The sequence below is a fragment of the Cenococcum geophilum genome (genome assembly GCF_001692895.1).
Source record: "Cenococcum geophilum 1.58 unplaced genomic scaffold K441scaffold_48, whole genome shotgun sequence".
Lineage (NCBI taxonomy): Eukaryota > Fungi > Ascomycota > Dothideomycetes > Gloniales > Gloniaceae > Cenococcum > Cenococcum geophilum.
Window position 1 is genome coordinate 598,842 of NW_027137606.1, and position 70,079 is coordinate 668,920.

Consider the following 70,079-nt stretch of genomic DNA (forward strand, 5'->3'; position numbering starts at 1 on the left):
AGAGTATTACTTAGAGCTATTTAACTAAGTTAGAGTTACGTTAACTACACTATTATTTTAGCCACCTATCCATTTACTAATTACTTAGGGTTCTTTAGTAGGCAGGCTATAAAGTTAAGGTTAAGGCAATTAAGCATCTTATAAAGTACTACTATTAATACTAAATAAACCAAAAGTCCCCTAGCCGATTTAAGTTTACCCTTAAAAATAACTATAACTTTAACTTCTATATTATTGTTAATGTTATATATCTTAGCGGTAAGCTAGTACTCTAAGTTATTAACTTCTTAACCTCCTTTTAAGCCGCATAATTCTTAAAGGATATATTAGCTAGGAACGTATAGGATACCCTTTAATTATACTAGATCGATGTCTACCTAGAACCCCCTAATTAAATTATCTATAATATAAAAAAGAACTTCTTATCCGTAGAGTTTTAATAATAGATAAAGGCAATGGCAATTAAGGTTAAGGAAGTCCCTATTAAGGCATATAATAGTATTAAAAAAGTAGAATAATATTATACGCCATTACGCCGCGTATATAAGATTATCTCTTTAGAACTAGAGAATACTAGCGAAGAACTTACCTTATAAATAGCTATTAAAGCTATTAATAATTCCGCTAGCCCGGATGGACTCATACCTATATTATTAGTCTTTAGCGCCTACCCTTAAATAACTAACAATTCTTTACTATCTCCCTCTATTATATAATAAGCTAAGGCTATTTATAAGGTAACAAAGGAGGTATAACATCTCTACGCTATATACTAGGTTAATAACGCACTAGGAATAAGAAATGGCCTAAACACCTTAACTATACTTAATCTGCCACTTTAGTCTAAGGTACGCGTATAGTGTAAAAAGGGAGGATAGTTAGGCCTACATTAACTTATTATAATTAATAGTTAAACTTATACTATTTAAATACCTTACAGACCCACTTAATTCCGTTTAACTATTATTAAGCCTTATTATAAAAATAATAGTTCTAAGCCTTTATAGAATACTATAGAAAATACCCTAGAGAAAAGCTATAATTAACATGCTCTAAAAGGCGACCACAATCCTAATATAATTGTAGTAGATACGCCGTAACTATAACGCGGTAAAGGTCGCCTAAAGGGATTACAAAATTACTAACATCTTATTAATTTTAAAGAGTAATTTATTGCCGCCATTAAGAATAAAGTTAAGCTATTAATGGCCTTTATAACAGCTAAGGAGAAGGCTAACTTTAAACTTGCAAAATAGCTCTAAAAGGAAGGTCGTATTATAACTCTAGAAGCTCCTTTCTAAGCATCTAATAAGCAGGAGATCAATAGTCTTATTATAAGAGGGGTCTTTAAATTTAAGAAGTATAACCCTACTAAGTTTAATAAAGTTCGCATCTTTAAGTTAAGAATAGTTAATAAGATTAAAGGCAAAGCTACTAACGCCCTATTTAAGAAATTAAGGCTTATTATCTAAGGCTATAACGACGATAGTAAGGAGGTAATTCTTATATAATCTCCTATAATTTAACGAGCTAGTTAGCAAGTTATTATTATACTAGCTCCCTCCCTAATAAAGAATAGAATAGCAGTCTATCTGCGAGATATTACTTAGGCCTACACCTAATTAGAGACGCACCTTTAGCGCTTAATATTAGTATACCTTCTAGAGTAAATTCGCCACTAATACTCCGAAGATATAATTATGGTTATGCTTAAGCTATTATATAGAATTATAGAGGCAGGAACTCACTAGTAGGCTACTTATAGTAAGCACCATAAAGAGAAGCTTTTAATAACTACTTCTATATTTAATCTATACTTCCTTATTATAACTACGGGAACTCTATTTAGAATTATCAGCATATAAACCAACAATATAATTATCTTAGGAGATAACTAATTCTTAGCTCTTAAAGAAAACAAGCTAGTAAAGGTAAATCTTATAGCAAAGCTAAAGGAAAAGCTTAATTTAATAACACTATTACTCTTTAATAAATGTGTCCTCTCCCTAAACAAGGATTCCATTACTTTATACTAGAAGAGTTAAGGTAAGAAGATTAACGTTATTAACGTTAATTCTCTAAAATAAAGATATGTAGAGTAACGCGCTTATAAAGCTTATATCGCTTCTATCTATTAACCTAAGGCTTTATTTAATCTCTTTATTGCCGCTTAATACTAGAAACTAACTAAGGATAACGTCCTTACCCTAAATAAGCGTCTTTCCTAGTAAATAAACCATCTCGACTAAGGACTACTCTATATGCCTATTAATCTTCCCACCGCTAAGCTCTTTATATTTGTTAATAGATTATTTATAAATAATAAAGATTTTAGCTCCTAGCTAGGATATAAGATTATTATTACAAATAAATCTACTAAAGAGAATAACTTTATAATCTACGGCAATCTTATCTATTAAAGCTTAACTAAAAGTAAACGCGTTACTTAAAGCGTTCTAGCGTTAGAGATATATAGAATAGTTAGCGGAGTTAATATAGCAATTACAATTAGAACTACCCTAAAGATAATTACAGATTAACTTAAACTTCCTATTATCTTTATAATCGTATGTACTAACTTATACTCCCTTTATAAGTGCTTAGTTAAGCTTAGTACTATAAAGGAAAAGCGCCTTATAATTAATATTATGGCACTTTATTAATCCTATAAATAGTGAGAACTCTTTAAGATTTAATAGATTAATAGTTAAAATAACCTAGCAGATGTAATAATAAAGGTAAACCTAAATAAGGCTTTAGAAATGTTTATTAATATAAATACTTTACGCATATAAGTTAAAGGTTAGGTTAAAAGGGAGTAAAAGTATAATACTCTACAGACCCTAATTTTAACTAGCTAATTAGGATTTTCCATACCCAGTATAGAAAATCGCTATTAGCTTACTTATAGCTAGCGCCTTAGCAGCCCTAACAGCCCTAACATAATATCTACCTATAACTCCTTAGCAAGAAAGCACCACGTATTAAAAGGCAAATTTTAAAACAGTAAGACTTATATTATAATAGCAATAGTAAGTAAGGAGGATCTATATTTATTATAATAGTTAAGCAGTATTTATATATAGAGGGTAACCATAAAAGAAGAGTTGCCAGTGTCGGGAATAAGGCAATTTACCGTTACATACGGCAAACTGCCGTCACGTAATGGCAAGTTGCCATCACGTGTCGCCGCGGCACTAGCGTAGCAAGGAGCCTTAAGCTCCTCGCCCTTCCTTATTCCAATTAAAAAGCTTTATCAACCAATATCACTATAACCCTACTCAAGTAGTCATTATTGGTAAGTCACCCTATATAACCAATAACTATAGACGCCTAAATAAGATTATAATTAAAAATTAATACCCCCTACTACTAGTCGGCGAACTCTTTAATAGGCTTAGCTATATAAAGATATTTATAAAGCTAGATCTTTATAATACGTACCATAAAATTTATATTAAAAAGGGAGATAAATAAAAGACCATATTTAAAATACGCTATAGTTACTTTAAGTACCTAGTAATGCCCTTTAGTCTTATTAACGCCCCTATAACTTTTTAGAGCTATATTTATAAAGCTCTAGAAACCCTAGTAGATACTATTTATATAGTAGTAGTAGTTCTTTAATTAACGTTTAATATGGATCCTATCTTGGCCCACACAGACTACTCCGTTACAGGGGGGAAAACTTGTAATTTATATAAAGAAAACCCTGCAGTTAGGGGAGGAAAAACCCTATAAGCAGCCTCAGTAGGATAAAAAACCCCGATTTGCTATATTTATATATAGCAGCGGCCCTACGGGCCTACTGCATGTCCTCCTCCTTAGATATTTTGAACTCCTTAGGAACCACTACTTCCTTCTCTAGCTTATTAAAGCTAGGGTTCACTACGTCCTAGCTAGGCCTTGCTAATCAATTACTATGTCTTATTATCTCTTTATATCCTATATCTTGCCTATCCCCTATACACTATCTCTTATATAAACCACTGCTATATACGCCTTACCTCCCCCCCCCTAAAGCCATTAAAGGCGTAAGGGGGATTTATCCGTTCTAACTACCGTAATACTAATAAGCAAGCGGGATATTGTGTTATTTGGGTATCTTTTATGCCTAGGCCCTAGCTAGGCCCTCTCTAAGGGTCACTACTCCGTTAAAAGGAGATAGGGAAAACCGTAGGTCGTAATCCAAGCTGCTAGGTAATATTTAGTAGTTAAAAACGGCAAGTGACCGCATACTCCGCGGGCGACTGCCCTAGGGGTTAAAAGGGGCCGTATATTTGCTTATTTGTTCGTTTGCTTATACGCTTATTCGTCCGTCGATATAAGGTTATTAATGCTTTCCATTAGGGGCTAGGGGATGCTTTTAAAAGCTGTTTATCCATGTTGGATTACATAGGTGCTTAGTAGGAGAACTAGTGGCTGTATTATAAAGGGGTACCGTTAGTAGTGGTTTTCGAGATCTCACCATCCCATATAAAAACTTTTCACTACGCCTTACGACGCACACAACTACTAGGTCCTACTTGCACGCGCTATATAACGTCTCTGCGTTGGCTCTGGGTCTAAACTTCGAAGACCTAAGTTCGTAGCCGTCACCACGTATAGGTGCAGAATCCGTTTTCGACGGCCGATACTATTTATATAGTTTACCTAGATAATATTCTTATTTACTTAAATAATAAGGATAAGCACGTTAAGTATATTAAGTAAGTACTGCGACAGCTCTGCGCTTAGAGCCTATATACTAAACTGTTAAAATATATCTTTTATATTAAGAACGTTAAGTTCCTAGGCTTTATTATTACCCCTAGTGGTATTATAATAGACCCTAACCGCGTAAAAGCTATTAAGGAATAGCCTAAGCCTAAGTTCTATAGGGACATCTAGGTTTTCCTTAGCTTTACTAACTTTTATAGGCGATTTATCTAGAACTACTTAGATACTATATACCCCCTATATATATAGCTTATATAGGTATATTACAACCTAACGTTAAATAGGAAAAAGAAGAAGAAGTATAAGTTAAAAGGGCCTATTAAATGGTATTAACCTTAGTCCTAGCCTAATAACGCATAGTAGGCGTTTTATAAGCTACGCGCTATATTTATATAGGCTCCTCTACTTTACTACTTTAACTCTAATTTACCCCTAATAGTAATTACTAACGCTTCTGACTATACCTATAATAGTATACTTCTATAGCTTTTAGGGTAGGGAGATTAACTTTACTAGTACCTAATCGCTTATTATAGTTAGAAGCTTACTAGCCTAAAAGTATAGTATAATATATATAACAAAGAACCACTCGCTATAGTATAATACTTTAAGACGTGGCGCTATTACCTTAAATACGCCGCGTATGTAATGCGCGTGCTCTGCGATTATAATAATCTTAGGTACTTTATAATTACTAAGAGCTTATCTACTCGCTAGGCCTAGTACGGTAAAAAAAACTAGCTAAGTTTAATTTTAAGATTAAATATAAGCTAGGTAAAGTAAATCCCGCTAATATACTATTCTGGCGCCTGGATTATACTAAAGGCTTTAAAGATAGTAGTAAGAGGATACTCCTTAATACTATACTATCTATATTATAGCAAAAGTTGTGGGTTATAGGCCTTATGGGCGGCCCTAGTACTATTATACTACACTAGTGAGTAGTATGTATGTAGTATATAAGTAACCCTTATAAACTTAGCGCCGGCGGATTAGAGTATCCTACTATTCTTTTTAAAAACTACTTTAATTAACCTAATAGTGCTTAACCCTAGGAAAGACCCCTTAGCCTAGGCTATGGTTTCCTATAATAACCTAGTGAGTTACCTATATATTATATATTATTTTGCTAGTACTAACTTTACGTAGAGTATCGTGCTATAGTAAGAGGTAGTAGTAGCTACTTTAGCTGAAACAGCGTTTATAGAACACCCCCCTAAGTTATTAGTTAATTTTATTTATAGAGTATAAAAAAGGGACGCCTTTATACGCTTTATATGCGATTAGTTAATCTAGGAACGAGTTCCTACCAGTAATAAGGATTATACCCTTAATAATTAAGGACTCCTAAGGTAAAACAATAAGGTCTAGGTGCTAAATTATATACTATTATAATAGGAGATCCTTAAGCGGAATTATAATAATTCTATCATGATAGGCGGCTACTATGGTTTTAACTATACTTTTAAGGTAATTATATAGAAGTATATTTAAAACGGCCTTACCTAGGACCTCCGCAAATACCTAGATAATTATAATACCTACTAACGCTTTAAATCGCGTTACTATAAACCCTATAGTAAGCTGCAGCCTCTCTAGGTCCCTATTTAAGCCTAGCGGCATTATTTACTTAACTTTATTATGGATTTCCTAGAGTTTAAAACTCCTAATAGCGTAGAGTATAACTTTGTCCTTATCCTTATAGACTATTTTATAAAGCTAGTGCGCTACTATCTAGTATATAAGATAATTAATGCTACGTAACTCGTAGAACTCTTATTTAGAGTTTTTACGTAAATAGGGCCTCTAGATAATATTATTTTTAATAGGGGTAGTATATTTATAAGTAAGTATTAGAGTATTATATGCTACCATCTCCGCGTTTAATATAAACTTAGCACTATATTCTACCCGTAGATAGATAGTTAGATAAAGTATTAGAACTAGGAGCTTAAGGTATACCTATATATATTTACAAACTAGGAATAGTCTAATTAGGCCTCCCTACTTAAAGAAGTAGCTTTTACCTATAACTCTAAGGTCTATATTATAATAAAGTGTTCCCCTATTAAGCTTACCTATAGCTAGCTACTAAACGTCCTAAATAGAGTTTTGGATAGCGTCTAAGACGCCTAATAAGGTAGGGAGGGGTCTAAGTTAATAAATATCTAACTTATAAAGACGTATTTATAATATAACGGAACCTTATAGCAGGTACTACAATGGGCTTATTATTAGGCTAGGTGTATAGGTAATGTAAGATAAAGTTAACAACGTAATAATAACTAGTGGAGTGGTTGCTTAATAGATTAACTTTAATTATATTCTAAGAATTACTATAAGGAAGGAACTATCTAGGTAGGGACTGTGGTCCTTTAAATATACGACCGTACTCCTATAAAATCCTTCTTATACATAATATACGTGTGCTCTATTTACTCTATTATAGATTACGTTATATAACCTTAGTTACTATTCCTTATTATATAGCTCTATTAGCTCTATTCTAGACCATACCTAAATTAACTAACTAGCTTCTTCTAACTCTTCTCTAAGTAGTCGTAATATTATACTTAAAGCGTCCATAACACTATCTCCCTCCTCTTTATTTTCGTCCTTAAAGATTCTAAATATCTCTAAGTTGTTTACTAGAGGTATAATATCTATCTAATTAATTTGGTTAATATTATTGCTTATTATACCTAAAGTAATTTCTTTATCTTCGACTGTCTGGCGTACTCACACTATTACTATAATACTATCTCTTAGTGAGATTATACCGTCTCCATATTCTCATTATTTAAAAGAGGGGTTAGTTTATATTACGTTAGCGAACCCATCTTTATAATAACTGTCCTCTTATTCTAAGTATACTAAAGTAAATATTTGTTCGTCCTACGACGTTTGCTTTATTTCTAATGCTAAATATATATAACCTATTACTTTAAATAGTCGTCTGGTTCCCTAATTAATTTATTTTAGGGTTTTATATTTAATCTACTATTATATAGCTGGATAATAAACTGTCTATTACTTTGGTGGAGTTATATTATTCTTATAACGCGGAATGGGAGGCTGCTAATACTTAGCAACAAGCCCTTAAGTCTTATCTTGCGGCGTCCGCTTAGTTAATCTGTCTTAAGAAGGTTTATAAAAAGGTTCGTTTTAAGGAGTAGAAATTTATAGAATAGGGTCTATAGGAACTTGGTAATAAAAGAACGGATTCTCTTTTAGTTAAAAAGGAAACAGATCTAAATAACTTAGTAGCTGCTTCTCTTGGGTCCCCCTTAGGTAACTTATTTTTTAGCGATTTTTTATTATTAATGTTACCTAACCTAATCTCTTCTAATACTCCTATACCTTTCCTATAGCGTTCTTTAGATTTTCTAGTAGTTTTTAGGTAGTCTTGTTATAGCCTATTTACTTAACCTTATACTATATTTTATCGTTAATATTCTTATAACTAACGATCTTTAAAACTTACTATTTGTCTTCTTTTTATCCTCTATATATGTCTACTTCGTAAACTAGTAGCTTCATATTCCCGTATACTGGCTCTAGCATTACGATATACTATATAGGGTAGATCTTTATTTTAGCTAGTAGATTTAACTTAAATATAACCGGTAAAATTCTTTATATAATTTTAAAAGGTCCTAGTCTAACGTAGTCTAACTTCTTGCTTAGTTAACTCTTAAAAATTTTATATAGTAGCTATACTTTATCTCCCTCCTTAAGATCTGGTCCCTTAGATCTCTTAGCATTATAGTACTTTTTTATTCTCTCTTATACCTTTTTTACTAATTCTATAAGGTCTATATAAAGATTTATTAATATCTTTATCCTTTCTTTAGCTATACTACTTGTCTTCTTTACTTATTATAGTAATAACAATATTCTTAGCTTATATCTATAATTTGCCTTAAATAGTAATATGCCTATTCCTTCTTAAGGTGTTATATTATATATAAACTATATAACTAGTAATAGTAATACCTAATTATTCTGTGTATAATTAATATAATTGTTTGTATCACTCTACATGATATAAAGCGTCTCCCGGGTAGTGAGTCTTCCACAGGGCACGTAGCACTATAGACGTATAGTACTAGTATGCTCTGTGTGGATGTGACTGACTTGTATTAAGTAGGCCACGTAGGCCTCTATATACTCTATAGAAAGTGGGTCCAAGCGACGGAAGCGAAGCAGGTCACATGACTATGTCATGTAACCTATTTACATTCAAACAATAATGTTTTAGATACTGCTCTAGTATTTAATTTAATCTTTCCGTTTAACTATCTGTCTGTAAATAATATATAGTAGAAGTTACTGCTTAAACTCCTTACTCTGCTAAGAATACCTCCTAAAATACTACTACGAATCTTAGATCTCTGTTAGATATAATTTTACTTAGTACTCTATATCTTATAAACACTTCCTTAATATAAATTCTAGCGATATCTTCTGCTAATATTTCTTCTGTGTATGCTATAAAGTATCCCCACTTTATAAGCTTGTCTACTATTACTAAGATCGCGTTATAATCTTATCCGGTAATAGGGTCTTTTAACCTTAGTAACTTAATAATAAAGTCCTATAATATGACTTCCTATAATCTTTTTAGTATTTTAATAGGTTGTAGCCCTCTATATAGCTTATGCCTCGTTAGTTTATTTCTTTAGTAATCTAGACATTCTCTTATAACTTTTTATACTAAGCCCTAGATTCCGTTAATAATATACTCCTCTTAAAGTCTTAATACTAAGCCCGTGGCTCTATTGTATCCTTAAGTTATTCCCTTATAGAAATCTTCTATAAAGTGTTCTGCTATGCTTCTTAAAATATACCTTACCTCTCTATATTTATACAGTGTTTTTTTTCTCTAGATACTTTAACTATTCTTCTAGCTGTGCTTTAAAGATCTTTTGCGCCTAAAAGCTCTTTGGTAACTTGTAAACTCTATCTAGTTTCTCTTAAGTTGCTATAATTTTTAAATAATTGTACTTAATTAGTCTATTTATATCTTTTCGTAGTAAAGCCCCTAATGGCTTTTTATCGCTTTATAGTTTAGCTTTTTAACTTAGAGCGTCTGCTTGTGTGTTGTTTATTCCTTTAGTATACTAAATCTTAAAATAGTATTCTGTAAGCATCTCTGCCTATTTAACCTATCTTTAGTTAAGTTCCTTCGTTGTTAGGAATCCTATTAGGTTTTTATAATCTATCTTAACTATAAATAGTTTTTCTATGCCTTATAAGAATGCTCTTTATTTCTTTAGTGCTGTAACTATACCTAACAACTCCTTATTATAAATGTTATAGTTTAATTCTAGTGGTGTTATCTTCTAACTATAGTATACCACTAGGTGCTATCTATTTTAATGTTTTTATATAAAGTATACCCCTAGTATATAGTTTAATATATCCATTTCTATAACCGTCTCTAGACCTAGTTAATAGATTTTAAGAACTAGCTCCTGGGTGAATAACTCCTTAACTTTCTTAAATAGCTTTTACTATTTCTTTCCCTATACCTATAGTTCTTCTTTCTTTGTTAACCGCGTAAATGGTTTAATATCTTTTAACTACTACGCTATAAACCTTCTATAGTAATTATAAAACCCTAGAAATAATCTTAACTGCGTAACGTTCTCTAGTTCTTGCTAATTTACTATAGCCTTAATCTTCTTTAGATTTATATTAAGTTAGCCTAGTTTAATAATAAATTTAATAAAATCGGTTTTTCTGGTAAAGAACTCGTATTTTTTAATTGCTACTAGTATCTATTCCTTTTATAGTCTCTTTAATACCTATTTAATGTATTCCTCGTATTCTTCCTTAGTTATTAAGTAGATAATAATATCGTTAAGGTATACTATAATAAACTTATCTAAGTATTCTCCTAATATATTATTAATACACTTCTAAAACGTTGCTAGTGCGTTTATAAGCCTGAATTATATAACTAATAGCTTATATAGTCCTTTTTTTAACCTAAAGGCTACCTTTTATTTATTGCCTTCCTTAATCCTAATCTAGTAGTACGCCTATCTTAGATCTATCTTTGTAAAGATTTGCGCGTTGCCTATCCTATCTTAGATTTTGCTAATTAAAGGTAAAGGATACCTATCCTTTCTAGTAATGCTGTTTAACTGTTTATAGTTAATATATAGTCTTAGTTTGCTATTCTTTTTTAGTATAAATAGTACTAGATAACTTGCTAATGACTGCGATAGTTTAATATATCCCTTTTATAGATTTTCCTAGATAAACTCCTTTAGCGCTCTACCTTCTTCTTTAGTAAGCTTATAGATTAAAAAGAATTTTAGACTTATTTCTAGTTCTAATTCTATTTTATAGTCCTATACTATATACTCTAACAGCTTTTTACTTTCTGGTGACTATAGTTTCTTACCATACTTATAGTATCTCTTTAGTATATAACTTAGTCCTTTTTCCGTTTCTTTATAGGTTGCTCCTACTTAGTATTATACTAACTTAGCTTATTATCGCATCTTGTGGCTTTAAGTATCTTTAATATTGACTTAACCTATAACCTAATTAATCTTTAGATTATATTTCTGTAACTAAAGTATTCCTAATACTGCCTTATTATTCCCTAATAGTAATATATTAAAAGACATCTTAATTTATCTCCCTTTAATAGTTAGCTAAATAGGTCCTATTTTAAGGTTAATAATGCCTCCTCCGTAGGCTATTAGATCTCCTAAAATTGTTACTAATAGGTAAGGACATTCCTTTTTTCTGTGTAGTAATCCTATTCTTTTAACTGCTGCTAGTAAGATGTGGTTCCTTATTACTCTACTATCTATTAGTGCTTTAAACTGTTAATTTTACTATTTAACTTATAAATTTAGGTATTATTCTTAAATTCCTTTAAGGGTCTAAGGCTCTACTACTAGTTCCCTCTAGTTCTATAGGCCTTCACTTTTCCTAACTATTAGCTACTTAATCTTATTTATACTTAATCCACTTTTAGCTAATACTTAGTTTGCTTTTTGTCTTTAATATACTATAGACACGTATTCTCTAGGCATTTCCACTACTATTATCCGTCTAGGTATTCTTCTATAAGGAATTTTTTTAGCTAAAGTATTAAGTTTCCTAACTCCTAAACTTCTATTAGATGCTAACTATATATATATTTAGCATTTTAGTACTTTTATTTTTCTATTATCTAATATATTCTTATAGGGTATTTTTAGTACTTATTCTTAGGTACTCTGTGTATATTATATATATTATTTACACATGCAATTTATACTAACGTATGGTATACTTAGTGTCTTAGGTTAACTCTTAGCTTGTCTTTATCCTTAAGTTTAAACCTATATTATGTTAATTTAAACGTCGCGACTTTATTTGTAGGTACTAAGATACGCCTTTTGCTTCTCTAGTCCTCTAAACGTTCCTTTAGATCTTTTAATATTATAATTAAGGCTCCTTTAATGTGACTTATAGCCTTTTCTGTAATAGGGTAGTCCTAGATAACTTTTTTATCTAACTATATATAGAAATCTTCCTACTTATTATTATGCCTTTGCCTATACTACTTTTAGTATAGCTGCTAAAGTATATACGGCTTGTCCGTAAGGAAGTATCTTCTTATTACTGTATTATAATAGCCTTTTATATATTGTTTTTTAAACCTAGTTAGGATTTCTAAATCCTCTTCGTTCTCTAGTTTAGTAAGCCACTTAGCTCTTAGTGTGCCTGTTTTAGGCCTATTAGTGATTCTTTATACAGGTACTCTGTCCCTAATACGTCCTAGTATATTAGTCCTTTAATCCAATTTCTGTTATTGCTATATAATAATTTTAGCTCTAAATTCTATTATAGTTTTTTTTAGTTTTCGTCTCCTAAGTAGATCCTTAAAGTCCTCCTACTTCTTAATCTTATTAATAGTCCTTATTTATGTCTTAAAATCTTAGTTCTATAGGATTCTTAATCCTAAGCTTGCTTCTATCTTAAGCTTTACTCCTACCTTAGTCTAACTAGGCTTAGGTGTCCTTATCTTATCTTAAGAGTTTTAAATCTTACTTATTTTATTTTAAGAATCTTATACCTATAGGAAACTCTGTCCTAAGCTTATTTGTATATCTTTAAACTAAGCTACTGCCCTACTCCATCGGTTTTTATTCGTTGTAGGTCCTTAGGTATACCTTATCTCGTTTTAAAAATCTTAGTCATCTCTTATCTTATCTTAAGAATCTTAAGCCTTTAGCTTCTTGCCTTTATTAAGTGCCAAAATAGTTCGCTATTCTACTTCTCTTGCGTCTTATAAAGCGATAGATATTATATCTAGCGGGGTCTTAATTCCTGCTAATATTCCCTATTCTATAGTGGAATTATCCTCTACTTTTTTTATAACATCTTTAAGGTTTACATACTCCTAGTAAGCTGCCTTTATTGCCTTATTATTATGGAATGTTTCGCCTATATTAAATTTATTATCCTTAATATCCGATCTGCGAACTAGTTCGTTAGTTCCTTTATACTCTAAAGTTATTAGCTTCTATAGCTAATAACTTACGCCGTACTTAGCGTTTTTATAAATTTGGTATGCGTTGTTATAATAGAACGCAAAACTTTTAATTAAACATTCTTTTGTTTTTCGTAGTATACTATTATCTCTCTATATATATGTGTCTCCTACTGCTAGTATGGTTCCCTTTATTGTATAATAACTTTAACTATCTTTATAATCCCTTGTAAAGTAACCTTATTTTCCGCAATTTATATAAGCTCTATCTTTAAACTATTAACTTTATTATAGAGTCCGCCTAAACATCTTCTACTATTAAGATCCCTAGTTTAGCCTCTACTCCTTAGTCCTATAATTACTAGATCCTTAACCTTTAGGTTTTTATAGTTTCTTACTCTATCTCTTATGGGCTTCTTTGGTACTACTTAGGTCTATTAGCTCTACGCCGTACTATAGCTTCTAACTTAGCTTTGGTTATTATGTACTCTGCGCCTTATATAACTATAAAACTCTATTTTAGCCTCTCTTAGCCTATTCCCTTTAGTAGATCTAATTATTAATCTTAATTACTTAATCTATTAGTTCTCTTAGGGTATCCGCATCTTCTATTAAGATAATTACGTCCTAAACTTTAGCCTTAAGTCCTTACTTATACTATACTATAAGCGCCTTATTATTCTACTTAACTTGCGTTACTAGCGTCTAGAACTATATTATATACTTAATTACTAAGGTTCGCTGCGTAATATCTTAGAGCTTTCTTTCCGCTATAGTTATTGCCTTTAGGTCTCCAAACATTTGTATAAGTCGCTCTGTAAACCCTTCCTAGCTTAAAAATATAAACCGCACCTCTTAATTGGTGGTCGTCATTCCGTTTACTTATATCTCCGTAAGGTAAGGCTTAAACTATTTAAGTGCCCTTCTTAATAGAAACAGTCCTATATATACTATTCGATCTATAGGTATAGGCAGCTTTGCTCCCTCCTACGTAACCTTAAAGTATATTTATATAAGAAATCCTTTAAGCTTTAATCTTTCTCCTAAGTATCTCTTAATTAATAGTAGCTTAATCTTTACTGCTCCTATCCTATTAATCCTTTCTTCTAATACTGTATTATTTGTTATTAACTAGTTAACTATCTCTTATAGTTATCCAACCGTCACAGGTTGCTAAAAGTTAGTGTCCGCTATACTAGTGTTACCCCCTAACCTTAAAGTAGTTGCCGCCGTCAATAGCGTTATAGTGGCTGCTTTTAGTGGCATATTATTTAACTTTCTATACTTAATACCGTAACTAGGTAGTAATTATATAACGGAACCTTGTAGTAGGTACTATAATAGGCTCGTTATTAGGCTAGGTATATAGGTAATATAAGATAAAGTTAATAACGTAATAATAACTAGTAGAGTAGTTACCTAATAGATTAACTCTAATTATATTCTAAGAAATACTATAAGGAAGAAACTATCTAGGTAGGGACTATAGTCCTTTAAATACACGACCGTACTCCTATAAAATCCTTCTTATACGTAATATATGTATACTCTATTTACTCTATTACAGATTATATAGATCCTATAGATTATACAGATTACGTTATATAACCTTAGTTACTATTCCTCATCACATAGCTCTATCGGCTCTATCCTAGACCGTACCTAAATTAACCAACTAGCTTCTTCCAACTCTTCTCTAAGTAGTCATAACATTGTACTTAAAGCGTCCGTAATATATAACGCCTACGCCTTATATATAAGGCAGCGGCGGCGTTAATAATATACGCCTAAAAGCTTTAGGTAAAATACTATAATTATCACTATCTGGCCAAGCATTTCGCCGTCAGTAAATAAGTCCTACTCTCCTTTAAGAATATCCGTATAAAACGTCCCTATAAAAAGCTTAACTATAAGTTTATAGGACCGTTTTAAATTTTAGAGCGCGTAAGGTAGTAAGTATATAAGCTAGAGCTCTTACTTACTATAGTATAGCTCTACCTAGTCTTCTATATCTCCCTACTAGAGCCTTATAGGTTACGCCCTAGGTTTTAACCCCTAGTAGTAAAAGAGCTTAAGGAAGGCAGCTAGGAAGTAGAAGTAATTGTTGCCTACTAGGATTATGCTAGATAACCATAGTACCTTATTAAATAGCTAGGATGGCTAAATAAGTATAATAAATAGAAATACGAGATAAAACTTAAGAATTGTTAATAATTACTAGATGAGTACCGCAAGCGGGACACCCTAGCCCTATAGCTAAAGTGTAGGCGAAAAGTAAGCGCCGCTGTTAAAATATAACCTTGTCACGGAACGTGGGCAGTGGCTACAGAGCGTATATATTCGAGGAGTCTACAAGACGTTACGCGATCGATCGTAAGGGTTGAGGGCGTAAGGAGGTGATATACCTACGCGTAGCTGATATAAGCTGTATGCGAGGTGTACGCGAGAGCACGGGGCTCTTCTATGGAGGCCCCTGCGGTGGGGTTCCGTAATAAACCTGTATTAAAGCGGAGTAGAGGACGTTCTAAGGGATTAAAGAATAAGTAATGATTGCTATAAGAACTGCGGCGTATATACGGGGTAAAGTTTTGACTTATTAATATCCTATATAAGCTACACTCTAACGTAACTTGGTGATGCTAGTGACTTATAGGTAAGGTTACGGCGTATGGTAGTAATAAAGCTTAATTTAAAAAGCACCCTTTTTAGACCTAGTTTATTACTCTATACTAGTTAAGCAGATTGCTTATATATTAGAGAAAAGGCCTATTTATAACCGGGGTTTATTTAACTAGGGTTTATAACCTACTAGTAACCTACTAGTAGTAATCTATACCGATAACTTATACTATTCTATATATATACTATATAGATAACGCGTAAGGCTAAAGTATAAGTTAGCGGCGGATTTAATAGGTATATAGCCTTGCCGTCCTAAACCTGGCTGTATATAAGTAACCTATAACNTACCNACGAAGTATATATAGCGCTACGCTGGTATAGCGTAAGGCTAAAGTAGGGTTAGCGGCGGATTTAATAGATATATAGCTTTACCGTTTATAAATCTGGCTATATATAAATAACCTATAACTAACCCACGAGGTACCAGCGACCTGCCTATATAAGTAAGCTTTTAAAATATTTCTAGTCTACTAAATTTAGGCGACGGTATTGAGCTCTATTAGCTCTACCTATTAAATAAACTAATTAGGATTTTCTATACTGGGTATATAAAATCGCTACTAGCTTAGTTACATGCGGGGGAGTTTTAGTAAGGCAAATCTAACTAATTAAATAACTTTGACCGTTGGTTAAAGTTCCTTAATATCTTCGCGCCGTGTATATATACTACTTGTCTCTCTATACGTAAAATTAAGACACTCTTTTCCCTTTAAAAATTTTCCTTACTAAGGTTTTTTATGGGGTTTTATTAAGGCTTAAGTATATAAAGGATTAGGGATAACCCTTTTTAAAGGGGGGGGTATTATTAGGTAAAACCTAAGTAGATAGTTATATAGCCGTAAGGTATGGGCGACCCTAGGGTAACCTAGGGGTGACTTACCTATAAGGCACGTGCTCTATATATACCTAGGGAAACCCCTTTTTACCTCGCATATAGACTCCTCCTTTTCCCTTAAGGATTTGTCTCTGTCTATATAATATACCTTATTATTTTATTATTAGACTCCCTATTTATATCCTTACCTTATACTACTACCTTTTTTACCTCCCTCTTAGTATTACCTCTTACCCTTTTAGTATTATTCCTTACTAACTAATATAGAACAATTCTTCCCTATCTATATACCTGCCTTAGATAATATCCTTATTACTTTTAAAGAAATTAGCCTAAACGGAACTAATATATTAAGGAAGGAACGGCAAGAAGTATATTTAGTGTTATGCCTAAAAATACTAAAATATAAATGTTACCGATATAGTATAAGCGTAAGAAGGAGGTATTAGAGGTAGAGTTTGCTGCTATTAAGGTGATAAGAATAAAGAAGTTAATAAGGATATTAAGTAAAGAACCTAATTTAATACTAGTAATATTTGCCACCTCTACCTCCTTAGCACTATATTTATGCTAAGACTTACTATTTATAGTATATATTTGCTTTAGAACTCTATAGAGCTCCTAGGGCTCTAGTATTTAATATACTAGTAGAGTAAATTTGAGCCTAGACCTACTCCAGTTTAATCTAAAAAGATTACTACTGCTTGCTATGTTATATAGCTAGGAATTAAACCAGTTTACCCTTAATAATGAAGATTTCTCGCGTTTTACTAAGAGAGACTTTTTCTAACTATTTTAGGCGGCCTATAGTAGAGCTTTTATAGTAAAGAACGTATAAAGTAGATAGGAAAGATTAGCCCTTACCCTTTAAGCTAGAGGTTGTTTTAGATAAAAGAAGCTACTATAGAAATGTTAACCTAAGTTGGATTTTTATTACCTATTGACCTATTTTTATTACCCTATCCTTATTCCTATTCCGGTTATACTACTACCCCTATTTTAGTTATATACTTTACCTTTCCTATTTCCAATACCTACCTTATATATAAATAATTTCTTTTATTTATAGTTTAAATAGATAGAGTCCTTATTTTTTACTTACTTATTAATATACGGACTACTAATTGATATTTATTTATTAGTGATTTTATTAGAGCGGGGTCTATTTAGAGCTTTAGGTGGATTGGGGCTTAATATAGATTTAGAGTTAGGCTTTTAATTAGTGGATTAGAGTAGATCTGAGGTTAATTTGGCTCTTAGAGCTCTAGATCTATACCTAATTTAAAGTAAGGCTGAGGAGGAATAGAGCGCTAAGGAGTTAGTATATAATATAAAGCTAATCGGCAACTTTAACGGGTTTACCGTTGTCTTATTGTCTGGTAAAGTAGTATATTAGCTATAGAATCTAGGACGCCCGCTTACTCTCCTGCTGCTGCTATTACTTTTACTATTACCTATCTATATCTATACTTACGATTATAGTATTATATTTAGCTCCCTCTAAAATGGAATAATATCTATTAGTTTAGCTAGCTTTATACTCTAATAAAGTTATCCTTACCCCTAAATTAATTAATCTAAACGCCAACAATATAGAGGAGGTGCTAAAGCTTAAGCTATAGGGCCGAAACTATATTTGTTGTATCGCCTTAATAAAGAAATGTACGTTACTAATATAGCTTTAAGGTAAAGATCTATAGTAAAAAAAAAAGCGGCGGCTTAATAATATACTACTACTATTACCTTTATAAGAAGCTAAAGAAGTTGTAAGAGCTTCCTATTGTGTCAACCAAAAGGTCTACTGCGTTAGCTTACTACTATTAATATTACTAAAGGAGGCCTTGAAGGCACGAGTTGCTGCGTATATTAGACTAAGCAATTTGGGCTCTATTTAATAAGCTTAATTGAATCTTTCTTTCTTACCTAAATACTTACCTAATGCCAAGACTTACTATTTATAGTATATATTTAATCTGGAGCTGTATTGGAGTCCTGAAGCTCCACTAGCTTTTTGGTGTATGGAGTGGATTTAGGGGTTAAATCTACTCCACTCTAATCCAATAAGATTACTGCTATTTATTACCTATTACCGACTGAGTGGCAATATTGACCGGGTGGCAATTGGGTAATAGTTACATATTGTTGTCGGCATCGCCGTTAGTTTTTTGCCACCTACCTCATGTATATAGATAGCTTCTAGAGCCAACTTCAATGGACAGAGTTCCCATTCCTAATCGTCCTGATCAACAAGAAACGCTTTCGTTTAGTGAGCCTCGTAAGTTAGTGTTAACGGTAGCCGATTGAAAAAGGATCAAAAGGAAGCTTAAGGATGGTATTGCCAACGTTTTTAACTCAAGAGTCCAAGAGCCCACTAATACAATTAAGAACCTAGCAGCAACGAATATCCTTCTTAAATCGCGAATTCAAGGCTACCAGCGAGCTCTTAAGAATAAGCAGAAGCGCTAACGCTAGAAACCTCTTTTTCACCAGCTTGCTGCACAGAACAACGGCGGGGCTATATTCTACAGTCCTACGGAGGTGCAACAAGCTCGCGACCTTTTAACGGAACAAGAGGAAGCCAAGAAGCGTAAGGCAGCTCTTAAAGCTAATAAAAAGATTTAACGGTAACTACATAAGGATGAGAAGAGACGTTTAGTGGAACAAAGGAAGGAACAGCGTGTACAGGATAAGGTATAGCGAGAGAGGGAAGTTGCGGCTAAAATGGTCACTCTACAGAAAGCCAACGAAGCCAAATAACTTAGGCTGCAATTGCAAAATAAACTCAAACAGGCAAGGAAGTCAAAAAGGGTTCAAAATAACCTAATATTGGCTACAGAAGAGGTTAAAATTGTTACTATTTATCATAAGGAAACTTAACCACTATTGATTAACGTCTGATGCGGTCCCAATTAAGGTCCATGCAGACTAATTCCGCGAGGTATAAGCTGATTCAGCAATCTTTAAAGCCTTATACACCAGCATTTTGATCAATTTGACCATTTGTACGGCTGTGAATAACCTCAATTTTGAATCCGATTTGGTGGGGTTGGACCGTGCATGCCTTGGCAGCGTGCACGGCCTGGCGGAGACTTCTACATATGCAGGATGACTAGAAGTCTCCGATGAAAACCCTCATCCCTTGATAACTTTGCTCACCTTGTACTCAACGATAATTCCCTCCTGTCCCGGCTCCTTGATGAAATGGCCTGCAGAAACGTAGGTGCCGTTCTCGAGGGCTTTGTAAGCAGGATTACCGGTCTAGCATATATTAATTTTCGTATCAATAGCAGGCTCGTCCCACTTTTACTCCACTTCCTTGCTGCTAGAGCGTAGTGAAGGGAATAAGGCTGACCTCGAAGTTGAAAGTTGTGACTGAAAATTAGTATCAAGGTTAGTCGAATGCTTTTCCAATAGTAGAATCCCAACTTGCTGGGTTTCTCAACTCACAGGAATCCCCATAAGGTGTGGTTCCAGCGTTAGGGTCGCCAGTGAGAAGGGCTTTGACGCCGTCGGTCAGGGCAACGGTACCCTTATAGTACATGGCGAGCAGCTGGGGGGTATCTGAGCAAGTGCCTTAAAAGATTGCGAAGCGAATTAGGCTTACGGTGCCGTCATTGTTCCTGGGGAAATTTAGTGAGTTCTTGGAATTTTTGCGGCGAGTGCCCAAAAATCCTTCCGGGGAAGGTTGAAGCTAAGTAACGAGTATAATGGTTTACTTACTTGACCTGCGCTCGAACATCCAATCTCATGTTCTCGCCGCTAGAGTCATTGTGTATATAATCGTAGCCAACGCCATGTCTACCTTCCTTTAGCGCTATAGGGCTCCCAATGTCGACGATGATACTCACAGTTCGGCATCCAGTGCTGGCGCGAATCCTGGCTCGGTCTTGATGGTACCGCTGGTCATGGGCTAAATGAAAATTCTAACGTCAGCTAACAACATACGAGAAATTTCCTTTTTGTTCTCGGAAGCTGTTCGTTATTCTATTGATTGCGTTCATGCCATTACTCCGAAAATTCCTACGTAGAAATGATATCAAAGAAGATTAGGTAGTAAAGAAATAAGAGATAAAGCAAAACTACAGATGAGAAAACTTACGACAATGGCCAATGGTGTGCCGGTTGCTCCGCCTTTACAACCTTCATATCAGCTCACATCCTGATGCCTGACTGAATCAATTTGAAGGACTGCAATAGCCAGGCCGTACCAATTTGCATAGGGGAATCAGCCACCACCTGTTTAAAACCTTAATCAGCCTGCGCGCCCTCTAAAACGCCATATCGATAATGCATACCCTAACCGTCATAGCCGGTTGTAGGGACGGGAAGTCAGACATTGTGGCTGCAGGAACAAAAGTTAAATTCAGAAAATTTATTAATCCCAACTGTAGAGCTACGAGTGGCGCGAAATAATCCCTATCTACAGTTAGAATGTTGGTGATGGCCTATATATATTTAGTTTTTTCAACGTCTGCAGCGCGAAGGATGTGGAAACCTACCCCGCAGAAACGTGTCAAGGCCCCACTTCGACCCGCCTTAATTATCGAAAGATGAATTCGGCGCTAAGAAAGTCATTATTGACTGGGTATTACGGCCTTTTTCGATAGGAGCTAAATTAAGTATGCTTACTGAATGCTGGTAAGCGCTAGTTATCAGTTGAGCTCACTGTTTAAAGCTGGCTGGTTGAAGGAATTTGCGCTATGATGTTGCATGTGATATCTCTAAATTATTCAGACTAGATACAAGAGCGGCTACCTAAGAAAATGTTTGTTTAACGAGTTTGTAAAGTAAGGCCTAACCTATGTTATCTGAAGCCAGGCATTTTAGTCTTCTTGGCCTTCTTGGCTACTGGTCTCCCTCCAAATGCGCCTCTTTCTAACTGGCTCGCTATTACCATCTGCGAACTTCCCACCCCCGATTGACTGCTTCCAGCTCCCGGTATCGCTGGCCCAGGTGAGCTCCTAAATTGAGCTAACTCTGTCGCTAGCAGTGGCTGAGATGCAGATGCCGCAGCGGCAGCAGCAGCAGTCTCGCGCCGCTGTCGCTTAAGGTGGCGTTCCGCACGCCTCTGTAGCCTCGCACGCCGTGAAGTAGATAGGCCATCTCCTTCAACTTCAGATGCCTCCTGGATGGCTCGCGTGGTGGCCTCCCAATCATATGTCTCGGGATCCTGGTTCAAGTGGCGCTGCCAGTGCATGAGGAGTTGGTGACCTACATGATGCCGTGGCCCGGTAGGCCTGCTTATGCGGATGTGTTGTTTTAACCGATTGATAGGGCCGTCGCTAAGGTCAGACGACGATGACGTGAAAGAACCTGAGATGAGAGAGGGTGTTGTTTCCGGAGTTGGTAGGGAGGCGACGGGTTGAGAGCTAATGGAATAATGCCGAGATGAGGGCTCAGAGAAGACAGAGGATTCCTTTTCCTTGCCTTTTCGTGAAGGTCGCACTGGCAGAGCAATAATGCTGCTTTGCCTAGATTCTGTTTGCGTCTCTGCTGATACAGTGCGCGTGTCTATTTCGTGAAACCGAACTCGAAGGCTTGCAAGGAGTGATTCAGCAGCAATTCGACGCGCAAGCTTCTCCTCTGCTTTCCGCATCTCTCTTGGAATGTTGCGGGGTAAGGGAGCAATTGAAGTACGGAGAATATCCTCAAAGACTGTCGCTATAAAGAGATCATTCTTTTCAAAGCCGATCAGCTGGAAATAAGACGTAGAAGCTATCTTCTTAATTTCAAACGACGGTGTATCAACATCAAGCGCTCGTGGGGATTCTCGCAGTAACTCCTGTAACATTAATGAGGCCTCATCAATATCTGCGACCTTTATTGGAGAGCGAGCAAAGTCGAATCTAGTATATTTTAGAGCATATTAATAGGTAGACCGTGTTATCACTTACAGCGTACCCAATGGCTCTTCTCGAATTGCAGCTTCGTTAAGCTTAGTATTGATCCGCTCGCAGACTGAAACCACTTCCTCTGGCTTTTCCTGGTCCGCATCTTCGTCCGCACCTGGTCCGGTGATTTCCTGATAGCTGAATTCATTGTCCACCGTCCAGGGGTCGTTGTCCCCATTCCCTCTCATTTTGGATATTGAAGACGGTGCCTTAAAATATTGTGGTGGTCTTAGCAGCAGTCGTGCTCTGAGGGAATCATTGCCTGGCTCGTCGACAGTACCGTCAGGCACAATGAATCCAGTATCAGCAACCTTCGTAGTACTGCGATAAGTATGTTGAGCCTTGGAACTTTTCTTATGCCAAGAGGGGATTTCTATGGTGACTTGATCATTCGAAGAGTCTCTTTGAGCTTCTAGTTCGGGATTTAGTGAGTAAATAAGGGCCTCGTGTGTGCTGAGGTTGCCTAGAGCAATTGTTAAGCCGTAAAACCGAACATTGTTATTCATATAACCAGATCCAGGCCCAGGTCCGTTGCCTTGAAATCGATAATCGTTCTCGAATCGTATTCGTTCTAGCGATATGGCTGATATGATTGCTCGAGTTTTAGTCGCATTAAATAAGCTGTCAGGAAGTCTTAGCTCGGTGGGATCTGAAATCGAAGTCGGTAATGATGGCTCCTCCGTAGATTGAGAATATCGAAATGTAGTGATTAATGCGTTCAGCTTCGAGTAAAGCATAACTAGAGTCTCTGTGAGGCCGGTTGTTAGCGTTGAATTTGCGTAGACAGATCTGTATATTACCCTCTTCATCTTCCCTGGCTATAGCAAGTTGAAGTGTAATGTCCTCAATTCCACGGAAGTGTCTCCAAGATAGCATGACGTTAGCCCCTGCTCCCTGTTCACCGCCACTACCACTGTCGTCGAGGCATTGAACCTCCAGTAAAAAAATATGTGAGGATGTTAAGACAAAGAACTGGTGCTGATTCTGCGGGCTTCTTTTCATATCCAAGATCCAGTTGGCTGTACGCGGCATATCAAGAACTGGACATTTCAGCTGCGTAGTTCCTCCAATATCCCCCCTGAGATCGAATAACGCCAGTTGCCTCCGGTTACAGGCTACAATAGTATTGACATCACCAACCCAGAGTATCCTTGCCCATCCATCTTCACGAGCAGGAGTCTCTTCGGGAATATCGTCTTCAGGCTCTATTTTTAATGGGACAAGAGTCCCCGTTTTGAAGCATTCCGCAGTGTAGTCAAGCCTCTTCCTCTGCTGTCCTGCTATATCCCACACGCTCCACGCCCCCTCCTGATCTACGAACGCAACTTGACGCTGGTACCAGGGGTTGAAAGCTACGTCAGCGTGGGGTACGCCTCCAGTTTGATCGATGGATATGGGCAGGGCGGGGTACGGATTCAGCCTTGAAGGTAGAAATTGGTACGGAGGGAGACTTTTTGGTGCTACTGAAGAGCTATGATAAAGAGGACGAAATATGACTGTCTTTGTGGGCAGCCGGACTGCGAGAAACGTAGCTCGATCGTCAGAATGTGCGAAGCAGAGCTGCCGTATTGGTGCGCCCTCTCCACCCCACCATCCACTCTCACCGTCCAAAGTAGGAACTTCAAGCCAAATACTTTTATCTTCCCCCCAACCCTGCCGCTCTTCACGGATCTGTACTAGACGAAGAACTTCCCCTGCCTCTCCTGCCGGTATGGCTGCGATCCGAACCCTTCCTTTTCCCCGCTTAATATCGACATCGGCTGCTCTTCCGAAAGCTAAGAGGTCTCCTTTGGCGGGGTCATAATTCGAGACTATAGAAGTGATAGCGGTAGATGTCCTCGCGAGAGGTGTGAGGAGCTCAAACGCAGGTACTACTTCTGGATTGCTGCGAACGAGGCTTTGGGTTTTGGTTTGGAGGACACGAGTGGGGCGGCTGGTATCCAGGGACGGTGGATCTCCACAGTGAATAGAGGGCGGAATAGATGCTTTCAAAGGCCCTAAAACTTGTAAGACACGGCGCCTTCCAGGCTTCCTGTTAAACAACCATTGCTGGGATTCAGGGTGATAGACTGCTTCTCCAAAATGACCAAGGTTGAGGTCATTCGCCAAAGATTCAGCCATTCGGTTTCAATTCAAGGGTTTTTTGTACAATAATAGACAAGTTACAAAGCATAATGAGAAGATCCAACCAATATGTAAGTCCAGCGTATTCCAGAATTGGGAGCGTGAAAGTATGGAAGTTTGAAATCTCTAGGCGAAATCTTGATAAACATTCACGTGACCGTCGGCTTTTCGCAGCAAGCTCCGATATTGATACTCCTGACAACCGAAATGTCAACAACAAGTCTGGATCCTGAATCGCTCCTCCGCAGAACACCAATTCACACGACATCGAGATCAACGGTTCTCATTGCAGTCGCCACAGAAAACCTGTCTCAAACCACTCCGCACTATTTACCATCATGGCCACAATGTTCGAACCCTCACTGTCAACCAGCGCGATGCGTCCACCCCTCTCCGCCGACGTGCCCTCAATGGCCGATACCCTTCCCAGCATTAACTTCGGTTTCGAGGACCTTCGCGATCGCATGGCACGCTTCACCGCGCGATTTGATGACTTCATTGAAAAAGGGCGCAAGCGCGTCCTAGAAGAGCGCAACCAGTTTAGGATGAACGTGGCTGAACTGCAAGGTGCGCATATATCTGCTAATAGGTTCCTATTCGGAGGATCAGGTGATAACAATAAATCATTGACACATTTTGACAGAGGACCAGCGCATGAAGAAGCGTAATATAGAAATCCTAACTCTTAAATCTACTACGCATGCGCAAACACTGGCCAAAGAGTCCGCAGAAACTGCAGAAATGCACTCCGCAATCGCAGCCCTTACCTCACAACGCGATGAACGCCTCTCCAACCGCGATGCTCTCAAGGCACAAATATCTGAAGTGCAGAAGGCTGTCTCTGCGCGCCGCGAAGCGCAGCTTAAGCACCGCCGCTACCTCGACGGACAGGCCAGGTACAATGAACCGGAATTGGACTTCTGGGAAAGTTACTTAAGTTTGAGGATTGAAGGGGTAGGTCAGCAGGATCGACTGAAGTTTATTTATACGAATGTGAGCGAGAGAGAGTGGGACTGGGAAGCATGGTTCGAGCTTGATACAAGTGAGAGGGAATACAGAGTAGGCGAATTTCGCCCTAAGGTGGAGAGAGAGGAGGTAGAGAGGGTACTGGATAGGCTAAATGAGACACGAGACCTGGCAGGTTTCCTTAAGGGAATGAGGGAACTCTTTGTGGAGGCATTGAAGTGATTGGTTCTTGGGCGGTTGACACGAGGTTAGGTTTCAATTTTATGTTTGCATTTCACTGAAATTCAAAGCGATTCTTGTGGCGGTTGAATAGTATTGTTACTTCTGTGTTACTTGGTAGTACTCTGGTGCATATTCAGTTAGCCATGCCTTCTCAATCTTGGTAATGTCCCTGATGAATGTCTTATTTCCTGTTTCCATAATTTCGTGGAAGATAACCCAATCTGCTTTTCTATTCTATAATATTCATTAATGTTGAACACAGAAATCTTATCGCGACCCTAGAAACTTACAAATAGCAATGAGCTTGGATGAGCATACAACACCGTACCTCCATCGACAGTCCTAAAACTTCCATCCGGCTGCATCCTGGCTGCGTGCGCGAAAAATCCCGACGTCAGACATCTTCGAATCTTTTCCGCCTTGTCGACACCACCAGCACGTAAGACAGCCGAATCTCGCCCGAGGCTTTCATCCACATTATTGCCAAAGCGCTCTAAATATCTCTTCAGCTGATTTCTGATACTCACCGACCTCGACATCGACCTGAAGTTCAAGTAATTGTCCCGGCACCACTTCGCCTCCTTCTTACCCTTAGTGACGAATGCTTGATATACGTTCAGCAGCGTCAGATGATCGCCCTCTTCTGCTGCGAATTTCCTGCGAGCAGACTCTTGCGCTTTTTTCTCGCCTTCATGGGAGAACCATACCGCACCCTGAAGACTGGTCATCGCTGCAATGGATAATATTTCGCTGAGACAGTCAAAGGTTGCTGCAGAAAGTAGCACCTTGCCCATCATTGGTTCAACCGCTAGTTCGGCCATCCGCGTGCCGAGAGGTTGGGTAAGCTTCGCGTAGTTGTCAAGTGCGCCGAGAGAGTAAAGGAGTTCAAGTGCCCGAATGACAAGTTCAGCTGGGGGAGGGGTGAGATAGTCGAAGCGAGCTATGTTGTCGATACCTAAGGCCTTGAGCTGGAGAATCACAGGGGCGAGGTTTGATCGCTGAATTTCAGGAACGGTAGATTCTTCAAGGTTAGCATAATTTTGCTCTGTGTATAACCGGTAGCATTTTCCAGGGTTGGTACGCCCTGCACGGCCAGCGCGTTGAGTGGCAGAGGCTTTGGAGACTGGAACTGCAGTCAAGGTCTCAATGCCAGTGGTAGGGTTGTAAGCGCGGAGCTTGACGAAGCCGCAGTCGATGACATAGACTATCCCATCTATTGTGACGGAAGCCTCGGCTATGTTAGTAGCGATAATGACCTTGCGTGTATCTTCTGGTGCTGGTTCAAAGACATACATTTGCTCGTCCGTGGAGAGCCCAGCGTATAAAGGTAGCGGGAGAAGCGATGGACCCTTAGGGTTTAAAGAGCCTATGCGATCTGCTATTATTTCAATTGTAGCGTCAATCTCTTCCCGGCCAGTGAGGAAGATCAGTATATCCCCTTCGGCTTCCTTAGCGTGAATATCAAACACAGTCTTGATAGCTCTCTCCACATAGTCCTCTGCTGGCTCTTCCAGATAGTGGATATCGACAGGATACATCCTACCCTCAAGGCTGATGATTCGGCCAACACTTCCTCCAAGTTCACCACTCCCATTCCCATTCTCTACGATGGAGTCGCCAGCAAAGAATTGTAGGAAATTTTCAGCATCCAAAGTGGCGCTGCTCACAACAATCCGTAGTTCGGGACGTCTCTTCATTATCTTCTTGAGTAAGCCTAGTAGGATGTCGGAGCTCAATGAACGTTCATGGGCTTCGTCAACCATGATTACCGAGTACCGTGACAGTAGAGGGTCAACCAGCGCCTCCCTGAGAAGTAGACCATCGGTCAAGAATTTTATACGTGTTGCTGAAGATGTCATGTCCTCAAATCTGATAGAATAGCCAACCTATGCAAAGTCAAAATGCTTGTTGCAGTGATGAGTTTGTGATGAGACTTGACCTCTTGGCCTAAATTACATCTCATCTCTTCCGCAACTCTTGCTGCCACCGTCGTAGCAGCCACTCTGCGTGGCTAATATCAAGTTAGACCAACCATATTGCTCCCCAGACAGCTGGAATGACAGTCTTGACTGACCTACCTGCGTAATCGCAATTGTTTTTCCCTCGGCACACCACCCTGCTTGGTCTAGAAACTGAGGGATTTGGGTTGTTTTGCCACTGCCTGTTTGGCCAGTAATAATGGTGATCGGGAATGTCTCAATTACATAGAGCATGGTATCACGATGACGAGCTATAGGCAATAGCGAAGAAGGTTTGTAAAGTGAGGGAATGAAAGAACTACCGATGTCGGACTCCGCCATCATGCACCTGGTGGTTCAGCTTAAGGCACTGAGTTGAGTAATAGTTAGACCACGGCCAACTTTGGATCTTGGGCGTAGGAATCTTTTCGTGTTTGGTGTGATGGAAAATCATTTCGTAGGCGAAGTTGATGTTGTTCAGTATTAATCGTCACAAACCGCGAATAATCAGGCATACTTGCGAGTCAGGGTTCTGACATAACTTAAACCCAGACCACGGAAACCCGCGGATTCCTCCGCGGATCTTCAACCTGGTCTTCTGATTCTACACTATGTCCCCAGACAGCTCGCTGGTGCTTTTATCAGATACTCATGCGAAAGAAAATACAAGAGGTGAGCCTAGAGAAGCCGCATCAGTGGCGACGTCGAGGATGGCTAAGTGCAAAGGAAGAGTGCCCAAAAGATATTCAGGAAAAGTTTTCCGTGCGGAAATGTGGATATGCTAAAGCATTTTCCAGGTCGTTTAGTGGATAAGGACAGGATTGTTTATCAACCCTTGAAGATCTCTAGGATGGGTTAAAATTTTATTATTAGGACACTGCGTTTTATGTGCGCCTTAAAACTGCACGGGGCGCTAGGGAGCGTACTGTGCAGGGATACTATAAACCAGGAAGAACGAGATGGGGAAACAAGCTAGCCATCAGTATGCAATCGTGGGGCAGCAATGTCAAACTCGGCTACTCCTGTTGGCCAATTCTTCTAGGCTTTAATTAAGTACCTTAAGAAGGCAGGTAACGAGATATGTAGAACGTCACCGGTTCCTTGTGCCTGGACCATGGGCCGGGAACAGCTTGAGAAAGCTTGGGAGCTATGACAGCCGGTGTGTATATGAAGGGTGCTTTAGGACATAGTTGTAAAACACAACTATAGTTACACCTAGACATCGCTTGCTTGATACAATTAGCACCATGCGGGGCTTCAATTCCATTCTTTTCTCCCTTGCACTCACCAACCAGGTCGCCACTCGGCGCGATGACGACGAAGGCTGCAAATCCAAATATGTAGTTGTTTTCAGCGTGGATGGGCTGCACAACAGCGATCCGGACAAGTGGCTCGCTCGCGGACCTTCTAACATATCTGCATTGCTGAAGACCGGATATAGGTACACTGATGCCTAGACTACTGGCCCTTCAGACTCATATCCGGGGTCTCTAGCGCAATATACTGGTGCCAATCCCCACACTACTGGAGTCTGGTACGACGACACTTATGACAGGACCTTCTATGCTCCCAGCAGCGGATGCGAAGGAGCTCCTGGCGCCGAAGGTATATGGAGCTAGTAGCTTGGCCAACCAATCTCTAATGCCTTTCACAGTTGTATACGACGAGAGTATCGATTACAATAGCACGGAGCTCTTCTCTGGCGGGATCAACCCGGCAAATCTATCTCAAGCTATCATTAATGGCCAGTGTACAAACATCTATCCGCACATGCGTACCGGCGTCAATACCGCCTTTGAAGTAGTAGTGGGCGCTGGGTACAAGACTGCATACACCGACAAGCACCCGGCATATGATTTGATGAGGCCCAATCGGTAAAGGTCTTTCTGAGGGTTACTTCCCCGAAATCACCTCCGCCGGACCAACTGTCGAAGATAACATTGTGTACGACCACTACCATGTTAATGCTTGGATGGACTGGATTGAGGGTAAAGACATTGCCAAAGCCGAAGGCAGCCTTGGTGGGAACGTTCCAACGCTCTTCAGCGGAAATTTCCAAGCCGGTAAGTCAACTCCCCATTAAATCAGCTTTGCATGATCGAGCATGCGAGTCTGGAGATGACAGTTGCCGAATATACATGAATGACTGAAGCGGGTCTGGCGCTGAATCGGCTTCCATGAACCGCATTAACGTTAGTTGTCGCGCTATGTGCTGTGTGGAACCCTAACTCGCGCAATTATCATTTTCGCGGGTTCCTTGGTAGATTGAAGCATTTCGAGAGGAGCTGGACATGTACCGCCACCAAAACAGGTAAATTTCGATATAGACTAAGGAATATAAGACTGACCAATATCTGAACAGGCAACTCGAAACCGTATGGAGCTCAGGGCTTAGGAGATGCGCAATGATGTAATGGGAGTGGAAAGAAGCAACAAGCAAAGTGATGGTATTGCTTAATATGGATGACGGAACTGCCATCCACGCTCTATGATCAGGTACAAAGGAAATCTTGCTTGTCCGCTCCACTATATGTACAATGAATCCGCCCATTCCTCGTCCAAAATGACCATTGGTAAAGGACAATGACCAAGGTGGTCAAGAATGGATTTCCTAATTTCAATCCGCTGAATTCAGTCGCTCGTTGACCACTCGGACCTACTCAGTGTTCTGTGCCTTCACTTCACCCTTCGTCAACCCTGGATCCGTAAGTATTCCCTCGGCTTCCAATCGCCTTCGAGCTTCTTCAAGAGCCCATGTTTGTATGCTATTTGCTTTATCAGCCTGATTGAATTTTCTTAATGACTACGCAATGCCTCCGCAAAGGATCCTATTAACATTATACTAGCTGTGACCGCATCGTAGCTCGCCTTGTCCAATCGATGTCCTTCTGGGAAGTAGATTTAGACATACCTTGTGTCTGGCTTATAAGCATATGCAATAACTCCAAGCCCTAAGCTTCCACAGAAACCCCAGAACCAAATGTTTTCCCAACCCTCCTTCTGGTATTTCTGGCCTGGCGGCACGCCCCATAGCCATCCGGATGGGGGATCATAATGATCTTCGTGCGAGCCTGAAGCCGAGCGTAACGATCGCGATGACGAAATTGACCGGCGGAACGCAAGAGATGTCGATGCGGACGTACGGGATGGGAAGGAGGCGGTGACGCGCTGGGCGCAGCGGCTAGGGTGTAGAAGAGGCATTGGCGGTAACGGTAGGTAGGGGAGAAAAGGGAAGTGGAGTAGAGAGTGTTGACAAACCCCTTTTGGGTAGAGTCGCGGAATCCTGGGTCGAAATAGATAGTTGATGGTGGAGGGGAGGTCCGTTGGAATGAGGTTGGATGTTGCACTTGGCGTCGAGGAGCCCGAAGCGGTTTAGCCCGAAGACTGTGGAAAAGAAACCATTCAATGCTGATAATGTGCAACCATCTTATCTATTCCGCTATACTTTTGCCTGTTCACCCATTCTTATTACTGCGATTTGGTCAAAGAAGCATATAACGGAGGATTCTAGCCAATGAGATTGGGCCGGCAGTGGATCTCATCGAAATCTCTAACACCGATTCATTGGCAGCTTCAAACACTCAAATGGTTTTTTACCTTCATCCTCTTAACGCTTGATCTCGATATTGCAACCTCTCCCATGTTTAGATAGGTAAATCCCCTAGCACTAAGATGCAATAGAAATATAGCTCATAGCGTCCAGGCATTTCTTTCTGAATGCATGGTTCTACGATCAACAATGCTTTGATTCAGTATCTCTAGCCCAAGCTCTGAGGCATCTTTTCATGCTAGTAATTCATCCTAACGGAAACTTTAATTACGTGGCATTGTGTGCTGGGAAATTGCTCACCCTTGGGTGTTAACGCATAGCGGAGAGCTTCAAAAACCTCCACGGGTGCTAGAAAGAGTCTCGTTGATTCACAAGCTAACACTGCTTCCTTCAAGCGTGAACCAAAAGAGAAACCGTCTCCGCTCAGTTTGATCCAAGGCAAATTCTACGCTCCACCCACCGGACTCCCATTTCTTGACACTTCTTTGACGCCGCCTTGAAAAAGATAGGGATGCAGCTGAAGCAATTCCGCGATGCCGCCGCCGTGGTAACTGGATGCTAGAGAGACCCGCTCAGAGTAGACATGTGATTTCAGAGCTAATAGTATTGAAAGTGAACAGACGAAGTTAATTACTTTACTGCGGCTAAGTCCCTAAGATTCTGGTGGGCTGCGAGAGCGAGCTTCGCTATGGGTAGGAACAAATAACAGAGCTATCAAAGTTCAACAAAAAAGCAATCAAGGAGAATTCATGATCTGAGTCTACTTCAAATACAAAACCGATGCAATCATTAGAGTGTAATAAGGCGAAGCGTTTTCTAAACGAATCGGCGCCATGGTAAACTTTGAAACCTCGATGAAGACTAATGTTGGAGTCATGGTAAACTTTGAAACCTCGATGAAGACTAATGTTGGAGTCATGGTAAACTTTGAAACCTCGATGAAGACTAATGTTGGAGTGCAAGAGCTCTTTGAATGCGCTGCAAGGGTTGCTTTGAAGTAATGGGTGCAGAGACCTAAAAAAAAAAGGCTTCCCGGGTTTGCTTTCACTTAAATGACTGACGCGGAGAGGGGGGCAACTGAGACTAACGGCAATATTGGGAATAATAGTCAAGTGTGATGTAAGGACTCCTTGAGGATAAGCTAGAGAGGTGAAGTGACAGGTAAAGGCTTTAGGGCGCATTGGGTATTAGAGCTCTTAGATGGAAGTGTTAGCAAAACGGCGATGGTTGACTTGAGATACTTTCAGGACGAATCCAAGCAGTGTATACTGCATGAAGTGTTAGCAAAACGGCGATGGTTGACTTGAGATACTTTCAGGACGAATCCAAGCAGTGTATACTGCATGTCTATTCTGCTGCAAATCCTATGCATAATACGTTTAAAGCCAGCTAAGAAATGCATCCCCAAGATTCTAGGTCATATGCTCTTGGGAGTGCCTCCTCGTACTGGTTGCTTTTGGCCTAAGCGAAATTTCGAATATTTGGACTCTAGGAAATATGCAAGCCTCAAGTGATATGAGTTAAGCAATATCCAGTGGCGTCTGAAGCTAGCCTCTATAGTTTTGATTCTTTTTATTGTTCATGCATCAATTCTAGCCGGCATGTGTTTCTCATACATCACTCAACAGCAGGAAAGCGCTCTAGCCGATGTCCATCCTGCTGTCTCCTGATTTGTCTTCCTGAACAGTCTTTTTGACACCTTCTAAAAAGGCCTCCACTGCTTCGCCCGCCCCAAGTGGCATTCCGCCATTTCGTGTGTATCCACCATTTTCAACTTTGATCTCTAGCGCCTCGCTAACGGTTGGCAGCCCGCCATCCCGTAAAGCAACAGTCAAGCTGCCAAGACTCTGGTGTAGTTGCGGAGAGCGGAGAACTCGTTTGAGGATGTCCTTTTTCTGGTCCGTACTTAAGGCTTGAATAGCAGCCTGTGCGGTTTCGGAATCAGGGTCGACTTCGGAAAGCTCGTCGATTTCTTGTGCGAGAAGGAGAAGTGTTGGTGGTAAGTGAGAGAGTAATGCGTCGATGAAGGTCGAGTTCGCGGCTTCAATGACTGGGATAGTAGTTGACGATGGAAGTAGATCTGGTAGTGTCGTGAATGGTTTGCCCTGTTGTTGAGCGCTGCCGGAGAGGCTCCCGCTTTTCAATGAGTTGAGGAAATTTTGTACAATTGCCGCAGCATCTGTCGTACCTGCGAAAGCACTAAAAACAAGTTAGCATATTTTCGTCTGTAATTGAGCGGGTGCCAGCAGATATAGATCAGACGTCGTGTCGCTGGAGAAGGCTAAACCCAATCGTTATTTGATGTGTTTACAGTTACATATCTGCCTTGCTGAATCACTCAGGCCAAGTTTGATGACCTTATGCAGTGTTGGTGAACCCATAACGCCTCACCGATTTTGACCATTTTCTAGCGCCTCCCTCACTTTCACAGATAAACCGGCAGCGTTGCGACGTTGAAAATGATAACCTACGCTCGGCCACCATCAGCACCACCTTCCCTAGATTCCTCGCCTTCTTCTCTTATGTCCCCGCCTGTGGCACCTGGACCAGCCCCACCACTACCTTGTCGGTGGCGATCTGGGGCATGATCAGTACCTTCTACATCCTCCATTGTTTCATCATCGTCATCAGGTCGGCCAGACCCGCGGCGATTTCTGATATCCCGGAGCTCATACGCAACATCTACCTCTTCGCCACTCAATAGCATATCCACTATCTGTCCTAACTTCTGGTCCCGCTCGCTGAACCAGCTTGGATTGCCTTGGGGGTGTTGAGTCTTGGACTGCAGCCAGAAAAGATGTCGCTGGGAGCTTGAAGAGAACTTTAGGACGAAAATGCGACCGTTTGTGGGGGATTTTAGATCATCTGAGTCTGATCCACCATCGGGACCTGTGTATGGGAGAAAGCTTCCATCCCCGGGAATCATGAGAAGGTCAAGCTCGGGGTCGGATGCGGGAGCGGACCGTGGCCGCCAGCAGAAGTGAACAAGCTCTGTAAACTTGTGAGATTAATACAGTGCAACTTGGAGATGCCATAATACCATCATTATAAAGGTAGATGTAACCAGGCGTGGGAACAGCTTTGACTTTTGATGGGTTGCCGGGCTACGATAGATCAGTAAATCGAGTAAATCGGGATAGATGATCCAGTAACAAACCTCAAGCTCACATTTACCTGCCTTAAATGTGATGAGAGGCTGTATCGACATGTTGGCTTATAGAATATAGACAGCGGTATTCGTTTAGTTGTGAAAAGGTGAGATAGTGGAACTGGATAGAGGAGTTGACAGCCACGGGAGCTTTGATGATTCTTGGCGCTTGAATACTCGGCACGCTAGTTAATCCGAATATCCACACACGAGATTTCGAAAAAGACCACAGACTTCGACGACCAAGCGACTACTAACTAAGCCTCCCACCCAACTCCCACGGATTCTTCCTGCATCACAATTCGACATGTCGGCGAAGCAGGAACAGCCGGTAACCAAGTCGTTCGGCAAGGGCGAGCGGTCGATACCTCACCACTCCCAGAAGGCCAACAAGTATTATCCCGCTGAGGACGAGAGCGCGCCCAAGAAGGTACGATTAACCTAGTGAAGGGGGAGAGCGCATAGAGACTAGAGGAAGTGCTGGCCGGAATTGGCGTTGTCAGTTCTGCAATTAAGCGCAGGAGTTCTCTCATCTCGACTTCCAGTCTGAAGCAATTTCGTGACGCAAGACACTGACATTTACTACTTATCTAGGCCCGCAAATCTCTCCGACCAGCGAAGCCCCGTCCGTCACTGCAACCTGGTTCCGTTCTGATCCTCCTGGCTGGTCGCTTCCGCGGCAAGCGCGTTATCCTCCTTAAGCACCTTCCCCAGGGTGTGCTCCTCGTCACCGGCCCCTTCAAAGTCAACGGCGTTCCTCTACGGAGGGTCAATGCTCGATATGTCATTGCAACCTCGACCACTGTGGATTTGAAGGGTGTGGATGAAAAGGTTTTGGAGAAGGTTAGCGAGGATGGCTACTTCACCAAGGACAAGAAGAGCAAGAAGACGGGAGAGGAGGCTTTCTTCAAGCAGGGCGAGAAGCCAGAGGTCAGTTGCCAGCCCTCTTCGAGAGGAAACGTCTGGATATTGGTTACTGATTGGTTCGACAGAAGAAGGAGATCGCGAGCAGCCGTGTGGAGGACCAGAAGTCCGTCGACAAGGCTCTGTTGGCCAACATCAAGAAGGAACCCATGCTACTTCCTTACCTGAGCTCGTCCTTCAGCCTGCGCAAGGCTGACAGGCCGCACATGATGGTTTTCTGAATGGATCATTGAGGTTGGGCGTTTATTGCAGGGGCTGAAGAGTGTCATCGGCATGCTGCGGCCGTAAAAGCAGAGTTTTAGTACTGGCACGGCAAATTTCCATGGAGGGCTCGGTTTGCATTTCTATACGATTTTGTATCAAGCAAGCAAATTCAACCACCACCCGAAAACGCGTCATAGGGCAGATGGCATAGACTTGGTCTCATGAATTTACAGCAACATCAAAATAATGTTAACGTATTAGAAGAGTAAAATCTTCGGAGTACTAACGGTGATTAGCGGGCCTTACTTTAACTGCACCACATCCTAAGCGCATGTGACGCGGTGTTCCGAAATTGAGTTGATAATATTGAGGAGTATCATTTCAGGAAACACCAAATCAATTATCAATGCATAAGAACATTCCACTAGAATCTAATCACTTACTCGCCCCCCTCTAACATTCATTTCTTTCCCCGCCCTTCCTTGCTCTCACTTTTTTGCCCCGTTCCCATATCATCCATCGCTTTTCCTGCCCTCTCCTGCACATCATGCTTCTCCATTTCATCCCTAACATCGTCCATAACGTCCGCGTCCAACGTTGTCCCGTGGCACTAGTCTAGCACGCTAATTGGCGCATAGTTCCCTTTCCCAACGCTCATCATATGCACATCGGTTCTTCGCGCCATACCTCGCAGCATGATAGTGGATGGTAGCACATTGTAGCCCGAGTATGTAAACATCTCTTCGAGTTAGAAGATTGCGAGCAGGATGAGGTATGTCATTATATGGAATCGGAAGAGGTAGGCTGGGAGGTAGAGAGGAAGGAAGTGGTGCAGAAGAAAACATATTGGGTAGTTGTAGTTCGCGACGAAGGAGTAGGGGGCCCGGATGCTGTGTTGCCAGGCCAAATGCCAGCGGGTGAGGTAGGTGGAGCTAAGGCGGTGGAGGAGGTAGAGGCAGATGTAATATTGGAGAAACCGAAAAGTAAATCCAGATCAGTACACATCAGTAGATTCTAATTGCCGACACTCGCGTTTTGAAGGATTAATCCTTCGGCAATGCTCTTAGCCATGGTCCATGGATTCAGGAGATGGTTGAAGCTCCAAACGCTGCCTTTGATCACCAGTATGCTCCGCAGCTTCAGCACATCTATGACTGGCCACTCAATCCCGGCTTGCAATGCGACTGACAGTAACACGTTGAAACAGCTCCATGCCACCACTCGTGAAAATTTCTTCCTCCCATACGATCCTAGAAGCGCGACATCGCCTTGTGCTTTCAATTCAACAGCTAGGCTTGTATCAAATGCCGGAAACCCGGCGCTGGGCGGGATGTAGAGCATTAGGCGCACCACTAGAGGCACGAAGAATTCGATTTGCAGTAGCGCGTATGCCATTGTGATTGTAGTCCATGCTATCGAAAAGAATACAAGGTTGGGAGACGTAGGTATGTCCGAAGCTGGATTGGTCAACGCGCCGGGTGCTGAGATGGGTTACGGTATTGATGATATCAATGATCGATGATCAATTATCAATTATCAATGTAGTGATCGAGGGTTCTTCAATTCCGTGCACTTTCCATATCTTCCCGTCGTCTAAATTCCCAATTGGAAACAACACCTGCAGATGCTTTCAAGACAAGTTTTCGTAACGCTAATGCCGTTTCCATGCCGTTTCCATGCCGCGAGAAGGCCACAAGCCTTGCATAATATCCGAACCACCAATGTGCAGCGCCACAACAACCTGCTCCCTCACCATCTTCACCGCTCCCCCAATCCTGGACTCCGGTCAAAAATTAATCGAATATCATCAGTGGTACGAAAGCTGTTCAGTAACAGTCAGCGCCATGCTTCAGGTCTACAGAAGTTTAGTTAGACCAGCGTCGTTTGTTGATGCCCGAGGAACCCTGCCTCTATGACGTGTTCGGGCTCCGGATTAGCACCATCTGATAGCCAGCGGTCCATGGGCAGCTTCCCACAGCCATTGAACGCCGCCGCCCGGACAATCAAGTCGCGCAATAGTAAACCATCCTTGTGATTGGTGATGAAGTGCAGGCTGGGATCGGGTTCCGGGACTTTAGCTGTTCTGCTCTCTCGCGCTGGTTTAATGTAGGTAGTTGAAGGCTGAGAACCGCTCCGGTTGCTGACTTTGGAGCAGACGGAAAAAGTGTTGCGGGTTCGGCGGCCGGCCGGCCAAGCGTTCTCCCTCACAGCCACGATGAGGATAGTTAGGCAGCTGCCTAGTTGCAAGCCAATCGAGAGGACATTGCAAACGGAGGGGTCAAGCTTCCAGCACAAAGGGTGGGATCTAGCTACGACAGGCAAAATGGCGAGCATCTAGTGCAACAGTGCTCTGCTTAGCGGGGTCTCACTATGGGGGCGGGAGTGCGGGGACTACGATGTTTACCTGCACAAAAAATGCGGCTGCTAGTGAGCCTTTCCAGATATCATCACGTGACTTGGCGAGTTCCTAGGGAAGACGCGCGGTTCCTCGCCATCCACGCGCGCCTGGCCCCCTGGATGCGTGGCCTTTCCTCTGCACGAATTTCGGGGGCAGATTGATCATCATCCCACAGTTATTTTCTTTAACAAAATTAATCTCTACCCCATAACAGCTCTTGTCTCAGAAATACTGTCAAACTAATCGGCGGAACCAGCTCTATAATTAATAAAAAATATATCTACCCTATTCGCCTCTATAATGTCAAGTAGAAAGCGCCGCCAAATAGGTAATAACTTAATACTAGTAGAATATAACAAAGCCTTATAGTAGATACTACGGTAGACTTATTAATAGGTTAGGTATATAGGTAAATAAGAAGTTAATAATATAAATATAACAAGTAGAGTAGTTACTTAATAGATTAACTCTAATTATATTCTAAGATTTACTATAAAGAGAGAACTATCTAGGTAGGGACTGTGGTCCTTTAAATATATAATACTGCGCCTAAGAAATATATTAGGTATTACGGCACTAGTAGAAAATGGCAGAACTTAATTAGCAGAACTTAATAGAACTTTGCGGTTATATAACTAGAGGACTATATATAAGAACAAATCCTAAATACCTAATCTAAAAAGCTACTATGCCTTATTCTTAGGAGTAGGATTAGTATCTATTAGGCTATTAAGTAATAGCTAATAGGAATGGGATTTAGACCCCTTAATAGGGGTAGGACGATTGTTAGCGACTCAGTCAATCGAGGCACGAGCACGGCAAGAGGGACGCGCAAGCCTGTACAATTGGTAGTCTATAAACGAGGATCTAAAGCTAGAGAAAGAAAAGGAGAAGAAGAGCAGCGCTAGTCGAAGTAGGGTTCTTTTTATGCGGTCTTCTAGTCACGTGACCGCGAAGTTCTGCCAAGTTCTACCAAGTTCTGCCAGGTTCTGCCAGTGCCGTAACATTACCCCCCCCTCCGTAAAAGCCTGCCCTCAGGCTTTATAGTCCATATTATGCTTATAGGGCGTTCTTATCTTTATATTCTTCCGGTAGCTTATTGTCTTTACTATACTAGCACTCTATTTACTCGTCTAGGTACTTTAGGGGTTTTAGTTTATTAGGGTAGCGGTTATAGAATTCTTAAAGCTTATAGGGACTGCTAATAAAGTTCCATATAGGGTACCAGGTAGGATTTAGGTCATAGCCTTTCCAACTAACGCGGTACTTTAGCGTTTTCCTTACTAGTTTACAGGCTAGTACTTCTTTAATTTCCTATTTATTATCACCATTAACTTAAATCGATAGGGGAGGTTCGTTCTTTTATCTAGGTAATAGGTCGTTTATAGCTTTCTATAGCTTATCCGGCGAGAAAACGGGGTAAACCTTAATTAAATCTAGAAGCTTTACTTTATATAAGTTACCTATCTTCTTAAGGACCTTATACGGTCCCGCTATCTAATAGTCTAGCTTACAGCTAGGCCGTTCCGTCTTCTAGTTCTTTATTATAACCCAAACCATATCGCCTACGGTAAAGTCAGGTTCGCGCCTATACTTATTTACCTACTATTCTATTAATTTCTAGGCCTTTTCTAGATTTATACAGGCTACCATCTAGGCTTCCTCTAAGCGCTTGGCGTACTACTAGGCTTCCTTATAAGATAGTTTCTTGCGTATAGTCTATAGTCCTTCTAGTCTATCCCAGTTAAAGCTTATTTAGGGTAAATACCCCATTTCTAGTTAGATAGGTGCAAATCCCATAAAGTTATAGGGTAGGGTTACCTGGGCGTAGTCTATTAGGGGTAGCAGTTCGCCCTAGTTATCCTAAAAGTAGTTAACAAAAGGCCGGAGTCTCTAATCTAAATATTAATTTATAATCTCCGTCTAGCCGTTTATCTGGGGGTAGTATGCTATAAAGAGCTTTAGCCTAATACCTAGGATCTAGGTAAACTTGTTCTAGAAGGCCAATATAAATTATGGGCTATAATTAGATATAATAGTATCTAGTAGTCTATAAATATAGTAAACGTAGTGGATATACAGTTAGGCCGCCTCCTTAGCATTAATATTCTTATAATAGGGAATTAAGAACGGGCGCTTACTAAAGCAGTTAACTAGAATTATAACCATATCATATCCGTTATGGTCTGTTAGTAGCTTATAGAAGTCTATAGAGATATGCTACTAGGGGCGGTCGGGTATTAGGAGAGGTTTTAATAGTCCTAGGGTCTTATCTCGTGGAATTATAGATCTACGGTAGCTGTCGCAGTTCCGTATATAACGGTTAATATCTATAATTATTCCGGGCTAGTAGTAGCGGTCACCAATAATCTTACGGGTCTTATTTTTTCTAGGGTAGGCCGTAGAGACCTAGGTATAAGCTTCGGCAATAAGCCGGGTCCGTAAGTTCTATTCCTTAACTACTACTAGCCATTCCTAGTGCTTAAGTAGTCCATTTTTAAGGGACCATAGGCTAGCAACGTTCTTTGCCTTTTTACGGTATTCCTGTAGAAAGGGGGTTGTTTAGTTAGCCTATAGTAGTTTATTAATAAGGTCAAGTTTAGAGGAGTTAATAGGACATATCTTGGCGCCTAAGGAGTTTATGCTTAGTTCTGCCCGTATCCAGGGGTTAAGGTATTCTAGTTATAGTAGCGTCTAGGTCTATAGTAAGATCTTCGCAGCTATCTAGTTATCTAGGTCTTGCTCGCACCTTATAAGAGCATCCGTATAGTTCGTAGCGCCTAGTCTATATATAATTAAGAAGTTAAACTAAGATAGGGTATTCGCTTAGCGTGCCTACCGGGCCATAAGGGCCTTAGTTATTATAAAGTATTCTAGGGCCTTATAATCTAAAACTACCTTAATCGGCTTAGGGGTCCCCTCTAGCTATACACGCCAGTGCTAAAAGCTAGAGATAATAGCCAGCATTTCTTTATTATGGATATAGTAATTTAGCTTAGCATCTATTATAGTCTTTAAATAGTATATAATAGGGTGCTACTCTCCGTCCAGTTGCTTCTGGGAAAAAACACTAGCTATTACGCCGTCTAAGGCATTAGTTTCTAGTATTAAGGGCCGTTCCGGGTCAAAATAGGCAAGTAGGGGAGCCAATACCAGCCGTTTCTTAAGCTTATTAAAGGCCTGCCTATATATAGCGTTAAAGTAGAAGGGCTGGTCTTTTTTAGTAAGATAGTTAAAAAGCCAGGCGATCCTACTATAGTTCTTAATAAAGCGTTAGTAGAAGTTATAAAACCCTAAAAAGGATTATACCCCCTTTATAGTCTATAGGGGTGCCCACTAGTTAATTATAGCCGTTTTCTCTAGGTTGGTTTTAATTCCGTCTATACTAATAATAAAACCTAGGTACTTTATACGCTTAACACTAAACTCTAACTTCTTAATGTTGACCTAGAGGCCAGCCTCGTAGAGCTGTTATAGGACTTTATAGACGTGCTCCTCGTATTCTAGCTTGTTCTCAGAGTAAATTATAATATTATCTAAATAGGCCGTATAAAAATCATCAAGGTAGTTAAAAAGTACATTATTTATATACCGCTAGTATATAGCTAGTCCGTTAGTTAGTCTAAAAGGGAGCACTTTATATTTATACGTTCCGTAACAGGTCTAAAATATAATAAAATCTTTAGATCCGGGGTTTATCCTAATTCGGTAGAAGGCCTAGCGGATATTAAGCTTTATAAAGACCTTAGCTCTACTTATTTAGGCTAGAGTCTTATTAAGTAGGGGCAGCGAATAGCAATCCTTGCGGGTTATATTGTTTAGCTTACGGTAGTTAATACAGAAACAAAGTCCTCTATTTAGCTTTTTAATAAAGAGAATAGGCGAGGTAAAAGGGGCTTAGCTAGGCTTAATAAAGCCCTTATTTAGGTTATTAATAAGATACTACTTTATAGCCTGCAATTTAGTAATAAACTACTTATAAAGGGGGCTAAAGCTAAGGGTGTTTTCTTTACCCTGCTTAATCTTATAGTTATACGGTCAGTAAGGTAAAAGTATATTAGACACTACTTTAGAAAATATGTCCTTAAATTTCTAGTGTTAATAGGGTAGCTTTTATTCTACTAGTTCCTTATCTATAAGCTCGCTTTCTTATCCACTAAGCTTATTTCCCTTTTCCTTAATTATTTAATTAATTTTGTATAAGCTTGTTATAAAGGCGACAGTATTAGGCTAAACTAAGTTCTAGTAGAATCCTACGGCACCAATACAGCAGACATTAACTAGTGGGAGGTCCGCTAGTTTCCTTACAGCCGTTTTCCAGACCGTATTTTATAGTTTAGGGTTTATAATCTTTTTTAGCTCCTATTCCATCTTCCGTAGGTTATCCCTCTAATCTATTAGTTTAATATAACGTCCAACATCCCTTACTGTTTTTCGTGGCTGTATAGGGCCTAAGCTCTCCATAGGGGGCTTTTCTAGGTTATTACTAACTTCCTAGGTCTTTAATACGGGTGGCGTAATATAGGTAGTCTAGGGGCGACGTAGTATATAGATCCGTTACAAATTAAGCTATATATCTTTCTTAAAGGCCTAATCCCTACGCATAGCATTGGCCTAGTAAATAGTATTAATCTAAGGCCGTATAAGGTTTTCCATTATAATACTAATTTCTTTTATAAAGGAAGGGGTCGGGGGTAGGGTTTTAGGCTAGGTAAGCCGTCTACTCTATATATTAAGCTGTAAGCCTAAATAGGCTAGCTATTTTCGCCCTAAGATTATATTATAGCTACCTAGGTCCATAATAAGGAAGGGGGCGTTATACTGCCTTTATCCGTTAACACGGAGGTAAATCTATAAGATAGTTGTAATAGGTGGTCCTATCCGCCCATTATACCCGCGGATAGAAATTAGTTTAGGCAGTTCTTTAATAGGTACATTTAGAAAGTTAGCTAGCTTTATAGCACACTAGGTGTCTATTAAGGCAAAGGCATTTACTCTAAAGTTAGCTAAAGNAGAGGTTAAAACTTNGTATNTATTANNGAATAAAGTATAAGNGATAGTNTAGCTTNTTCTACTAACTAGCTAACCTAGATTAATATCTAATATATTAATCCCTTTTAACCCTAAAGAGGAGTCTTCCTCTAGGGTTCCTCTTTTTCCGACTCCGCGCTATTCTCCTAGATTAATAGAACCTCGTCCGCTTTTACGTTTATTAGGCAATCCTTTATATAGTGACCTTTCTATCCGTAAGAGAAGCAAGCTCCTTAATCACTAAGGGCCTATATATAGGGGTTGCTATATATAGGCCGAGCATTCGCCGGACCTATAGCAGGGCTAGCCGCATAGCTAGCTGCTAAATTAGCGGTAGGCTATATGGGTAGTACTGCGGGGGTTACTAATCGTGCTAGGGCATTACAGGCCGTTCTTATATTGCTTATAGTCTAATTTAAAGGGTTTTTAGCTTTATACCATTCGGCGCATGCCTTAATTTGGCGGAGGCCTTAGTTAATAACTAAGCACTAGTCTGTAAGTTCCTTTAGCGTCTATATAGTAGTAAAAACTAGCAGTACGGCTTGCTGCAGGTCTAGGGTAAGCTTATTAAATAGGTCTAGTATTAGATCTTCTTAGGGAATTCAAGCCTAGCCGGCTAGGTGCAGAAAGCGGGTCTAAAAGGCTAAGAAAGTCTCTATCGTTTTCATGTTTAGGCTTTTATAATTAAGTTAGGCGTTCTATACTTTAAAGGGGTCCTTATAAATAGAAGATAGGTAAACAATTATCTCTTCTTTAGAAAGGAAGGGCTCTGCTAAGTCCTATACGTACCGCGGACGTAGGTGCATCTATACGTCCCCGCCGGTACGGCCGAAGACATAGGCCATTTTAGCCTAAGTAGTAGGGAAGTAATCCGCATTAACTTTAAGCTTATCCTATAATTAAAGCTTCCAATTATTAAATATAGGGTTGGTTCCGTCTATAAGCAATAGGGGGTCTATAACCTTTATGGACCGCAATAATGCTAATACTATACGTTAGGCTAGAGCCTTAAGGACTATAGCAAGTCTCTAGGTGTCTAATAATTCCTTGCTAGGCGTAGGGGGTTCTTTGGCTTTAAGCAGCTCTTAAAGTTATTTAATTTCGGCATTAGCTGCTACGAGCTCTACTTAGGAGTTTAAGTTAGTTGCTATTTTACTATTAGAGGTATTTAAGGGTCCTACAGCTGCTTTACCGGCTGCTATATTTCTTAGCATCGTAGTACGGTTATTAGGGTAACCTTTAATAGGATTCTATAGGGGTTCTAGTCTATGCGTATTCTATAGGTCTTATTATTCTTTTCTATTCTTTTAGTTCTAGTAATATTCTTTAGGTCTAATTCTATATTCTATTCTAGTTTATAGTCTGTAGATATATTTAAGTTCCTTCTTAGGAAGAAAGGGTAGTTAAGCTTTAAATAATGTTAGTAACTCAGTTAATTAAGGCACGAGCACAGCAAAAGGGACACGCAAGCCTATACAATTGGTAGTCTATAAACGAGGATCTAAAGCTAAAGAAAGGAAAGGAGAAGAAGAGCAGCGCTAGTCAAAGTAGGGTTCTTTTTATGCGGTCTTCTAGTCACGTGACCGCGAAGTTCTGCCAAGTTCTACCAAGTTCTGCTAGGTTCTGCTAGTGCCGTAATAACGATAAGGTATAGCTAGGGTAAAGATCCTTAAATACTTAATACTAATATTAGGTCTAAACTAATACTAATAAAGCTGTTATAGCGTAAGCTTATAATTAATAAAGATACGCTTAAGCCTAGAATAAATAGAGATATTAGCTAGCTAGTATAGTCTAGAACTACTAAGACCTTACTATAGTAACTGTTAGTTACCTATCCGCTAGGTACTTAAAGGGTAACCTACTTAATACCGTATTATATTATGCTCTTTTAAAACTTAATGCGTATAAATAAACTCCTTTTTATAGTATATAGTAACCTTCTTCTTATTATCCCTATCCTTTACCCTATCCTTAGTGTACTAGCCTTACTTTTATATTAAGCGCTATTAGCTAGCTTACTAAGAGTTATAGGTGGTATAAATAGCTATAGTATAGTCTTAAATTTAACCTAGATATTTAGCATTAGCGCTAAAATAAGAGAGAGCCTAATTAATATAATAGTTAAGAATATTAAAGAAACGTTACTACTTAGGCCTAGGCTATTAAAGCTTAAAGTTAGTAATGGAAATCTATTAAGGATAGAAAAACTTACCTTAGCGTAACTGCCGCTTTTAGTATATATACATTAATTATAAGAACTAAAGGTATTAGATTTAATGTAGTATATCTTATTATAAGCCTTTAAAATCCTCTTATTAGATTTTTAGTCTTTTAAAGATATATAGGTAAAATTATTTAAGTAGGACTAGCACTAGTTATAGGTTAGCGGGGGTTAGGGTTTTATATATAATAGTAGGTATAACGGCGCTAGAGCGCGTCATCTACCAAATTCTGCCCAAGTTCTGCCATATTCTGCCACCTGTTATACTATCTTATATTATCGCATACTGTCTAATACTGTTTTCTACTGTTAACTCACCTACTACTAGCGCCTTAGCGGCTTGCGCTACTTATTTGTTTATACTAGCCCTAGCAACCCCCTTTCCTTTTCCTTAGCTTAGTATCTTTATAAGATAGCATTCTATAAGCTTTAGTTTAGAGGCATTTATATAAGCCGTCACATTATACTAAGCTCTCCCTATATTGCCTAGGAAGGCCTTAAATAATATCCTACCTTAAATAGAAAACTTCGTCTACAATAACGCGTTAACGCGCTATACTTAGACACTAAAACAACTCTATATTACCTAGGAAGGCCTAGATAATATCCTACCTTATAAGCTAGATAGGACTAGACCTATACCCCTAGAATTAAAACTAAAGCGTATAATACTAACAAACCCTAGGAAGCTAATAATAGCACCCAAAGTAAGCTTATTTAAGAGAGTTGCCTCTACCTAAGAGGAACCTAAGATCCAATTAGGATTAGAAATTGAAGATAATAATAACGTTATAGACGTACGCAAGCAGATTCGCGCCCTTGCAGCTAGCTAAAAAGCCGATCGTCTTAAAGCAAAAAATATATAAGAGACCCTATAAGAGATCCTAGATATTACGGAGTGAGTATAAGCGACGATAATATATAGCAAGGTAGATATTATTAAGCTATATACATGAACTGTGTAAGGAGGTTAAGACGTTACGTAAGGAAAGAAGGTAGGAAAACGGGAAGAAAGGGCATATATTGTTGACTTAGTTGCTTAGTTAATACGTATATAGGCAGAATAGGGTTTAGGTTATAGTCTTAGCAAAACTTAGCAGAATTTGGTGGAACTTAGCAGAATATAGCAGAATGCCGTAGATTGCCGTTAGATTGCCATTTCGCGGTTAGTCTCTAATTGCTAAGTTGGTGGAAATAGGTAGACGTGTGTAAGGTGTTATAGGGGTGTCCCGTAATAATACCCCCCCTTTAAACTTAAGCTTCTATAAGATAGGGCTGTAGTAGTTCTAGATAGAGTTTATAAAAGTCTTTTATAGCTTATATAAGTTCTATAAAGTTAATGGGTTTCTATAAAGACTTAGTAAAGCCTCTTTATTTCGTAAGATATATATATTAGTATTTCCGTTTATCGTACTTAATATTATTAATTCTTTTAATAAAGTACTTGTTCTCACCATCCACTTTAACTAATAGGGGAGGGTCTTATATCTGTCTAAGCAGGGCGTTTAATATAGGGGTAGTAGGGTAGAGGACTAACGTATAGAATACGGGGTGGATTTTAACCGTATTAGGGAGCTTTAGTTAGTAGGCATAAGGAGAAATAACCTTTTTAACCTTATAAGGGCTAGCGTTCTTCTAATTAAGTTTCTTAGTAGGTCGTTTTGTATTTAGATTTCTTATATCTAGCTAGACAAAATTACTAATTTAGTAGACTAGTGCTAGTGTTTATTTCTTATTTACTTTAGCTTTATAGACAGATTAAGCCCATATTATCTTATTAGTAAGGAACTATTATAGTTCCTCTATCTTCTCTATAAATTTATTTGCTTTTATAACTTATAAGGCGTAATAAGTAGGGTAAGGAACATTACTAAAGGGTTTAAAACCCATTTGTGGGTACTAGCTATAATTAGCTAGGAATGGGGAGACTTTTATAGTTTCTGAGACGGAATTATTTATAGTAAACTTAGTAAATGCAAGCCAGTTAATCTAGTTATCCTATAAATATAACGTGTATATCTAAATATACTATTCTATTATGGTATTTACGCGTTCTGTTTAGCTATCCGTTTTTAGGTAATACGTAGTAAATAATAGTCCTTTAATATGGAGTTAAGTAGTTAGTTCTTTCTAGAATGCTAAAATAAACTAGTTGCCTTTATTAGAGATAATCGTTTTAGGGAGTCTATGGAGTTTCTATATATAATTTAGGAATAGTTAGGCGATAGTAGGCGTTAATATATTAGGGCAGGCGATTAAATATCTTATTTTAGATAGTCGGTCTATAACTACTATAATGTTTATATAACCTTTACTCTTAGGAAGGTTAATAATAAAGTTAATTAAGATATCCTTCTATCTTTGGTTTGGAATAGGTAGTAGCTTTAAAAGACCGTTATATGTCTTATGTAAGGCTTTAGCTTATTGGTAGATATAGCAGCTAGAGACGTACCTTTATATTATATTATATATATTTAGCCAATAATACTCCCGTTAGAGTAGTTTTAGGGGTTTTCCTTAGCCTAGGTGGCTAGCGACAGGTAGATTATATACGTGTTTAAGGAGTTTAAGCTTAAGCTTATTATAATTAGGGATAACTAGATAGTTCTAGTAATATAAGCGGTTTCCGCGGGCTTTATATTTACTTAAAGAAATCTTTTTAGAGCGTCTAATGCTATCTTATATTAGCTTAAGCGTCTTTTAAATAAACTTATTATTTAGGTATTTATTAACTATAATTTATTTAATTAATTAATTAGTTATTTTAAGGACGTATACCGTAAAATCTTTAGTAGGAGGGTTAAATAGTTTAGGACGAAGTAGGGTTTAATTTTAGTAAGAGCGCGCTTCTTTTAGGGCTAGCGCGTCTTACGAGCGTTAGGTTAGGGCATTAGGCTTCTAGCCTTAGACGCTTAAGCAATACGTAATTAAGAATTAGAAATAAGATAGATATTCTAACTAGCGGGCCTAATAATAACTTAGCTATTTTATAGTTATAAAGTACTATAGGTTCTTATAGTCGCTAAGGACCTTAATTAGAAATCTAGCGCCTTCTAGTTTAGGTCGCCATTATTTAAAATATCTAATAATAGCTAATAATTCCTTATTGTAGATCTCGTAGTTATATTCGGCTAGGCTTAGTTATTTTAAGAAGTATGCTATAGGGTACAATACTCTATCCTCGTTATATTAAGATAGGATGCCTTTAATAACGTAGTTAGATAAGTCGGCTTCTATAATACTTATTCGGTTTAGGTTAAAGTATTAAAGTATAAGCGTAGTAGTAAATATAACCTTTAAATAGGTAAAAGCCTTCTTATATTCCTTATTAAAGATAAAGACTTTATCCTTTTAGGTTAGAGCTATAAGGGGTAAAACTAGGGCAGAGAAGTTATTAATAAACCATTAGTAGAAATTAGCAAATCCTATAAAGGCTCTTACGTCCTTAACGTTCTTGGGTTCTTACCAGTTTATAATTACTTCAACTTTTTTTAGGTCTATTTATATACCGTTTATAAAAATAAGGAGTCTAAGGTATAAGACTTCCGTTTTATAAAACTTATATTTATCTATATCTAATTATAGACTAGCTCCGTATAGGGCTTATAGGATAAGGTTAACGTATTTCTAATATTTGGTTAGGTTATTACTATATATTAGGATATTGTTAATATAAGCAGTATAGAAGATATCTAGGTAGGGGCGTAGGGTATTATTTATATAATGTTAAAACGAGCTTAAAGCGTTTATAAGGCTAAAGGGTATTACTAAGTACTTAAATAATCTATATTGGGTATAAAATATAGTAAGCTATTTATCCCCTTTTATAATATAAAGGCGGTTAAATACAAAGATAATATTAAGCTTTATATAGTAATAAGCCTTACTTAGTTAGTTTAGCGTCTCTTATATTAACGGGATTAGATATTAGTTTTTAACGGTAACGGCGTTAAGAGCTTAGTAGTCTATATAGAAGCGTAAACCGCCACTAGGTTTCTTAACGAAGATCACTAGTACGGCTATAGGCGATAAGCTTACTCTAATAAATCCTTTACTTAGGTTCTTATTTAAATACTTTTATAGCACTTAGAGTTTATTTTAGGATATCCTATATAAGGGTCTGAATCTAGGCTACTTTCCTTCTTTAAGTATAATCTTATAGTTGTATAGTTAGTATTCTAGTAGCTTATTAGCTTCCTTTTATAAGAATGCATCTAGGCAATAATAATACTCTATTAGTACCTTCGTGGCAGGGTTAGTATGCTTCTTTAGTGCTAAGGCCTTCTTAATATTGGCCATTGTAATAGCGAAGATTGTATACTCGGGTTTCTTAGCAAGTTGCGCTAGCGGGGTAGCTCTAATTATACGGATATCTAGGGTACCGAGCTTACTTAGATTATCCATAGTTTTTTATTTAGGTTTAGGTTCGGTATTAGGTATAGAGTTAGTATTAAATTTAGGTTCGGGTTCTTTAAGAATCCTTTTTATAGTAGAATACTAGTCCTTTTGGTATTTTTGTGTATAGAGCTTTTGCTTAGCTTGGGGCGGTGCAGTGCTTAGTAATAACTTATAGAATTTAGTGGAATCTAGTGGATTCCTTGGGTACGGGGTAGATAGTTATAAAAATTTTAAACTGGTGGATTATAGTGGATTATTTAGATTTTAGTTCTGGGTCTTTTTTTATTTTTTTTTATTTTTATATCCGTTATATTATACTACGTACAATACTGCGCATGCAGCCTCTAGGCTATAGCGCTATAGTTCTATATATATAAATCCTTTCTAGGCAGCTTAATATGTACTAGTAGCTATGTCCTAGTAGTTTATAAATCCCTAAACTAGGGATTTACAGCTTCCTAGTAAGATACTAGGTTGCTAACAACTATTAGGTAGTAAGAAAACNATAGGANAATANTAGANAAAATTNNAATAAAATNNTAAATAATCCTAACGCCTNTCCCTNTCCTTTTTATAGTTTATTTCTNTCCTTTTGCTTTCTATAGTCTATCTACTAGGACTTTAGTAGGAGTTGCCTCCTTCTAGAGATCCTTCTACTCTTAGCCACTTCTTAGTAGCTATTTTTGTCCTACTTAAGAATAGAAAAAGCGCCCTTCTTCCTTTCTTTGTATAAAAAAGCTTCTCTAAGGAGAGAGAAGAGCCTATTTGTCTTTGCATTTCCTTTCTATCTTCCTAATGTAGTCTGCATTCTAGTAAGAGGTGCNTAGGGGTTTGTACCGCGNTACAGTCCTTAAAGCATCNACCTTCTTTATCCTTCCCTATTGTTTTAGANAAGGATTTAAAGAAGCCTTTTCCTAGTTTTAGTTGAAAGAAAGCTNATTGTAGCTTTTTAGGATATTTATCCTTAGTAGCTTTAAAAGAGAAAGGGTAGTTTCCTTTACAGATTCTAGTATAGTGTTTTCCTTTGCTTTTATTCTGTTGCCAATTGTTTTTCCACTGTTTTAGTATCTTTTCTCTTGCTCGTTTCCCTAGGTAGGCTAGAATTTCTAGGTCTAAGTAGCGAGTTATAAGGCACTTCTGCTTATAACGGGAGGTGGTAAATAGAAGCTTAAGGTTATTTTAATTAATAGTTACCTTATATAGCTTTATCTAGGGTTGTTTAAGGATTACTAAGTAACCTAGGGTAGTAACGAAAAGTTTAATTAATTCTTTATGGTTTAGGTATTAGAGTCTTAGGAATACTACATAGGTAATATAGCCTAAGACGGTGCGTTTGCTATTAAATCTAAATACGTTAATATGCCGGTTAAGGGGGGTTAGGGTAAAACTATTATCTTATATAAAGATCTTATTAATAAATCCTATGCCGCTAGCTCCTATATTAATTAGGATTTAAGCGTTAGCCTATTAACTATTCTACTAAAGACGGCAGTTAATGGTTATACTATAGTCCTAAGAGTTAGAGTTCGTAACGTTAAATGCGTTTAATAAGATCCTATAGTAGAGCTGTCCTAGAGAGCGACTTAGCTCTAAGACCTTCCTTTTAGAGGTAATCGGGGTAGGGTTCTTATAGAACGTTAGCTATAGCTTTGTTTTTATAAATAGTGCTTACTGGATATAGGGCTAGAACTAGATAAAGATTAGGGATAGTAACCGGAAGATTAATACGGTAAACGGCTGCTAGTATTAGCTATTTATAATTTGTGTTTAGGTATAGGGACGGAGTAGTAGTTAGAGAGGTAAGAGCTACTTCTATATTTAAAGTAGAGGCCTAGCTTAATACGTTGTTCTCATTTAGAGGACCCTAGTAGGGCGTACCCTAGGGTCCTAGTATTAATATCTATAGCGTTAGGGTGCTTAGGCTGAGATAATAACTTAGTAGATATTTATAGGGTTGCCGTATTATATTATAGAGCGGGCTTTAGTATTAGGCGTAGTATATTATTATATTATTTATTAATAACGTTTATATAGGCATTAAGGGCTCCTAGTAGGTCTACGCCTATTAGGGAGATTTTTAGTTTAGGGCTTAGGGATTTAATAAGGCTATTAATTAGTATAGAGTCGTTCTAGCCTATTTCCTTTATATAACGGTTAAATTTGGAGAAGTATACTGGGAAACTTTTCGTTCCTTAAGTTATGTAGTTTATCTTTTTTTAAGTAGTAGCTTAGCGGTTTAGGTTACCATATATAGCTTTAAAAAGTACAACTAGGCTTTATACTAAGTTTGGCTAAAGCGGTTTAATAAGGTTAGCTATATCTTCTTCTAGTTAACTTAGGGTTAGCTTTAGTTAGGTAACAGTTAGCGTTACCAGTTAGCTTATTTTTAAGCTAGCTTAGAAATAATTAGAGCTTTTATTATTTACTAGTAAATACTAGGGGATCTAGTAGTTATTTAGATCGTTTTAATATAGTGGTTAGCTTAGGGTAAGTAGCTACTATAGGTTTAGGGCTCGCGTTCCACGTATTTATCTCTAGAGATAGCGTTTAGTCTTAAGGTTCTAGCGTAGGCATCTTAAGGGCGCGGACTTCTTAGAGGTCCTTAATTACTAGTATCGTGCTTCTTATTTAGCTTATTATTAATTTAAAGTGGCTTAGTTTTGTTTAAGGGCGTCTATAAAAGACTTTTATATCCCTACTAATTATTCTTAGAGTGCGGATATAATACTGGCGGCCGTTATAGGGGCTTTAGGTTCGTTCTGCATATTAATAATAGTATAGGTAGTTAACGTAATATAGTGTTATAGAGTAAGTATAAGCGACGATAATATATAGTAAGGTAGATATTATTAAGCTATATATATAAACTGTATAAGGAGGTTAAGACGTTACGTAAGAAAAGAAGGTAGGAAAATGGGAAGAAAGGGCATATATTGTTAACTTAGTTACTTAGTTAATACATATATGGGCAGAATAGGGTTTAGGTTATAGTCCTAGCAAAACTTAGCAGAATTTAGTAGAACTTAGCAGAATATAGTAGAATGCCGTAGATTGCCGTTAGATTGCTATCAGATTACCGTTAAATTGCTATTTCGCAGTTAGTCTCTAATTGCTAAGTTGGTGGAAATAGGTAGATGTGTGCAAGGTGTTACGGGGGTGTTCCGTGACACTAGAAAGCCTTACGGCCCTATAAAATATTTTAGCTTCCCCTTCTTAAAGTCCTAGCTAACCTATTTACTTTACTAAATATGATATACTAGAGAGTACGGATATAATAATAAAGTAATTAAAGTCCGTTAAGCTTTTTAACCCCTTACCACTATGTAACGGGATAGACCCTACCTTTAAAAATTAGAGAATTTAAGTATAAGAAAAGCTCCGTATTAACTATAACTATTTCCTTTCTAAAGAAGCTAAAATACTCTACCTCTTTAGTTAAACTACTGGGGATACCTAACGGTACCTTTAAGCTAAGTTTAAGGATAAGTCCCCTATCTAATTTATATCTATTAATAAGATAATACGGTACCTAGCAGCTATCTATATTAACCTAAATAAGGTATAGGACGCCTAGTATAACTATAATTGCTTAATAATAAAACCAAACTAACCCTTTACTAAATTCTAGACTTAATTCCTATACTTTACGGAAGAAGGCTAGGTTCCCCTTAAGAATTACTAATTAGACCTATATAATAAGCTAATAATCCGGCTATAAGAGAAGATTGCTATAACCTTAGATAACCTATTAACTTATAATAGACTTATAACTTATTACCTATTATTAGATTTAGAACTAAAGCAAATTAATACTCGCCCTAATTAGTAGAAGTAACCCTATAGCGATTAAAGCTTATTAGCTATACTTATAGGAGCTAGAGTAAGAAGATAAGCTATAACCACTTTTATACTAAAAGCGGTTATAACTACGCACTAGCGAGCCTCGCCTGACTAGCTATATACTACGCCATTAATTAGTACTTATTATAATACTTTAATTAACCCTACCTTAGCTATATACTACAACTATAATAAGGAGGGTTACTTTACCTTATCTTGCCTAGAGCTAAAGGATATAGGCAATATTAAGGAGATAGAGGAAGGAGAAACGTCTAACGAGTTAGGAAAAAAAGGACCCTAGGGAAAGACTCTCCCCTAAAGTACCCTATTAATCTTAAAGAGATTAATCTTAGTTAGTTAATAGGTGGAAAGTATTTTATAGTTCTATATATAGTATCTTAAAATAGATATAAAGTTAATATAACCGCCCTAATTAATACTAGAGCAAATAGCTTTACCTTTATAAATACTGTTTATATAAATAATATTACTAAGTTTTTAAATATAGAAGCTATCCGACTAGAGAAGCCTATTTAGGTAAAAGGCTATAACAGCTAAGCCAGTTAGCCGGTTACCTACGTCTTAAAGTTATATATTACTCTTAACGGACGACGCTAATATAGTATCCCTTTTTATATCCTAGACCTAGGGTCCTATAATATAATCCTTAGATAAAAATAGATATCCTATTTTAATATTTAGCTAAATATATTATAATAACAGTTTATTTGGCTAGAGGATAGACTAAAGTTACCCTCTTTTATTAGGGAAATCTAAACTAACCGTAAGACACTAGCCGTAAGGGCTAACCTTACCTACTAGTAGGATATCCAGGCCCGTAACCTAGCCTTTACTTAAGAAGACGCCCGCTATAAAGCTAGAAAGAACTCTATACTAATAAAGATACTCTTCTAAAGCGCTATATTTAAAAAAGACTCTATATACGAAAGCAGGATAAATAGTAATATAGATAACGTCTAAATCGCGTGGATTTAACCGGTATAGAAAAGAACGCATTAATAGGATATAAAGGATAACCTCTAGAAGATGCAATAGGAGCTAAAAGGAGTAATAATAACGCTAGTACCCTAAAAGTCCCTAAAGCTATATACGCCCCTATTATTATATAACCCCTCCACTAGAGATATTGCCGTAATTAACGCTATAGTATTTTACTTTAATATATACCGAAAGGACAATAAGGCCTTTATAATAAGCCTATATAAGATTAACCAAATTATTAATAATAGGGAGAAAGAGCTAGCTAAGGAAACTAATAAGGAACTAGTTAAACACCTCCTTTCTACTATCTATATAAATTATAAGGATGCATTCTTAAGGGCGGCTTTAGATAAGTTACCCTTTTACCAGACGTACGATTATAAGATTTAATTAGAAGCTAATAACTTGCTAGGTTATAGCCCCCTTTACTAATAATTAATAGATAAGCTAAAAGTAATAAAGTAGTACTTAATTGATAACCTAGATAAAGGGTTTATTAAGTTAAGTTAAGCCCCTTTTACTTCTCCTATCCTGTTTATAAAAAAGCCTAATAAAGGCCTTTGCTTTTATATTAACTATTAAAAGCTAAACGCTATTACTTTAAAGGATTAGTATTCTATTCCTTTAATTAATAAGACCCTTATACATTTAAGCTAGGTAAAGATCTTTACCAAACTTAATATCTGTTAAGCTTTCTACCGAATTAGGATAAACCCCGCATTTAAAGATTTAATAACGTTTTATACCTATTATAGTTCCTATAAATATAAAGTTCTTTCTTTTAGACTAATAAACGGACTAGCTATATACTAAAGGCATATAAATAACATTCTTTTTAATTACCTAGATAAATTGTAATGGAACCTTGTAGCAGGAACTACGATAGGCTTGTTAATAGGCTAGGTGTGTAGGAAATGCAAGTATAAAAGTCAACAACGTAATAATAACTGGTGGAGTAGTTGCCTAATAGATTAACTCCAATTGTATTCTAAGAATCACTATAAGGAAGGAACTATCTAGGTAGGGACTAAGGGTCCTTAAATACACAACCGTACTCCTATAAAATCCTTCTTNTATATAATATACGTCTTATATATAAGGTACGTAAGTTCCTCCTATACCTCTCGTTTAATACGTAGCACATTATATAATCTTAGTTACTATTTCTTGTTATATAGTTCTATTGGCTCTATTTTAGACCATGCCTAAATTAACTAACTAGCTTCTTCCGTCTCTTCTCTAAGTAGTTATAATATTGTACTTAAAGCGTCCATAATACCATCTCCCTCCTCTTTATCTTCGTCCTTAAAGATTTAAAATATCTCTAAGTTATTTACTAGAGGTATAATATCCGTCTAATTAATTTAGTTAATATTATTACTTATTATACCTAAAGCAATTTCTTCTTTATACGCCCAACGTTGTGCTTATACTGTTACTACAATACTATCTCTTAGTGAGATTATGCTGTCTCCATATTCTTGTTGTTTAAAAGAGGGGTTAGTCTATATTACGTTGGCGAACCCGTCTTCGTAATAACCGTCTTCCTATTTAAAGTGCACTAAAGTAAATATTTATTCGTCCTGTAACGTTTACTCTACTTTTAATACTAAATATACGCGACCTATTACTCTTAATAGTTGTCTGGTTCCCTAATTAATTTATTTTAGGGTCTTATATTTAATCTGCTGCTACGCGGCTAGATAGTAAACTGTCTTAAGCCCTTACTAAGTTAGAATATTCTTATAACGCGGAATAGAAGGCCCTAGATACCCAGATCGCGGCGTTTACTTAGTTACTCCGTCTTAAAAAGGTTTATAAGAAGGTTTATTTTAAGAAGTAGAAACTTATAAAATAAGGTTTATAGAAACTTAGTAATAAAAGAATGGATTTTTTTCTAATAGGGAAGGAAACAGATTTAAGTAGTTCGGTAACTACTCTTCTTAGGTCCCCCTTAGGTGACTTATTCTTTAGCGATCCTTTTTTATTAATGCTGCCTAACCTAATCTCCTCTAATACTCCTATACCTTTCTTATAGCGTTCTTTAAATTCTTTAGTAGCTTCTAGGTAGTCTTAGTATAGCCTATCCACTTAACCTTATACTATGTTTTATTATCAACGTCCTTATAACTAATAATCTTTAAAACTTGCTATTTATCTTCTTCCTGTTCTTTATATATGTCTACTTTATAAACTAGCGGTTTAATATTCCCGTATACTAGCTCTAGTATTATAATATACTATATAGGGTAGATCTTTATCTTAGCTGGTAGGTTTAACTTAAATATAACTAGTAAAATCCTTTATATAATTTTAAAAGGTCCTAGTCTAATATAGTCTAACTTCTTACTTAGTTATTAACTCTTAAAATTTTTATATAGTAGCCACACTTTATCTCCCTCCTTAAGATCTAGTCCCTTAGATCTTTTAGCATTATAGTACTTTTTTATTCTCTCTTATACTTTTTTTGCTAATTTTATAAGGTTTATATAAAGATTTATTAACGTCTTTATTCTTTCTTTAGCTGTGCTACTTATTTTCTTTACTTACTATAGTAATAACGATATTCTTGGCTTATATCTATAATTCGCCTTAAATAGTAATATGCCTATTCCTTCTTAAGGTGTTGCATTGTATGCAAACTATATAACTAGTAATAGCGATACCTAATTGTTTTATACATAATTAATATAATGCCTTAGATACTACTCTAGCGTCTAATTTAATCTTTTTGTTTAACCGTCTATCTGCAGATAATACGCGGTAAAAGTTGCTGCTTAAACTTCTTATTCTGCTAAAAATACTTCCTAGAATACTGTTATGAATCTTAGATCTCTATCCAATATAATTTTACTTAGTACTCTATATCTTATAAACACTTCTTTAATATAGATTCTAGTAATATCCTCCGCTAAGATTTCTTCTATATATGCTATAAAGTACCCCCACTTTATAAGCTTGTCTACTATTACTAAGATCGCGTTATAATCTTGTCTGGTAATAGGATCTCTTAACTTTAGTAACTTAATAATAAAATCCTATAATATAACCTCCTATGGTCTTTCTAGTATTTTAATAGGTTGTAGCCCTCTATATAGCTTATGCCTTATTAGTTTATTCCTTTAGCAATCTAAACACTCCTTTATAACTTTTCTTATGATATTTTAGATTCCATTAATAATATACTCCTCCTAGAGTCTCGACACTAAGCCCGTGGCTTTATTATGTCCTTAAGTCATTCCTTTATAGAAATCTTCTATAAAATGCTCTGCTATACTTCTTAGGATGTACTTTACTTCTTAATTTTCGTATATATCCGTTTATAGATCTTCTAGCTATGCTTTTAGAATTCTTTATACCTAAAAGCTTTTTAGTGTCTTATAGACCTTATCTAGTTCTTCTTAAGTTGCTATAATTTTTGGATAATTATACTTAATTAATCTGTCTATGTCTTTTCGCAGTAAAGCCCCTAATAGCTTTTTATTATTTTGTAGTTTAGCTTTTTAACTTAGAGTATCTGCTCGTGTATTGTCTGTACCCTTAGTATACTAAATCTTAAAATGGTATTCCGTAAGCATCTCTGCCTATTTAACCTATCTTTAGTTAAGTTCCTTTATTATTAGGAATCCTATTAGGTTTTTATAATCTATCTTAACTATAAATAGTTTCTCTATGCCTTATAAGAATGCTTTCTATTTTTTAAGTATTATAACTATACCTAATAACTCCTTGTTGTAGATGTTATAGTTTAACTCTAGTGGTATTATCTTCCAACTATAGTATGCTACTAGGTGCCATCTATCTTAATATTTTTATATAAAGTATGCCCCTAGTATAAAGTCTAATACATCCGTTTCTATAACCGTCTCTAGTCCTAGTTAGTAGATTTTAAGAACTAGCTCCTAGGTAAATAACCCTTTAACTTTCTTAAATAGCTCTTACTGTTTCTTTCCCTATGCCTATAGTTCTTCTTTCTTTATTAATCGCGTAAATAGCTTAATATCCTTTAACTATTATACTATAAACCTTCTATAGTAATTGCAAAACCTTAGAAATAACCTTAACTATATAACATTCTCTAGTTCTTACTAATTCACTATAGCCTTAATCTTCTTTAGATCTATGCTAAGTTGGCCTAGTTTAATAATAAATCTAACAAAATCGGTCTTTCTAGTAAAGAACTCGCATTTCTTAATTGCTACTAGTATCTGTTCTTTTTATAGTCTCTTTAAAACCCATTTAACGTGTTCCCTATATTCTTCCTTAGTTATTAAGTAGATAATAATGTCGTTAAGGTATACTATAACAAATTCATCTAAGTATTCTCTTAATATATTGTTAATACGCTTTTAGAACGTTACTAGTGCGTTTATAAGCCTAAATTGTATAACTAATGGTTTATATAGTCCTTCCTTTAACTTAAAGGCTACCTTTTATTTATTGCCTTCCTTAATCCTAATCTAACGGTACGCCTATCTTAGATCTATTTTTATAAAGATTTGCGCGTTGCCTATCCTATCTTAGATTTCGCTAATTAAGGGTAAAGGATACCTATCCTTCCTAGTAATGCTATTTAACTATCTATAGTTAATACACAGCCTTAGTTTGCTATTTTTCTTTAGTACAAAAAGTACTAGATAACCCGCTAATAACTATAATAGTCTAATATATCCCTTTTATAAGTTTTCCTAAATAAACTCTTTTAATGCTTTACCTTCTTCTTTAGTAAGCTTATAGATTAAAAAGAACCTTAGACTTATTTCTAGTTCCAATTTTATCTTATAGTCCTATACTGCATAATCTGCTAGCCTTTTACTTTCTAGTAACTATAGTTTCTTGCTATACTTGTGGTATCTCTTTGGTATATAACTTAAGCCTTACTTAGTCTTTTTGTATGTTGCTCTAACTTAGTATTATACTAACTTAGTTTGCTATTACATCTTATAGTGTTAAGTATCTCTAATATTAACCTAACCTATAATCTAATTAATCCTTAGATTGTATTCCTATAACTAAGGCATCCCTAATACTGCCTTATTCTGTCCTAATAGTAGGATATTAAAAGACATCTTAATTTGTCTTCCTTTAATAGTTATCTAAATAGGTCCTGTTTTAAGATTAATAATCCCTTCTCTATAGGCTATTAGATCTCCTAAAATTATAACTAATAGGTAAGGTTACTCCTTCTATCTATAAGGTAACCCTATTCTCTTAACTACTACTAGTAAGATATAGTTTCGCGTTACTCCACTATCTATTAGCGCTTTAAATTATTAATCTTGCTATTTTACTTATAAATTTAGGTGTTATCCTTAAATTCCTTTAAGGGTCTAAGGCTCTACTACTAGCTCCCTCTAGTTCTATAGGCCTTTACTTTTCCCAACTATTGGCTGCTTAATCCTTATATACTTAGCTTACTCTTTAGCTAATGCCTAGTTCGCTTTTTATCTTTAATATACTATAGATATATATTCTCTAGGTATTCCCACTACTATTATCCATTTAAGTATTCTTCTGTAAGGAATCTTCTTAGCTAAAGTATTAAATTTCCTTCCTTTTAGACCTCTGCTAGATGCTATCTGTGTATATATTTAGCATTTCTATACTATTACTTATCCGTTATCTAGTATATCCTTATAGGGTATTTCCAATTCTTTTCCTTTAGATTTTTATACATTTTATATATATCGTCCACGTATATAATCTATAATAGTGTATAGTATACTAGGTGCTTTAGGTTAACTCTTAACTTGTCTTTATCTTTAAGTTTAAACCTTTATCGTGCTAATCTAAACGTTATAACTTTGTTTATAGGTACTAAGATGCGTCTCTTACTTCTCTAGTTCTCTAATTGTTCCTTTAGATCCTTTAACATTATAATTAAGGCTCCTTTAATATAAGTTATAGCCTTCTCTATAATTAGGTAGTCCTAGATAACTTTTTCGTCTAACTATATATAGAAATCTTCCCACTTATTATTATGTCGTTGCCTATACCACTTTTAATATACCTGCTAGAGTATATACGGCTTGTCCGTAAGGAAGTATCTTCTTATTACTACGTTATAACAGCCCTTTATATATCGTTCTTTAAACCTAATAGGGATCCCTAGATCCTTTTTATCTTCTAGTTTAGTAAGCTACTTAGCTCTTAGTATGCCTGCTCTTAGCCTATTAGTAATTCTTTATACTAGCGCTCTGTCCCTTATACGTCCTAATATGCTAGATCTCTTATCTAGTTTCTATTCTTGCTATGTGATAATTCTTTATCTAAACTCTTCTATGGTTTCTTTTAGTTTGCGTCTTATAGACTAATCCTTAAAGTCTTCTTACTTCCTAATCTTGGTATTATCCTTCCGATCTTTAGGCCAAACACTATATTCCTTTAGTAAGTCTTCTAAGTCTATATATTTATCTCCCAGTCTAGTTACTGTTTATGCTGCAGATTCTCTAATCTATAAGGGAGCTTCTTGCCTCTTTTTTATAGGCGTCCTTATTCGTACCCCGAATTCTTAACCCCTTTAGATTCTTAATCCTAAGCTTGCTTCTATCTTAAGCTTTGCTCTAGCCTTAGTCTAATTAGGCTTACTTAGTGTTCTTATCTTGTTTTAAGAGTCTTGAATCTCATTTATCTTATCTCGAGAGTCTTATGCTTTTAGGAAACTTCGTCCTAAGCTTATTCGTATATTACTAAACTAAGCCGTTACTCTGCTCCATTGGTTATTGTCCGTCGTAGGTCCTTAAGCTTGCCTCATCTTATCTTAAAAATCTTAGTCGTCTCATATCTCGTCTTAAGAGTCTTAAGCTTTTGGCCTTTTGCCTTTATTAAGTGCCAAAGTGGCTTACTATCCTACTTCTCTTGCGTTTTATAAAGCGATAGATATTATATCTAGTGGGGTTTTAATCCCTACTAATATTCCCTATTCTATAGTGGAATTATTCTTTACCTCTTATATAATATCTCTAATAGCTATGTATTCTTAGTAAACCGCCTTTATTACCTTATTATTACGAAATGTTTCGCCTATATTAAATTTATCGTCCTTAATATTCAATCTATAAACTAGTTTATTAGTTCCTTAATATTTTAATAAACTTAGCTTCTATAGCTAATAGCTTACGCCGTACTTAGCGTCCTTATAAATTTGGTATGCGTTATTATAACAAAACGCAAAACTTTTAATTAAATATTCTTTTGTTCCTTGCAGTATATTATTATCCCTCTATACGTGTATATCGTCTACTGGTCTTGTCCCTTTTACTATATAGTAACTCTACCCACTTCTATAGTCCCTAATATAATAACCTTATTTTCCGCAATTTATATAAGCTCCCTCTTTAAACCATTTTTCTTACTGTAGAGTCCGCCTGAATATCTTCTGCTATTAAGATCCTTAATTTAGCCTCTGCTCCTTGGACCTTTAATTACTTAATCCTTATCCTCTGGGTTTCTATAGTCGTTTACTCTATCTCTTATAGGCTTCTTTAGTACTACTTAGGTTTATTAGCTTTGCGCCATACTATAGTTTTTAACTTAGCTTTAGTTATTGCGTACTCTACGCCTTATATAACTATAGAACTCTATTTTAGCCTCTCTTAGTCTATTCCCTTTAGTAGATCTAATTGTTAATTTTAATTGCTTAATCTATTAGTTCCCTTAGGGTGTCTATATCTTCTATTAGGATAATTACATCTTAAACTTTAGCCTTAAGTCCCTGTTTATACTATGCTATAAGCGCCCTATTATTCTACTCTACTTATATTACTAACGTCTGGAACTATATTATATACTTAATTGCTAAGGTTTATTACGTAATATCTTAGAGTTTTCTTTCCGCCGTGGTTACTGCCTCCAGGTCTCTAAATATTTGTATAAGTCACTCTATAAATCCGTTCTAGCTTAAGAACATAAACTATACCTTTTAGTTTGTTGTTGTTATTCCATTTACCTAGATTATTATAAGGTAAGGCTTAAACTATTTAAGTGCTCTTCCTATTAAGAACAATCCTGTATACGCTATTTAATCCATAGGTGTTACTAGCTTTGCTCCCTCTTATGTAACCTTAAAGTGTATTTATATAAGGAATCCTTTAAGCTTTAATTTCTCTCCTGAGAATCTTTTAATTAATAGTAACTTAACCTTTGCGGCGCCTATTCCATTAATCCTATTTTCCAACGTTGTATTATTTTCTATTAGCTAGTTAACTATCTCTTATAGTTATCCGACCGTTATAGATTGCTATAAGTTAGTGTCTGCTATACTAGTGTTGTTACCTAACCTTAATATAGTTGCCGCCGTTAATAGCGTTGTGGTGGCTACTTTTAGTGGTATATTGTTCGACTTCTTATATTAATACTATAATTAGGTAGTAATTGTGTAACAGAACCTTATAGTAGGAACTACAATAGGCTCATTAATAGGCTAGGCGTGTAGGAAATGTAAGTATAAAAGTTAATAACGTAATAATAACTGGTGAAGTGGTTGCCTAATAGATTAACTCTAATTGTATTCTAAGAATCACTATAAAAAAGGAACTATCTAGGTAGGGACTAAGGGTCCTTAAATACACAACCGTACTCCTATAAAATCCTTCTTATACGTAATATACGTCTTATACGTAAGGTACGTAAGTTCCTCCTATGCCTCTTGTTTAATACGTAGCATATTATATAACCTTAGTTACCATTTCTCGTCACATAGTTCTATCGGCTCCATTCTAGACCGTGCCTAAATTAACCAACTAGCTTCTTCCGTCTCTTCTCCAAGTAGTCGTAACATTGTACTTAAAGCGTTCGTAACATAAATTCTGTATAGTATACTTAGATAACATTCTTATATACTTAGATAATAAACTTAAATATTAAGTTTATATTAAGAAGGTCCTAGAGAGACTATAGAATATAGGCTTATAAGTTAATATTAAGAAATATAAGTTTAGGGTAAAACGTATAAAGTACCTTAAGTTTATTATAACTATAGAAGGAATTAAAGTTAACCCTAAGAAGGTAAAGGTAATCTATAACTAGAAGCTCCCTTATATAGTAAAAGGGATTTAATCCTTTCTTAGGTTTTATAATTTCTATTACTAGTTTATCCATAACTATAAAGTTATAGTAAGGCCTCTTATATAACTTACCCGGAAAGATACGCCTTTTATCTTTAATAATAACTATATAGAAGCCTTTAAAGAGTTATAAGATCGGCTTATCTTCTCTCTAATTCTTTATTACTATAACTTAGACCTTAAGTTAATGCTAAAAACGGACGCTTTTAATAGAGTTATATCGGGAATTCTATTATAGTTATATCTAGACGGCGAATAGTACCCTATTGCCTTTTTTTTTTAAATAATAGATCTAGCTAAGTGTAACTATAAGGTATATAATAAAGAAATACTAGCTATTATTTAATCGCTATTTTAATAGTATATAGAGCTTAAAGGTACAAACTTTCGGATTAAGGTATATATAGATTATAAAGCCCTAAAGTACTTTATAACTATAAAGCAGCTTACTAAATAATAAGCTTACTAGGCTAAAATACTCTCCTAATTCTTTTTTATAATTATATAGTAGTAACTCTTTAATTAACGTCTGATACGGATCCTATCTAGGCCTACGCAGACTACTCCGTCATAGGGGGAAAACTTATAGTTTACATGAAGAAAACCCTGTAGTTAGGGGAAGGAAAAACCCTATAAGCCACCTCAGTCGGATGAAAAACCCCAAATTGCCATATTTGCACGTAGTGCGGCCCTGCAGGCCTACAGCTACGTCCTCCTCCTTAGATGTTTTGAACTCCTTGGGAACCACTGCTTCCTTCTCTAGCTTATCTAAAGCTAGGGTTCACTACGTCCTAGCTAGGCCTTGCTAATTAATTGCCGTACGCTTGTAGTTATGTCCCATATCTTAACCACCCCCTATATACTATCTCTTATTAACCATTGCTAATACGCCTTGCCTTCCCCCCCCCTAAGGCCTATCGAAGGCGTAAGGGGGATTCATCCGTTCTACCATCCTAATACCGAAAGACGAAAGCGGGATGTGTGTGTATATATATCTGGGTATCTTTTATGCCTAGGCCCTAGTCACTAGGCCCTCTCTAAGGGCACCACTCCGTCAAGAGGAGACAAGGAAAACCGTACGGGGTTATCCAGCTGCCTTTTAGTAGTATTACGGTAGTACAGTAAGTGACCGCATGCTCCGCGGGCGATTGCCCTAGGGGTTAGGAGGGGCCGTATATTTACTCGTTCGTTCGTTCGTTCGCGCTTGTCTATTCATTGATATAAGGTCATCAATGCTTTCTATTGGGGTTTTTTGGGGATGTTATCGAAAACCGCTCATCCATATTAGATCGTACAGGTGCCCTAGATAGAATAGTGTAGTAGTCGTCGTATTATAGAGGGCTAACAGTAGTGGTTTTCAAGATCTCACCATCCAAAAAATTTTCACCACCGCCCTTAACGCCCATAACCACCACTAGGTCCTGTCCGCACGCTATGCGACGTCTCTACATTGGCTTTAGATCTGAACTTCAAAGACCAGGTTCGTAGCCGTCACCACGTATAGGTGCAGAGTCCGATTTCGACGGCCTTTTATAATTATATATTATTCTAGTAAGTAAAACTTTAAGGCTAATATATTAACCTAAAGGGAATAAGATATAGGACCTTAGGGTAAGCTAAAAGCCTAATACCGGACGCGCGCCCTCTTTTACCCTAAATAGCTTAACTCGCAGATTCTTAAGGAGCTAGACTCTAAATAGAATAATTTGGCATCTATAGAAGAAGTCTTAAATAAACTAATAGGGCTAATTAATTATATCCTAACTATAAACCGCATAGCCAACTCTCTAAAGGCCCTCCGCGACTAAGCTATAAAAGGTAACCCCAATTTAGAAATAGAAGGACTACTTTTATACTAAGAATAGCTTATAGTTCTAGATGTTAACAACTTATAAATAGAGCTAATCCGTAAAGCCCACTATTAAGTCTCTATAGTATACCCTAGTTAAGATAAGACCTACTAACTACTAATACCCCATTACTATTAGCGAGGACTTTTATTAGATATAGATCGATTTTATTAGAAACTGCCACGCCTATAGACGCGTAGATGCCCCTAGGGATTAAACTCCTAGGTAGTTATAACCGCTGCTAGTTCTAAAACGCCCTTAGCAATATATTATAATGGACTTTAAGTCGTTTCTAAAGGACGCCTACGGCCATAATGCGGCCTTTATTGTAATTAACTGACTATATAAGTAATTTATCTCCCTCCCTTATTTTAAGACTATAATGGCGAAGGATATAGCCTACCTCTATATTAATAACATCTATTAATTCTATAGTCCCTAGTTTATATTAGATTTCTAAAACAAATTCTACCGTATCCTTAGGATTAAGATTAAGCTTTTTACTATATTCTATCCTTAAACCAATAGCTAAACCAAGATTATAAACTAGTACCTTAACTAGCAACCACGTCCCTTTATAGACTACTATTAGGATAACTAGTTGGAACTACTACCTATAATAGACTACGCGCAGCTTATACTCCTCTATAATAGTATAAGAATATCGCCATTTAAACTGCTCTATAGGTATGCACTATAAACGTCCTTTAATTAGGATAGGCCTACTAAACCCACTACAGCCCGCGAACGCCTTAGCTATAAAGAGGCCTAGGTATTTGCTAAGAGAATATACGGAGCCTAGGAGACTGCTTAAGCAATTATAAAAAAGGCGTAAAAGAAAAAGGAGTCTAATATAAACCGATATTATTATAAGGTAGACTTTTAAGTAGGAGATAAAGTATAGGTGTTAATAAAGAACTAGAAAACCTAGAGGCTAAGCTATAAGCTAAACTACTAAATAGCTAGCCTATATAAGATTCTTTAAAGGGTAAAATACTCTTTTAAGGTTAAGCTACTAAAGTTAATAAGGATTTACCCCGTTTTCTCCCCGGACTAACTATAAAAGGCTATAAATAATCTACTACCTAGGTAGTATAATAACCCCCTACCGCTAATCTAGATTATAGAGAATAAGAAATAGGAAGTTAAAGAAGTCCTAGTAGTTAAAAAGGACCATAATGTCTTAAAATATTATATAAGCTAGGTAGGCCACAATAAAGACTTAGAATGGTACCCCATATCTAATTTTAAGTACTCTCCCTATAAGCTACAGGACTTTTATATAGCCTACCCTAACCTCCCTAAACCACCATATAAATTAAATAACTAGATTAAGTGCTAGAAAGAAGGGTTAGATAACTATAACAATTTAAAGAATAATAGGGAGCTTAAATAACGCCTAAAGGCAGGCTTTTTTAGAAAGGGGGGGGGTAATATAACGGCGCTAGAGCGCGTTATCTGCCAAATTCTGCTCAAGTTCTGCTATATTCTGCCACCTATTATACTATCTTATATTATCGCATACTATCTAGTACTATTTTCTACTATTAGCTCGCCTACTGCTAGCGCCTTGGCGGCTTGTGCTGCTTGTTTATTTACACCAGCCCTAACGACCCCCTTTCCTTCTCCTTAGCTTAGTACCTTTATAAGATAGCATTTTACTAGCTTTGGTTTAGAGGCATTTATATAAGCCGTTACAGTAGGGCTAAAATACGCTAAGAAATTAGCTTAAAAGAGCAGTTAGTAAGAAAATAAAGAGGTATATTAAATTAATAATAGAAAAAAAAATCTTAATAATATATAAAGATGTCTATTCAAAGCGAAGTTACGCCTCCTCTAAACAGCAACATCAATATCTATCACAATCAGCCTTTTGGCTTTTCGCTTTAAAATAAGGCTTATTTAATAGAGAATTTGTTATTCATTCGTTTTATAGCCTCGATAATACTATGCCGTATGGCGCTACGTCGTCGACGCAATAAAACGTCTTACCCCTTAGAGGATCGCGAAGTTTCGCGTCGCGTCTTTCCACAGCTGTTAATAAGTAGTCTTTCCTAACAATTTTTCCCACAGGGTTTTTAACAGGTTTTAAATTAACGCTTTCCAGCTTCCTCTCCTTCTCCTTCCTACTACGTCGTCGTCGTTAATAGCCTTCAATACTACCTAGAGATTCTACGTTACTTAAACGGTCTATTAATAATACCCTATGGGCGCAAAGAGACGACATATATTCCTACATTCATATTAGTTATTATGGCGCAGGCCTTATACCGCTAGGTTCTAACGGTACGCGTTATTTGGGGCAATAAGTGTGTAATTATCTACTACTGCTTAAGCAGTAGGGAACCTACTATGCAATACAGCAGGCTAGGCGAGATTACCCTCTCCTTGGGCCTACACCCCCCAATATAATATAAATACATTATTTAGAATATACCTCTGCGAGCGTATGCATAGATAAAGATGTCTATTTAAAGCGAAGTTACGCCTCCTTTAAACAGTAACATTAATATCTATTACAATTAGCCTTTCGGCTTTTCGCTTTCCCACCCTCTACCCTATAGATAGTTTTGCAGCCTTTTAGGCTTACAGTAGGCCTAAGGGGGGCAATAAGTGTGTAATTATCTACCACTGCTTAAGTAGTAGGGAACCTACTATGCAATACAGCAGGCTGGGCGAGATTACCCTCTTCTTGGGCCTACACCCCCCAATACAATATAAATACATTATTTGGAATATACCTCTGCGAGCGTGTGTATAGATTAGAGATATGTCTAAATTAGGTAAAGATTAATAATAGGAAGTAAGGTATTAAGAAAAAGGATTAAGCTTAATAAGTAAGTTGTCTTTATACTTTACTATCTAATACCCTTTTAGTAAATAGCTGCAATCTTACTAATATAATTCCGTTATAATAGCGCAATTTTTTTTTAAAAAAAAGGAAATATGCGTATAAGCTATCTAGCTATTACTTTTTTATAAAAACTAATTACGCGGCCAGGGAAAGGTAATTAAGACGTTAATATTTAACGTATATAGGTTAAATTATACCTAAACGATACTACGGTATTAAAGAATAACGTTATAAACGTTTTTAATAATTGTATAATAGCTACAGATGCTATTATAAAGTATCTTTCCTATTTACTAGGTAGTAGAGCTACGCCAATTATATAGTATAGGAATACACTAAATCTTAAGAGATAAGTCTCTTTAATTACCTAATTAATTACTTAACTATATATAATAGCCTAAAGGTAAATATAGAAGTAATATATTAGTAACGTAGGGAATTATAAAAAAGGGTTATAGACTATATCTCCTTAAATAGTTAAACTCGGACCTCCGAAACTCGGTCGCCTTACTAAAATTAACTCTCTAGCTTACCGACCTATTTTCTCTATAACTAGCTGATTAATATAGACCAAACTAAGTAGAATTTATAAATAGCTATTATAGGCCGTCGAAAACGGACTCTGCACCTATACGTGGTGATAGCTACAAACCTAAGTCTTTGAAGTTTAGACTTAGAGCCAACGCAGAGACGTCATACAGCGTGTGATACGACCTAGTGGTGGTGGTTATGGGTATTATGGGCGGTGGTAAAAGGTTTTTACATGGGATAGTGAGATCTCGAAAACCACCACTGAGTGCCCCTTACGATAACAGCAACACTATTCTCCTATTAAGGCACCTATACGATCCAACATAGATGCGCGGCATTCGATAACATCCCCTGACCCCCAGTAGAGAGCATCAACGACCTCTTACATTAACGAACAAGCGATTGCGAACAAACGAGTAACGAGCAAATATACGGCCCCTCCTAACCCCCAGGGCGATCGCCCGCGGAGCATGCGGTCACTCGCCATTAACTATTAAATACTACCTAGCAGCCTAGACAACACCGTACGGTTTTCCTGTCTCCTCTTAAGGAGTAGTAACCCTTGGTAAGGGCCTAGTGACTAGGGCCTAGGTATAAAAGATACTCAGGCACATATATCCCGCTCGCCTTTTAGTATAGTAGTGGTTTATAGATAAATCCCCCTTACGCCTTTAATAGGCCTTAGGGGGGGGGGAGGCATAGCGTATATAGTAATAGTTAACAAGAGATAGTATATAGGGGGTGGTTAAAATACGGAACACAACTATAAGTATACAGCAATCGAACGGCAAGGCCTAGCTAGGACGTAGTGAACCCTAGCTAGGATAAGCTAGAGAAGAAAGCAGTAGTTCCTAAAGAGTTTAAACATCTAAGGAGGACAGGACATAGCCGTAGGCCCGTAGGGCCGCCGCTATGGACGGACATGGCAAATTAGGGTTTTTTATCCTACTAAGGTGGCTTATAGGGTTTTTCCTCCCCTAACCCAACTACAGGGTTTTCTTCCTATAAATTATAAGTTTTCCCCCTATGACGGAGTAGTCTGCGTGGGCCTAGATAGGATCCGTATTAGACGTTAATTAAAGAACTACTACTAAATAGCTATTACAGATTTAAAATCCAGTGCTTATAGGTTTGCGTGAGAAGCTATACTTATACATAGT

At 37.4% G+C, this 70,079-nt stretch overlaps 10 protein-coding genes across 10 annotated transcripts; 3 read left to right on the forward strand and 7 right to left on the reverse strand.

Annotated features, from left to right (window-relative positions):
* Window positions 1-19,911: 19,911 nt before the first annotated feature.
* Window positions 19,912-21,090, reverse strand: K441DRAFT_666327 (uncharacterized protein). The gene is made up of 8 exons (XM_067649649.1): window positions 21,035-21,090; window positions 20,948-20,975; window positions 20,839-20,870; window positions 20,588-20,649; window positions 20,460-20,537; window positions 20,344-20,359; window positions 20,187-20,289; window positions 19,912-20,111 (listed from the first exon to the last, which is right to left on the reverse strand). The coding sequence occupies exons 1-8, from the start codon at window positions 21,074-21,076 to the stop codon at window positions 20,062-20,064; spliced, it is 411 nt and encodes a 136-aa protein (XP_067499782.1). The 5' UTR covers window positions 21,077-21,090; the 3' UTR covers window positions 19,912-20,061.
* A 344-nt stretch (window positions 21,091-21,434) lies between these two features.
* On the reverse strand, window positions 21,435-24,848 carry K441DRAFT_699218 (uncharacterized protein). The gene is made up of 3 exons (XM_067653139.1): window positions 23,431-24,848; window positions 22,634-23,378; window positions 21,435-22,585 (listed from the first exon to the last, which is right to left on the reverse strand). Exons 1-3 carry the CDS (start codon window positions 24,749-24,751, stop codon window positions 21,544-21,546), a joined length of 3,108 nt encoding a protein of 1,035 aa, XP_067499783.1. The 5' UTR covers window positions 24,752-24,848; the 3' UTR covers window positions 21,435-21,543.
* Window positions 24,849-25,092: 244 nt separating this feature from the next.
* On the forward strand, window positions 25,093-25,971 carry K441DRAFT_618098 (uncharacterized protein; the record flags this gene model as incomplete). The annotated part of the gene is made up of 2 exons (XM_067645826.1): window positions 25,093-25,321; window positions 25,398-25,971. The coding sequence occupies 2 exons, from the start codon at window positions 25,093-25,095 to the stop codon at window positions 25,940-25,942; spliced, it is 774 nt and encodes a 257-aa protein (XP_067499784.1). The 3' UTR covers window positions 25,943-25,971.
* A 19-nt stretch (window positions 25,972-25,990) lies between these two features.
* On the reverse strand, window positions 25,991-28,245 carry K441DRAFT_732587 (ATP dependent RNA helicase; the record flags this gene model as incomplete). Its single annotated transcript, XM_067654248.1, has 4 exons — window positions 25,991-26,176; window positions 26,233-27,828; window positions 27,882-27,953; window positions 28,021-28,245. The coding sequence occupies 4 exons, from the start codon at window positions 28,243-28,245 to the stop codon at window positions 26,039-26,041; spliced, it is 2,031 nt and encodes a 676-aa protein (XP_067499785.1). The 3' UTR covers window positions 25,991-26,038.
* Window positions 28,246-29,147: 902 nt separating this feature from the next.
* On the forward strand, window positions 29,148-29,976 carry K441DRAFT_699221 (uncharacterized protein; the record flags this gene model as incomplete). The annotated part of the gene is made up of 3 exons (XM_067653140.1): window positions 29,148-29,341; window positions 29,456-29,505; window positions 29,555-29,976. 3 exons carry the CDS (start codon window positions 29,148-29,150, stop codon window positions 29,776-29,778), a joined length of 468 nt encoding a protein of 155 aa, XP_067499786.1. The 3' UTR covers window positions 29,779-29,976.
* On the reverse strand, window positions 29,952-30,597 carry K441DRAFT_244361 (uncharacterized protein). The gene has a single exon (XM_067640733.1). The coding sequence runs from the start codon at window positions 30,449-30,451 to the stop codon at window positions 30,125-30,127; it is 327 nt and encodes a 108-aa protein (XP_067499787.1). The 5' UTR covers window positions 30,452-30,597; the 3' UTR covers window positions 29,952-30,124.
* On the reverse strand, window positions 30,581-30,975 carry K441DRAFT_473103 (uncharacterized protein; the record flags this gene model as incomplete). The annotated part of the gene is made up of 2 exons (XM_067641867.1): window positions 30,581-30,665; window positions 30,812-30,975. Coding segments are annotated over 2 exons (249 nt in total), but the record flags the coding sequence as incomplete, so codon positions are not given.
* Window positions 30,976-32,768: 1,793 nt separating this feature from the next.
* On the reverse strand, window positions 32,769-34,723 carry K441DRAFT_666332 (uncharacterized protein). Its single transcript, XM_067649650.1, has 4 exons — window positions 34,608-34,723; window positions 34,491-34,554; window positions 33,922-34,441; window positions 32,769-33,649 (listed from the first exon to the last, which is right to left on the reverse strand). The coding sequence occupies exons 1-4, from the start codon at window positions 34,656-34,658 to the stop codon at window positions 33,091-33,093; spliced, it is 1,194 nt and encodes a 397-aa protein (XP_067499789.1). The 5' UTR covers window positions 34,659-34,723; the 3' UTR covers window positions 32,769-33,090.
* A 182-nt stretch (window positions 34,724-34,905) lies between these two features.
* On the forward strand, window positions 34,906-35,743 carry K441DRAFT_580059 (uncharacterized protein; the record flags this gene model as incomplete). Its single annotated transcript, XM_067644358.1, has 3 exons — window positions 34,906-35,028; window positions 35,193-35,528; window positions 35,591-35,743. The coding sequence occupies 3 exons, from the start codon at window positions 34,906-34,908 to the stop codon at window positions 35,741-35,743; spliced, it is 612 nt and encodes a 203-aa protein (XP_067499790.1).
* Window positions 35,744-36,072: 329 nt separating this feature from the next.
* K441DRAFT_707820 (uncharacterized protein) lies at window positions 36,073-37,796 on the reverse strand. Its single transcript, XM_067653743.1, has 5 exons — window positions 37,635-37,796; window positions 37,345-37,581; window positions 36,834-37,183; window positions 36,379-36,465; window positions 36,073-36,336 (listed from the first exon to the last, which is right to left on the reverse strand). The coding sequence occupies exons 2-5, from the start codon at window positions 37,391-37,393 to the stop codon at window positions 36,187-36,189; spliced, it is 636 nt and encodes a 211-aa protein (XP_067499791.1). The 5' UTR covers window positions 37,394-37,581; window positions 37,635-37,796; the 3' UTR covers window positions 36,073-36,186.
* Window positions 37,797-70,079: the final 32,283 nt, after the last annotated feature.

Excerpts from the sequence above, each read along its gene's own strand:
- K441DRAFT_244361 (XM_067640733.1), bottom strand. The coding sequence starts at position 30,451 with ATGGGCGGATTCATTGTACATATAGTGGAGCGGACAAGCAAGATTTCC.
- K441DRAFT_699218 (XM_067653139.1), bottom strand. The coding sequence starts at position 24,751 with ATGGCTGAATCTTTGGCGAATGACCTCAACCTTGGTCATTTTGGAGAA. Across the intron at positions 23,379-23,430 it reads AGCCAGGGAAGATGAAGAGG|AGACTCTAGTTATGCTTTAC; the intron begins GTAATATACAGA and ends CCGGCCTCACAG. Across the intron at positions 22,586-22,633 it reads GAAGAGCCATTGGGTACGCT|ATTCGACTTTGCTCGCTCTC; the intron begins GTAAGTGATAAC and ends AAAATATACTAG.
- K441DRAFT_666332 (XM_067649650.1), bottom strand. The coding sequence starts at position 34,658 with ATGTCGATACAGCCTCTCATCACATTTAAGGCAGGTAAATGTGAGCTT. Across the intron at positions 34,442-34,490 it reads CATCTACCTTTATAATGATG|AGCTTGTTCACTTCTGCTGG; the intron begins GTATTATGGCAT and ends ACAAGTTTACAG. Across the intron at positions 33,650-33,921 it reads GGTGCTGATGGTGGCCGAGC|TGCTTTCGCAGGTACGACAG; the intron begins GTAGGTTATCAT and ends ACTTGTTTTTAG.
- K441DRAFT_666327 (XM_067649649.1), bottom strand. The coding sequence starts at position 21,076 with ATGTCTGACTTCCCGTCCCTACAACCGGCTATGACGGTTAGG. Across the intron at positions 20,976-21,034 it reads AACCGGCTATGACGGTTAGG|GTGGTGGCTGATTCCCCTAT; the intron begins GTATGCATTATC and ends GGTTTTAAACAG. Across the intron at positions 20,871-20,947 it reads TGATTCCCCTATGCAAATTG|GCGGAGCAACCGGCACACCA; the intron begins GTACGGCCTGGC and ends AAGGTTGTAAAG.
- K441DRAFT_707820 (XM_067653743.1), bottom strand. The coding sequence starts at position 37,393 with ATGGAAACGGCATTAGCGTTACGAAAACTTGTCTTGAAAGCATCTGCA. Across the intron at positions 37,184-37,344 it reads TGTCTTGAAAGCATCTGCAG|CTTCGGACATACCTACGTCT; the intron begins GTGTTGTTTCCA and ends TGACCAATCCAG. Across the intron at positions 36,337-36,378 it reads CCGATGTGCATATGATGAGC|TGCCACGGGACAACGTTGGA; the intron begins GTTGGGAAAGGG and ends GTGCTAGACTAG.